At 33.6% G+C, this 71,355-nt stretch overlaps 6 protein-coding genes and 1 pseudogene across 7 annotated transcripts; 3 read left to right on the top strand and 4 right to left on the bottom strand.

Annotated features, from left to right (window-relative positions):
• Positions 1 to 2,439: 2,439 nt before the first annotated feature.
• Positions 2,440 to 9,173, bottom strand: LOC105157422 (putative late blight resistance protein homolog R1A-3). 2 transcript variants are annotated; one of them, XM_088878840.1, is made up of 3 exons: positions 9,017 to 9,173; positions 7,979 to 8,289; positions 2,440 to 5,306 (listed from the first exon to the last, which is right to left on the bottom strand). In XM_088878840.1, the coding sequence occupies exons 2-3, from the start codon at positions 8,099 to 8,101 to the stop codon at positions 2,613 to 2,615; spliced, it is 2,817 nt and encodes a 938-aa protein (XP_088734966.1). In that variant the 5' UTR covers positions 8,102 to 8,289; positions 9,017 to 9,173; the 3' UTR covers positions 2,440 to 2,612. The 2 variants fall into 2 exon arrangements, with proteins under 2 accessions (XP_088734966.1, XP_011072134.1); XM_011073832.3 differs by lacking the exon at positions 9,017 to 9,173 and having other exon boundaries at positions 7,979 to 8,396.
• Positions 9,174 to 14,031: 4,858 nt separating this feature from the next.
• LOC105157421 (uncharacterized) lies at positions 14,032 to 23,258 on the top strand. Its single transcript, XM_011073831.3, has 3 exons — positions 14,032 to 16,914; positions 18,908 to 19,956; positions 21,935 to 23,258. The coding sequence occupies exons 1-3, from the start codon at positions 14,223 to 14,225 to the stop codon at positions 23,123 to 23,125; spliced, it is 4,932 nt and encodes a 1,643-aa protein (XP_011072133.3). The 5' UTR covers positions 14,032 to 14,222; the 3' UTR covers positions 23,126 to 23,258.
• A 5,546-nt stretch (positions 23,259 to 28,804) lies between these two features.
• On the bottom strand, positions 28,805 to 29,854 carry LOC148788605 (uncharacterized; annotated as a pseudogene).
• A 2,687-nt stretch (positions 29,855 to 32,541) lies between these two features.
• On the top strand, positions 32,542 to 35,353 carry LOC105157419 (putative late blight resistance protein homolog R1A-10). Its single transcript, XM_011073828.3, has one exon. The coding sequence runs from the start codon at positions 32,622 to 32,624 to the stop codon at positions 35,214 to 35,216; it is 2,595 nt and encodes an 864-aa protein (XP_011072130.1). The 5' UTR covers positions 32,542 to 32,621; the 3' UTR covers positions 35,217 to 35,353.
• Positions 35,354 to 45,459: 10,106 nt separating this feature from the next.
• Positions 45,460 to 48,269, top strand: LOC105157222 (putative late blight resistance protein homolog R1A-10). The gene has a single exon (XM_011073566.3). It carries the CDS (start codon positions 45,536 to 45,538, stop codon positions 48,113 to 48,115), a length of 2,580 nt encoding a protein of 859 aa, XP_011071868.1. The 5' UTR covers positions 45,460 to 45,535; the 3' UTR covers positions 48,116 to 48,269.
• Positions 48,270 to 51,060: 2,791 nt separating this feature from the next.
• On the bottom strand, positions 51,061 to 53,313 carry LOC148788604 (uncharacterized). Its single transcript, XM_088879153.1, has 3 exons — positions 52,773 to 53,313; positions 52,063 to 52,277; positions 51,061 to 51,498 (listed from the first exon to the last, which is right to left on the bottom strand). Exons 1-3 carry the CDS (start codon positions 53,311 to 53,313, stop codon positions 51,061 to 51,063), a joined length of 1,194 nt encoding a protein of 397 aa, XP_088735279.1.
• Positions 53,314 to 63,502: 10,189 nt separating this feature from the next.
• Positions 63,503 to 69,974, bottom strand: LOC105157418 (putative late blight resistance protein homolog R1A-10). Its single transcript, XM_011073827.3, has 3 exons — positions 69,417 to 69,974; positions 64,286 to 66,541; positions 63,503 to 63,734 (listed from the first exon to the last, which is right to left on the bottom strand). Exons 1-2 carry the CDS (start codon positions 69,840 to 69,842, stop codon positions 64,313 to 64,315), a joined length of 2,655 nt encoding a protein of 884 aa, XP_011072129.2. The 5' UTR covers positions 69,843 to 69,974; the 3' UTR covers positions 63,503 to 63,734; positions 64,286 to 64,312.
• Positions 69,975 to 71,355: the final 1,381 nt, after the last annotated feature.

Genomic DNA, 71,355 nt, shown 5'->3' with positions numbered 1-71,355 from the left:
TTCCATACTCCTTGTGATACCTGCAAAAATATTTAGATTTTGGTAGTTGGGGACCTTTCTATGAGCATTTAGGCTATTGTAAAGCGGGAAGTCAGTAGCTGGTTTCTTAGCCAGAGACTAGGCCTCAACGAACGTCTCGAAGTTAGGGAAGTGTAGATCAATCCTATTGGAGCCTAGCAGGAATCTGCTCGATGATGCCTTGGATTTCTGGTGTTCTACCTCTTTCCAGGTGGAAAAAGAGTCCTACTATGCTTGCTTGAGAACCACGGAGGGTCGAATTGATGGTTTCTATTATGAACTGATGAAGGTGCTCACAGAAGAGCGGCTTCATAGCAATCGGTTTAGTTGTCGAGTCAGAGCTAGGGCTGGAGCTAGAGCACTTGCTGCTCCTAAGGTCGGATCTGGAGGTGGAATAGTAGAACCAACTGTAGCTGGGAGGGAAACCTTTTCCTCATTGGATCCCTTGTCACCTCTATTGTCTAAATTGGCCATTTCTTATGTGAAAACTCAAGTGTTCCCATAGACGATGCCAATGACGCATTTTAAATTTTTTGCCACACCACAAGATTGAAGGATTTTCAAGAAAAATTCTTAGATCAATGGAGACTAACCCTGTAAAACAAAGGTCAACACTCTGATGCTTAAATTAGTAACTAATGCGTACCAGATTTTTTGACACACCTGAATCCCAAGCTCATTTACCATCAATTTATTTGGACCCACCTGGAGATATTTCAGTATGGCATATCTATGTGTTGACAAGCTATATGATTTGTCCATCCAATTGTATGGTGATATGTTCGACTGAAATGGGCTTATTTCTTAGCCTGCCAATTTAGTAACGTAAGAGGTAAGCCTATGAGCTTTGCCTCCTTATTGGATTTTGCAAAGAGCCCACCAATTACAACAATTGGCAGAGGAAGTCCAAGGCAATCTAGCAATATTCCTTCCAATTTTTTCCAACTGTGGATAAGAGCAACTTTTTGTGCAAAAGTTTTTTCACATAGTAAATCCCAACTATTATCCTCATCCAAAAAATTCATTGTGAAATAATCATTGTGAGAGCCTAAGGGACAACCCACATCCAACATCCTAGTAGTCACCGAAATTTGGCTTCCATTCCCATCATTTAGAAAGAACCGCTTGAAATCATACCAAGCTTCGATACTCCACACATCATCCATAATAATTAAATACCTTCTTCCAGATAAAAGTTTGTGCAAACGTTCTCCCAATTTAGCTACTCCTAGTTGATCTGTGCTATACCTTCTTCCAGGTAAAGTTTGTGCAAACGTTCTCCAATTTTGCTACCCCTAGTTGATATGTGCTACCTACTTTATCTTTTTCGTATTTGGAAAAGTATTTTAGAAGAATTTCTCGAACGTTGTATTGTTGAGATATTGTAAACCAAATGTTTACATCAGAACCATAGACAATATGTAGATGTTTAAAAGCATTTTCGGCTATAGTTGTCTTACCAATGGCTCCCATCCCGAGGACTGGGAGGATCCGGAGATTACATTCATTTCTAATAAGCTCATCCACGACCTGACACAATTGTTCATCAAAGCCCACCATAGTATTCTCGTCACGGGAAGGTTGTTCGATCGATAGAACTCACAGGCTCATAAACTATAGATGGTTGTTGTTTTTGGACAGAATCCATAGGCACAGAAACTATAGATGGTTGTTGTTCTTGGACAATGAGTACTGCTAATAGTCAATAAAATTTTTCTTTTTTTCATAACATATTAATTTCTCGTTTTTTCCATGCTTCTCGAAACTTTTTGAATGTTTTTTAGAAGAATTATATGAAGGCAACGATTGCTAAAATATTGTTATAAATTGTATTTATTTAATCAATGCATATATATGTATTTGAGGGGTTTTCAATTTTAAATTTTTGTTAGTTTGAATTTTAATTTAATTTGCTTCCTTCAAGAGATTTGTAGTTTGTTGAATTATTATAAATTACACCATTTTATTAAATTATTATAATTTGTACTTATATAATCTATTGATATATAATGTATTATATATTACATATATATGTATATAATAAAGTCCAGAGCAACCGGTTTTTTTTTTAATTCGACCGGACCAATAACCCAATAGTTTGACTGATTCGATCCCTTATTGACTATGTTGAAATTATATATTAATAAAGGCTTATGAATAAATAAACCAGAAACATTTTTTTTTATAGGAATAAATTTGCCCTTCTCATTATGATTATCTTTCTTGTGGTAACATATTTCCAAATATATTTTTTGATTAAATTAATCAGATTGTTTCTTTAGATTAAAATTTGAATAGATATTTGGATATAAATATTAATTAAGATTCGAATAAATAATAATTTATTTTCAGCTTAATTATATCAACTACCCCGTGTATATAAGGGGTGACAAAATAAATGTAGAATATAGTTAAAAAAAATTATGAAACTCCAATTCTGGAGCAATTTCATCACAACTCAAATGTCACATGCAATACAATACAAAGAGAAATATAGTTAAATGTAATTAAAATAAAAATGCCAAAAGAAATCCCAAAGTAATTTCATCACAACTCAAATATCACAAACGATACGATGATATCATATTTGATTTCTAGTGGCTATAAGGAAACTTTAACATCTGTTCTTCATCGGAGTCTAAAAGAGAAAGATCGGAGTCTGAAAATACTTGTTCTTCACCGACTTGTTTTCCATCTACATAAACTTTAAGACTCTCATTTCCTTTCTCCTTTTGGTCTTTTACTATTTCCACTGCCGAATTCTTAGCAAACTCACTGCACCGATCCAAATGAATGGACTGTAGTGTGTATATATCTCCAATGCTTAAAGGGATCTCTTTCAATTCATACATCTCTTCTAGGTACAACCCATGCAGATTGGGAAAATGAATATCCTCTGCTCCCCACTGCTCCAAATTATGATTCGTAATGCTCAGCACTTTCAGCCCAAGAAATCCCCCTTCAATTGGACTCCACTCTGGCCCTTTGAATGCATCATCCAATTTAAGCACCTCAAGATTGGGCAACGAAGAACCAATTATCGTCATCTTTTCCCAAGGAAATATGCATCTTGACAAACTCAATTTCTTAAGTGAAGTTGGGAAGCCGATGTCCTCCAAGCGACAATAATTATACCTTAAAGAGAATGATTCAAGTTTATTGAACAACGCAAGTTTATCCAACGACAACGGCCAAATGACATGTAGTTTCTTCAAATTTGGAATTCTTTTAACAACCTCCTCACTACACCTAAAACATCTTGATGAGCGAAGTGTACTCAGGTTTTCTAAGATAGTGGAATCTTGCCCCTCCAGTACATCAGGCAAGCTACTATTAATACTCAAACGCCTAAGTTTTGGCATCTCCCAAACTTCGGACAACCAAAGTGCCTTTGAATAACCAAGATCCAAAATTTGTAGATTCCAAAGTAAGGAAATTGTACCAGGAAGTATACGTTTCTGATTCTTTTCGCTCCGATCATATCCTTCAACCTTAAGGTATCGTAATTTTGTGTGTAGTGGAAATGTTACATCGGATTCATCATGTACTGATTCGAATACTTTCACCCATCTGAATTTATTAAGATTTTGATACATATTATTACACGCCTCGCACACTGATGGACTGGCAACTTTTGTTGATTGTAAGCCAATAAGAACTTCTTGAAGATGTATCTTATTCTGTCTATACTGCTTGTGACTACATAGAAAGCAAACATCACCGTCATTCGATACTGAAAAAGGAATTTTTTGTGCTCTAGGGATACAAATGAAACGTTCTCTCTCAGATTCTCTAAAACACAACTCCCTTAGAATATCATGAACACTACATCTTTTTATTTTTCCAGTATCCGTCCATTTACGAATCAAAATTAGATTTCTATCAGCAAGATCCTTCAAGTATTCCTTTGCAGCTTCTTTCACGCTTTTACCTCCTACTGGCTTTAGAAACCCCTCACCGATCCATGATTTTATCAGATTAGAGGCTTCAATCCGTTCATCTTCAGGAAAAACTCTCATATAAAGAAAACATGGTTTAAGATACATCGGCAAACTGTTATAACTCAAAGATAATATTTTTAAACAATAATCATCATCTCCAGAATTGACAAATGAGGTTACGTTCTTTGCAACAAACTTCCAATATTCCCGTGTATTATTGGATTTTGCAAGGAGCCCACCAATTACAACAATTGCCAGAGGAAGTCCGCGGCAACATCTAGCAATATTCCTTCCAATTTCTTCCAACTCTGGATAAGGACAACTTTTTCGTGCAAAAGCTTTTTCACATAGTAAATCCCAACTTTTATCGTTGTCTAAAAAGTTCACTGTGAAATAATGATTGTCAAAGCCTAAAGGACGAGCCACATCCAACAATCTAGTAGTCACCAAAATTCGACTTCCATTCGTATTATCAGGGAAGGACATTTTAAAATCTTCCCATGCTTTGATACTCCACAAATCATCCAAAACAATCAAATACCTTTCACCAAATAAAAGTTTGTGAAAGGATTCTCCTAATTTAGCTAGGTCTAGTTCATCTGCTGCACTTGCTTTGAGCTTTTTGGCATTTATAAGGTACTTTAGAAGAACATCCCGAACGCTATATTGTTGAGATATTGTAAACCAAATGCGTATATCAAAGCGATTGATAATATATGGATGGTCAAATACATTTTGAGCTAGAGTTGTCTTACCAATGCCTCCCATCCCGACGATTGGGAGGATCCGAAGATCAGATTCATCTCTCGTAAGCTCATCCACGACCTGAAGCAAGCGTTCATCAAATCCCACCATAGTATTCTTGTCACTGGAAGAAGGTGCGGTAGAACCCATAGACGCAGAAACTATAGGAGGCTGTTCTTGGATGTCAACCCCTTCCTCTTTAACCATCACCAACTTTTCCGTGATGGAATCAATCTTTTTAATAATTTTGTCGATATCTTGACGGAAGGATGAGAGAGCAGCCACATGATGAGTTTTATCTTGAGATCTTTGAAGAAGTTGATTCACCACGTGGAAGTCAATGACATCGTCGGCTTCATCGGCAACAACAGCTAGTTGCCTGGCCAGATCTTCCAATTCTGGGCTAATTCTTTGGGAATGAAGTTCAAGAAAGTGCTGCAAGAAGAGAACTTTTTGGTGCAAGCTCTGGATCTGTTCCTTGTCCAGATGAAGCCGATGTCGACGAGAAGGATGTTGAACATTGTCGAGAACATCAGTGAGAGAAACCAAAGATGCATAAGCTGCTACAGCCATTTGAATATGTGATTGTTGTCTGCTCAAGTACTGAAAGATAAGGAAGACAGACAATAAATCCTGGAATATGGACAAAGAACGCGTACACTATATTTGACCTGCCGGAGTTGTCGTTCATGTCACATGATTTCTGTTCAGCCGCCAGAATATTTTCTTTCTTTATTCAGTATAATACTCTTTATTGTGATAGTCATTTTTCCAAACATACTGTCTTATTTAATCAGCCGCCAGAATACAGAGGTTCTAATCTATTGGCTCGTATTAATTACTTTTTATATTCTACTTATTTACTCTTATTAATTATTTTTTATACTAGCTTTTATAAATAATATACTTACTAAATAATACACTTATTAACATTCACAAAGTATATAAGATTTCTTTTATAATAAAATCCATCATAAATACATACACGCACTCTTAACCTTCTATAAATATTATAGACATCTATACTATTATAAAAGAAAATCTTTTAGCGTACGATTTTTAAAAACTCAAATTTATCCTTTATTTCATTTCTTCTCTTTAAAAAAATTTGATCAAATTAGTGATTTTAATATATTTTAATAATCTCAAAATTATATTTTTTCCCTCTTAACTACCCATACTCCACATATTTCTCTCACTTACTTCTACATATTTATTATAATTTATTATTTTTACAAATTTTATTTTTTTTATCATCTTGCACTAAAATTATTTTTTTATATGTTCGCAGAAACTGCGTGCAATGATAACTAATCAATTTTAAAAGAAAGTCACTCTTGACTAATAAGATTAATTAGACATAAATTATTTTTAAAAAAAAAGAATACAAAACACTTCCGGTGTGTCAATGGTAACTTTTCCCTTTTTTTCCTATGCACTAATCACTACCACATCAATATGTAAATTTGAATTAAATAACAAAAATATATTTAAGAATTCATACATAGAAAAAATTATTTATTTTATTACGCTACCTTTATTTTGAATTATTAATTAGGATATTCCACTTAATTACATTTCATTTTTTATTTACTTTGTTTTGAATTAACCCGATATTAGCAGCTAAAGCTAGCTACTATAGCTTATTATGATTAAATTACAATTCTAAAGTTATCAGTACCACTTAAATCTTATCACGACAAATAAAGAACGCCTTAATATATACATTTTGAATTGACGAGTAAAATATATGTAAATTTTTAGATAAATTTCAACGACACTTCACATTTTAATTTTGATAAAATTTAACTTAAGGGTTTTTTCTTTTTGTTGTTATACTTTCAATAAAATAATGCAATAGTACATTTTAAAAAAAATATAAGTAAAATATTTTAAATTTAAATCTAAACATCTTTGGAGGATAAATAATAATGTCAATCAACATGTGTTTTTAAGTTATTTTATAACCTTTCTAAAAATAAACACCATAATTGGTCTCTTAAATTTGTATTTTGAATTACTTTAACCACTTAAATTTAGATGTTATTTTACGTTAGTTCTTTTGACTATTTTTTGAGGAAAATTTAGCCGGAATTGTTTTTTTTATTTTTTTATTTTTTTAAGTTCAGTCCATTAAGTTTTAAATTATATCATATTGATAAGAAAATTATTACAACTTCCCACCTAAAGTGTTGGGTGTCGGTGTCTTGGACTGATGCAAATCCAGGACAAATGTGTTTTGGTTGTGAAAGATACAGATGAAGATTTTGTATAACCCAATAAATACTCGTAATAATATTTTATAAAACTCTATTCAGACCCTATCCATAGAATACTGTGCACTTCCAATGAGTGGCTAGAGTTGAAGCACTTTTTGGGTCAATATTGGCTGATGAGATGGATACAAGATTTGATGTTTCCTTTAAATTAGGTTGTATTTGAATTTAATGATTTCAAAATATGGATTTTAAAATTCTTAATAATAAATCTTTTGAATTTGTTTAGATTATTTAAAATTTAAAGGATTTCGAATCATTCAATTTTAATTTTAAATCATATTTTGTTGATAAATTTTAATTCTTTACAAATTAAGTTGATCGGGGCCGAATGTGGTCATCCCCTTGTCATCGCACTATGCGAGCTTGATGCGTAACCCAGACGAATAGGTGGTCCGTAAAAGAAAGAGAAGTTTGTTAGATTTAATGAATAGTTCCCAATTAAAATCCTCCGACTTTGATCAACCCAAAGTTGAGATGGTGAAATACAATAGAAAGTGGAGGTATATGTTTTGTTGTTTGCGCAAGTACTCAAAGATAAGGAAGACTACTGACTATAAATTGACTTTGGTGCACATAATAATTGAGACTTTGTATCCTTTTTTGACCAAGACTTTTGAAATCCTCATATTGAGAAATCTTATTTAGATATTAAAATTAAATTAAATTTTTAATTATAATATTGTTTTTTCTTAATTCTAGAACTTACACGACAAAAAATTTAAACTTTTACAACATTATAAACGACTATAACTTGAAAACATGATAAATCAATATTACTAACTACTGTTAAACAAAACCAAAGTAAATTTTTTTCCTACGATTAATAAATATTTCCTATGATTTTTAGTTATAGAAAAATATTTGTCATGATTTTGACCATAGCTAATATTTTGACCACATTTGCAAAAACAACGACCAATTGTGATTGCTAAGCCGTGATTAATAAAATCAATTCAAATAAAATATTAAATCAATTAATTAGATTATTATGCATACCTTGCATTGTGGAGGCTGATGTAATACCTCTGGGTCGGGGAAGTAGCGGCCCTGGTGGTGGTGGTGGCGGCGGTGCATCCCACAGCCAGGCCGGGGCCTATAAACTACTGGCCCCCGCCACATCTGACCCTACTGCGCCGGAGTCAGCAGGAATCGGCAGGGGCTGGGACACAGCCTTCGATGATAGGGGCCGCTGGCGCAACTGTAGACGGCTCATCCTCGGGAGGGTTGGGAAGGCCACTGTTGCGGGCGCGACCACGACCTCAGCCACGTCCTCGTCCCGAGGAAAGCGGAGCACCATTTGTTATTATCTAATTTAAAAAATTTTAAAATTTATTTATTGATTAATTTTTAAAAATTTTATTACAATGTTAATAATTTTATTAAAATTCCCATTTTCACAAAAAATTATAACGTAATTTCAAAAATTTCATTTAGGTGAATAACTCTCCTAAAAATTGCATTGTAGTCCTTAAATTTCTAAATATTTTTCTAAACGTACATTAAGGTCCTCTAACTTCCTAAAACATTCATTTAGGTGAATAATTTTCCTCAAAATTGCATTGTAGTCCTTAAATTTTTTAAAATTTCATAAAATTTCTATTTTCCTAAAATTACATTAAATTCCTCTAATTTTCTAAAAAATTTATTTAGGTGAATAATTTTTTTAAAAAATTACATTGTAGTCCTTACATTTCTAAAAATTTTAAAATTACATTAAAGTCCTCTAATTTCCTAAAAAAATTCATTTAGGTGAATAATTTTCCTGAAAATTACACTGTAGTCCTTTGTTTTTAAATAGTTTTATTAAAATTCTTATTTATATAAATTACATTAAGGTCCTAAAATTATAGAAAATAAAAAATTTTCAGAAATCATCCAAAATTTTCAGAACTTTTTTTAAAATTACAGAAAATGTTCAAGAAAAAATTCATACATTTTCAAAAATTCCTGAAATTAATTTAAAATTACAAAAATTCCCAGAAAAAAGAAAACTAAATCAAACAAAAAAAAAATACAAAGAAAAGGGGGATTTACCTGGTGGTGGGGTCAGCTGACGACGGCGGTGGGGGCGGCGGGAGGTAGGGCTGGGCAGTGTGGGCTGGGGGAGGTGGGGCACGAGCAAAGAGAGAAAGAAAGAGAGAGAGAGAAAGTGAGAGAGAGGGGTGGGGCAAGGGGTAGGGCTGGGGAGGCGGGGAGAGAGAGAGAAGGAAGAACGGGAGAAGAAAAAAAAATCTGCAAAGTATGTATATATATATATATAATTTTCGAACTGCCATGGCCATTCTGGAGAGAGTTACAAAATTCAAAATACCATTACAAAAATCGTTACAAATTATGTAGTGTAAGATATTCATTTAAAAAACTGTTAAAAAAATCGTTACAATAGAATGGTATGATGTCGTTTTTATAATTACAGTTACAAATGCCATTACAAACATCATTATATTTAATTAATTAATTTTATTGAAAATTATTTAAAAAAAGATGCCATTTTTTACGATTTAATGCTATGGAAACGTATCATTGTACTGAAACAATTTAATTGAAATGTATTAAAAAACAAAAAAAAAATATTTGACATTCATACATGTATGTTGTTTGTAACAAATTTGTATATTCATAAATGTTAGCATTACATTGATGTAACTGTTATTTTACAGTGTTGAACTGCATAGGTTAATCGGGTCGTCAAAATTAAGATCCAACCATCAGATATGATCGCAGTTATGAAAGAATCCATTTGGCCAAGTTGTAGCCTTATTGGATATACGGATTTCGACATATCGTTCCTGAAACGTAATGATAATCATTCAAATTGATGTATTTTTAAATCAGGCCATGTGATTTAAAATCACACCGTCCGATATGACTTAATAGACATATTCTTGTATACATTTAAGCTTGGTATAAATCGGGTGCTTGGATGTAAAGATATTATATTTCTCAATCTGAATTTTCGAAATGGCTCATCTTCTATAATTAGTTTTGTAATGGTCTGTGAAATTTACATTTGTAATGATTTTTGTAACAACATTTGTAATAGTGAATCGAATTTAGAGTTTCCACCACTTTTTCAATTTTGATTTAAAAAATATTAGTTTGTAACGGCTTGCTAACAACTATATATAATTCGGCCATTACAAATACCATTTCCCGCCATTTTTCTTGCCTTCATTTGGAACGGCAATTGTAATGGTTTCTTATTAGTTTGGATGTTCCAAAGGTTAAATTATTTTATACCGGCTTCTGTAGTGACTTTTGAAACTCTTCATGTTCTGTTATTTTGTAGCGGCTGTTGTAACGACCTTTAATAAAAAGTTGTGCCAATTGTCACGGTTTTTGTAACGGTTTTACGCACACCACACATTTATAATGACTTTAGTAACGGTTATAGTCGTTACAAAATAAATACATTTTTATCACTCCCTCAATGACGTCAGCACGTCCAATCCATTACAAAATCGTTACAATGGCCGTTCCAATTGCAACGGCCATACGGCCGTTATAAAAAAACTGTTACAAATCCCACCTTCTTTTATAGTGTTTATATTAACATTTAATAGACAAAATCAATTTTAATATTTTGTTAGTATTTCACTTTTATCCTTCATATAATTTGAATTTTCTCCCCCAAAGCAAACTATGATTTTAAATTCTAATGGTTAGCTTTATGACTTTTTTTTACATCTTATACGCTATTGTTTTTTATATATCCAAATATTTTAAGAGTTTATTTTTGAAATATATAGGAATTTAATATTTTTAAACTCTAAAAAACATCTTATAAGATTTAGGAGCACAGAAGATGTTTCAACTATGTTTAGCTGAACTCTTTCTAAGTTTATAAGAACATAATATATTATTAAATAAGAAATAGATACTACCAATTAAATTTATATGAATAAGATCAAGGAATTACACTAAAATATGAAATTAAAACTTGCAAATAAAGGCAAAAAATAACATTTTCTGCAATAATATTTCAAAATTTAAAAGTTAATGAAGAATGCAAATAATATTTTGACAAAATTAGCATAATTATAGAACCTTGCGATACAAATACGGCTACTTTGATTAAAAATAATTAATAAATAATTATTTTAATATCATTTGATATCACATCAATAATGTAAAAATGAAAGACATCATGGTATGGTAATAAAAGAAAACTGTATCACATAGAAATAATATAATAAAATTAAAATAAAACTAAAAACATAGAAAATCGCCCAAAAATAAAAAATGATCAATTTTAAAGGATTAAAGGCAATTTTCGTCCTCTAACTTTAGACTATTCTTGTTTTAGTCCCTTAAGTTAATAGAGTTCCATTTTGGTCCCGTAAAACTGAAAAAATCTCAATTTTGGTACAAATTTGATCGGAAAGTTGAGTCACTCGCCAGAAAAAGTCACATGCCAGGTACGTGACTTTTTAAATTGGGGCTTGCATTGTGATTGGCCATCTTAAAAGGCTTCAAGGCAATTTTCGTCCCCTAACTTTAGACCATGTCTTCACCACATCATCTTTTTCAGCCAATCACAATGCAAGCCCCAATTTAAAAAGTCACATACTTGACATGTGACTTTTTCCAGCGACTGAATCAACTTTTCGATCAAATTTGTACCAAAATTGAAATTTTTTCAGTTTTACGGGATCAAAATAGAACCCTTATAATTTAAAGGACTAAAACGAAAATGGCCTGAAGTTAGGCGACGAAAATTGCGTTTAAACTTATTTTAAATTGGAATTTCTCATAAAAAATTCAAAAATAAGGACTTTGACTGATAAATTTTATTTTAACATTAGATTGTTTATATATATATGTATTATATTTTACTTTCACACTGATTTATTTCACATCAAGATATCAAATATAATAATTAATAAATGCAAAATAAATTTTTCAGTTCTTAGGATTTATTTTTTCATTTACAAGTATCAAGTAAATTTGGAGAGAATTACAAATAATAGAATTAAATAGTTTTAAAACAATTATCATATTATTTTTAAAAAAATATAATTGTATATACTAATGTTTCAACCATTGAAAAATAAATAAAATCATGAATTTTAATATTTTTTGTAGCTAATAAGATATAGCAACTCTACATATATATTTGTACATGTGCAACGTACGTGATACATTCTAATATCTGCAAGGTATGAATGTGCCTAAAAATTTCTTTATTTATTTGTTCGTCTAAGTTAACTCCTATAATATTATTTACTAATTAAGGACAAAAATATAAAATATTAAGTTCTATTAATTACTTTTTCAAATTACATTTAGTTGCTCTTATTAAATATTTTCACACTGCATTTATTTACTCTTTATTAATTGCTTTCATATTATTCGTACTTACACATTGTACTTATTTATTATTATTTTTTTCATAAGATATTCATAATATTATTTACTTATTAGATAAAAAATATCCTTATGGTATTAATTACTTTCACATTATATTTATACTCTTATTAATTAGTTTTCACATTATTCATATTTATTCCTATTAATTATTTTCACATTATCCTTATATATTTATAATATAATTTACTTATTAAATCTAAACAATACGCTTATGGTATAATATAAAATGACCATAAAAATTCATAACTAAACAGTATGAAACAAATTATAATAAATTAATCTATAAAGTAAAATAAGTATTTATACGTTTATTGAGATTCGAATGCAAATTTGTTCATAGGAACTCAATCATAACCTTAGTTTTAATAATTAGGCTAAGACATTATTGATCACACTTATCAGCTGAATAAGCCAATTATAATAGTGGAAAAATAAAAGAACATTATGATTAGCTAGGGTCACTAATCTACCCTAGTTAAACCTCTCATTTCTTGCTTATAATTCAATTAATCTCCTGTGCAGGAGAAATGACGAAATTAACCTCATTTAGAAAACTCAAAACTCATAGCATATAAATTAATAAGACTATCTTCAAAAGTTCTTCTTAATTAATGTTGTACTTACCATATTTCTCAGGACTATCTTAAAAAGTGAAAGAACAAAAATACTGGTATAAATAGATCAATAGGAGCAAAAACCCAATTTTAAAATGTTTCATGAGAAGCAGACGTATTTTTCCAGTGAAAAGAATGAAGGTGGAAAAAGGATTAAAATGACTAAAATTACAAAAAATAAAAAGATATAGAACCAAAAATATTATCCTAAAAAATTAAAAAATAAAAACATTAAATAAACTAAGTTACGAAATGAAAATTGTAAGGGTTTAGAGTACATGTTGGACTGATTTTGTGTGGGTAAATCACATTTTTGGTTCCATAAGTGGACCCAATTCTAATTTTAGTCTCATACTAAGGGCAATTCGCACATTTAATCCTGTAAGTAGATTTTTTTTTCAATTTTAGTCCCGGTTGGGGATTTTCGTTAAAACTTGACGCCTGCTGAAATCCGTTAGGTCGTTTCTCACGTGAGAAAGTTCACTCCATCTTACGCTGAATTAGAAGGAAAAGACCCAAATTTCCAGCAGTCAAAAGCCCTAATTTTTTCCCCTTTTCACCTACGTTTCTTCTTCTTCGTTCACCTGCGCTTCTTCTTCGTTCACTATTCCCTATTTTGAAAAAAAACCCTTTTTGTCGAGTTTTTTTTTCTTTTGAAATACTGTTGTTCCCCGTTTTGAAGGCAAGGTTTTGGTGAGCAAAGTGTCGGCCATTGTTGAAGGCAAGATTTTGGTGAGCGTGGGTAATTGGCATGGCTTTACGCGACCTAATGGTAAGATGAAGTGAACTTTCTCACGTGCAAATCACGTGAGAAACGACCTAATGGATTTCAACAGTAGGCGTCAAGTTTTGATGGAAATCCCCAACCGGGACTGAAATTGGAAAAAAAATTCACTTACGGGACCAAATGTGCGAATTGCTCTTAGTATGAGACTAAAATTTGAATCTGGTCCACTTATGGGACAAAAAATGTAATTTACCCATTTTGTGTGAATCTTTTGACATTTTGTTCCATCAACATTAAACCTAACCAATATTTTATAACCTGGAAAACAATGCTCCTTGGGCGAATTAATTGAATACTAAAGTGATCAATGGACAAATACAGTTCTTGATCTTGAAGCCTGCTACTCAGGTTCCATTAAGAAATGGCAAGTTGTAATATATATATACACACACATATATATACAAGCACAAGCAACAATTACTTCCGATAAGGCCAAGCACAAACAATAATCATCCACATTCTGCTCGATATGTTTTTCCCTGTAAGTTCAAGAGCAATAAATCCAACAGAGATCATCATCAGTGGGAGTTGTTTTTTGAGTATGGCGGTAGCAGCTTATGCATCTTTGCTTTCGCTTACACGCATCCTGGAATCTATCCAATCCCCTGCTCGTCTGCATCAGCTTCGTTTGGACACCAAACAAATTCAATGTTTGCAGGCAAAAGTTAAGCTCTTGCTAGACTTTCTTGGAGTTTATGGCCAAAGACGAAGCCAAGAAATGGAAGATCTGGCGAGACAGATTGCTGATGCTGCTGAAGAAGCAGAAGATGCAGTTGACCCCCATGTAGTCGATCAACTTCGTGATGGATCTCAAGATGAAAGTCATCGTGAGGCGGCCTTCTCATCTTTCTGTCAAGATATAGACAAAGTAATTGCAAAGATTGAGTCCATCACGAAAGAGTTGATGATGGTCAAAGAGGAATGGGCCGATCCGCAAGAACAAAAGCCCATAGCTTTGTTGCCGCTCGGATCATCAGACGCACTTTCTTCGATTGACAAGAATAGTACTGTGGTTGGATTTGATGAACACTTGGTTCGTGTTATGGATGAGCTCACTAGAGATGAACCTGATCTCCAAATCTTTCCAATCGTAGGAATGGGGGGTATTGGTAAGACTACTCTAGCTAGAAGCATTTTTGAACATCCATATATAGTAAATCACTTTGACATGCGAAGGTGGCTGACAATATCTCAAGAAAATAGAGTGCGTAAAATTGTTCTAGACCTTCTAAATGATGTAAAAATAGAAGACGACAATAAAAAAACTTTAGCTGAATTAGGAAGCCTATTGTATAAGAAATTATTTGGTAGAAGATATTTGATTGTTATGGATGATGTGTGGAATACGAATGTTTGGGATGACTTGAAGTTGTTCCTCCCAAAGAATGAGAATGGAAGTCGAATTTTGGTGACGACTAGGCTATCAAATGTGGTAGTTTCTTTAAGCTCCAAAAAACCTTATATGATGGATTTTCTAGATGAGGACAAAAGTTGGAATTTACTTTGTCAAGAAACCTTTTCACAAGAAAGTTGCCCATATCCAGAGTTGGAGAATATTGGTAAGGATATTGCAAAAGGTTGCAAAGGACTTCCTCTCGCAATTGTTGTGCTTGGGGGGCTGCTTGGAAAATCCAATATGACACGAGAATCCTGGGAGCTTGTTGCCAAAAATTTAACTTCAGTTGCTAATTTAGAAGATGATGACTATTGTTTAAGGATATTGTCTTTGAGTTACCACAACTTGCCCATTCATCTTAAACCTTGTTTTCTCTATATGGGAGTCTTCCGTGAAGATTATAGGATTACTGTTAGCAAGCTTGCCAAATTATGGGTTGCTGAAGGATTTCTAAAATCAATAAAAGGTAAAAGCTTGGAACAGGCAGCAGAGGCATACTTGAGAGACCTTATTGATAGAAATTTAATTTTAATTCGTACATATGGGCATGGTCGGAACATTGAAACATGTGGAATTCATGATCTTTTAAGGGACATATGCTTGAGAGAAAATGAGAAAGAGAATTTCATGCGTTCCCCAAAAGTGCAGCGTGCTTATATTGGCAGTGGGTACGACATGTGCTTTGCGTGTGGTCGTAACCCCACATCCCATAAGATAGATCTCAATGAAGTGCACGTTGCCTCACAACTGACATCACTTGTAAGTGTTTCGGTATGCAACACCTGCAGAAATATGTATCCAAGTCTAACTAGAGTAAGATTAGTGAGAGTGAGAGTAATAGTTAGAAGGAGGGGTTTCTCTCGTGAATCCTATGAAGAAATTCTGCATCCGACTAACGTGCGGTACCTTAAGGTCAAAAGTTCAGCTGATTGGGAATTTGCATTTCCATCTACAATGGCTTTACTTTGGAACCTACAGGTTCTAACTTTTGGTCTGAAAAGTGGTCTCCCAAAAGCCGTTCTACCACCTGAAATTTTTGATATGCCACAACTTAGGCATCTCATTGCACCCAGAAAAAGCGTTTTTCTACCTGATAGAACAGGTAGTCAAGGTTCGGTTAGTATGACAAACCTACAAACGCTTTTCCATATAACAAATTTCAGGTGCACAGAGGAGATCATCCAAAGAATGCCAAACTTGAAAGAACTGAAAGTTTCATATTATGGAGGAACAGGAAGCATGGAATGGTCGTACTATTGTCTCTACAATATTGCCCGTCTACGTAAACTTGAATCTCTTTTTGTTGGAAGCAACGGTTTGTTATCGTTAGAGAATCTCAGATTCCCGACTTCACTTAAGGAGTTGCGTTTGTATGGGTGCAGTATTCGTTGGGAAAAGCTGAAGATTGTTGGTTCTTTATTGCCAAATCTTAAAGTGCTTACTTTGTCCAAGAATACGTACAAGGGGCCGGAGTGGAATCAAGTTGAAGGAGAATTTCCTCGACTAAAAGTCTTGACGATTTTCGATTGTCACCTGGTGTGGTGGAGAGCAGAAAACGTCCAGTTTCCGAATCTTGAGAGCCTGGTTCTGAGTTTCATGTGGAAACTGGAGGAGATGCCATCAGTTATTGGAGATATCCCCACACTCCGTTCAATACATTTGGAAAGCTGCAACAATTCCGTTGTGGATTCGGCGATGCAGATTCTGGAGGAACAACAGAGCTACGGAAATGAGAGCCTTCAGCTTTATGTAGATGAAAAACAAATTTGATGCATTGACTTTATTAATTTTACTTGGAATTTTAAATCAATGAAGATTAAGTGCATTAATTGAATTTTTATTTTTTATTTTCGTTTTTAATAGGCAATTTATCCTTTTAATTGTACCGGTGAGGTGCACGCGTTTGCGTGTGGACAATTAATTAATATCTAGCTACTTTTTAATTAATTTTTTAAAAATCTAATTATAAAAATTATAAAAATTTATAATTTTTTGAATTGTTCCAAACAATATAGTTAATAATAATTAATTTTTTAAGGACTAATATAATAATAACTATTAATATATGTCTTATAATTATAACTATAAGTATTAAGATTTTTTTAAGAAATATTCTTAATGAATATGTACTTTCATTTCATTGTGTGTGAGTTATTTTTCATTTTATTTCTCAAATTTTTCTGTTGACTTTTGTTTGTTTCTGCATCATTAAGCCAACAATTTTTGTGTATAATAATGAAAAATTCAATTCTAAATTTGATTTTTATATAGAAATTTTAAAAAAATAACTTTTTAAACTGCTTAATTAGGTTGTAGTAAATTATATAAATTCTACTATCACATATTCAAACCATTCATATGATTTTGTATTAAACATAGTTTTAATTTTACAACAATAACATCATCATTTCATAAATGTAGTTTCTTAGTATATATGGTTTTTCTTATAAATACATCTTATTTAACTTCTTACAAATTTATTTTAAACCGTTATAAGAACTAAAACTAAATTTAATAATCAAAATACAAATAAACTCAATTGAAAAAAGAATTTAAGCAAAAAAAACTTACCATGATACAATTTTTTAAATGATAGTCAATAGTCAATTTCTATTAAGAATTTCTATTAAGTTCAAACTTATAAAATTAAATTAGTCAATAGTCTATCTGATTTGGATTATTATTTTTGAAAAGATTGTTCGACTTTTCCTTTTTTAACTTTTAAGTTAATCTGAGATGCTATTGAATAGTAATTTAAAATTTATTTCTTCATATGTGTTTTTTTTTTTTTTAAAAAATGTAAAACAAATCAAAACTTTTAGAAGTTTATGGTATTTTCTTCATTTATTAGTAATTGCATAAGAATTCAAACTTGCATTTTTTCTATTGTAGTTTAATATACTTTAAAGTAATCAATTATCAACTATTTTTCTTTATTAATTTGTTTAACTATACCAAAAAATATTATTGAAAGGAAAATTCTAAGGTAATTTATCATATTTAGGTAACATAAACATAGACTAAGTAAATATTTTTTATAAATAATGAGAATTAAAAACATAAAAAGTGCTTGAATTATGCAAAATATACCAAGTCATAGCTTATGAGTGCTTATCATGAAAATATTCTAAGTTCAATTAAGGAACTATAACATGTATTTATGGAAATTAATATACTTTAATTTACTAAATAATATTAGAGGGTTAATTTAGTCGAATCAAAAAATTAAAGAAGCTTTTAAGCGCATTCATATTTTTATAGATACTAGCAAGGCGTTGCGCGTGATTAATATTTATTTTAGTTTTTTAAAACATAGTTATAAAAATTATAAATATTTTACAAACTTTGAATTGTTTTGAAATTAATTATGCAATTGTCGCACTTAATAACTTTCGGATATTGAATCTAAACAAATTACTCTTATTTATTTATATTTTTTCATTTCCTTCTTTAGTGTAGACCTTACAACAGCATTATTTTGTATTTCAAAGGCTCAAAGGTTAGTTACCTATTCTCGTAATGTAATGACAAATTTAGATTAGAGCTGGAAATTGGATCCATTTCGACGGAATCTTTTGACTTTTTCGTCGTTTCACACTACACCTAATCAAGATTTATAACTTCGATTTGACAAATTTATTAATCACACTTGTTGCAAAAATGCATTTTATTATCAGGCTGTATGCTTCAGCTCACATATTAAGAAGGGCCAAGTTGCTGTCTGGCTTTCACAAACCATAATCATTCACATTGTCTGTAATCTCTTTGCTCAACTCGTCGAGCAATTGCAACAAAGATCAGAATGGCAGTAGCAGCTTATGCCTCTCTACTTTCTCTTTCGCATGTCTTGGAGAATATCCTGCTTCCTGCTCGCCGGACTCGCCTTCATCTTGACTCGAACCAACTTCAAACCCTGCACCAAAAAGTTCAGTTCTTGCTGGAATTTCTTGAAGTTGATTCTGGGAGAATAAGCCTAGAAATGGAAGATCTGGCAAGACAGATCGCTATTCTTGCTGATGAAGCAGAAGATATCATTGACTTACATGTCGTATATCAACTTGGTGAGGGATCTCGGGATAAAAGTCAGGATATGGCCGCCCTCTCATCTTTCTATCAAGATATACACAAAGTAATCCAAAAGATTGACTCCATCATGAACGAGTTGGGGATGATCCAAGAGGACTGCACCCATGTCTCAAAACAACAACCGGCCGTATCAGTGCCTGATAGTTCATCCACAGCATTTACTTCCAGTGGCAAGAGTAGTACCAGGGTCGGATTTGATGAGCACTTGGTTCGAGTCATGGACGAGCTCACTAGAAATGAACCTGATCTCCAAATCATCCCAATAATTGGGATGGGAGGTATTGGTAAGACTACTCTAGCTGAAAATACCTTTTACAATCCATATGTTAAGAACCACTTTTATAAACGTATTTGGTTTACAGTATCTCAAGAATATAGTGCTCGGGAAATCCTTGCGCGCCTTCATAATGGTGGAAAAAACCAAGAAAGTAGTGAAACTTTGGCTGAATTAGGACAAAGATTGCATCAAAGTTTATTTGGTAGAAGATATTTGATTGTCATGGATGATATGTGGAGTATCAATGCTTGGGATGATTTGAGGTTGTTTTTTCCAAATAATAGGAACGGAAGTCGAATACTGGTGACCACTAGGATTTCAAATGTCGCAATTTCTTTAGGTTCTCACAACCCTTATGTGATGGATTGTAGCACCCCCTTCGCTACAATGACTATATCTACCCTAAACGTCATACTTATAGTAATCCCTGTGTTCATATATATACATTTGCAAATAATCATCTAATCAATTTGCATACGTAATCCCAACACGTCATAATAAGTATTATCAACCCACAACATTATATATATATATATATATCAAACACCACAAGTAATCTTCATGCTTACGTTCCCTCTATACAACAAAATATGATCTGTACTCTAACTGACAACGAGGAGAAAACAGCATACTGGCCCGACCTGCCTGAGTATAGCGCGTAAACCTAATCTTCAACAGTCAAACACCTCAAAGTCTACTCCTGAAAGAAAATATCAACAGAGGGATGAGCCTGCCACTCAGTAAGTAAATAATTAGCCCTATCTATATATGTATATCAAACACAGCCCAAACAGGACAAGTAGGCAACATGCATGGATTACAGTCAATTAAATTCTAACATAATCAGCTTTATTACACCATATGACTATCTCATAATAAAACAATCAATGAAACTCCATTTTTCCTAGTTTGCTTACCAGAAGGTGATATTGTGTTTTTCCCATCAACTCAATCTCACCATTATATAAATTCAAGTGAATTCCCTTGACAACCGGCTCATCAATCTCATTTCGCATCATAGCTCTTTCATCGCAGCATCGCTCTTTTTATATCATATATATTTTTCTATATCGCAGCATCGCTCTTTTCATTTCACATCTTTTTCATATCATTTCGCCTTATAGGCTTTTCAACACATCAAGGGGTATTCACACCACAATTATATTCAATTTCCACCACTCCCTCATATCCACATATCATTATTCTTGTAAGCAACTAGTAACGTAAAATAATATATCAACATATTCTCATTTTCAGATATCCACAACACATCAAACAACAAACATAATATTTAAACGTGTCTTCACATTCCACGTACACAATATCGTCAATCAAATTAAATCATTCACTATTCATATATTTTCAGATAAACCAACATCAACATGCACCACAAATTTATATAACAGTAATATCACAAATAAATGGAACATATATAGATAATACTAATTATTTACTCACCTCAACCTCACAATGTTTCTTTCTACTCAATCGCTAATTGTCAGTCCTTTCACCTCACCCCCATATCCTATAATGAGTTTTACCACATACAATTAATATATCGAGAATATCGTAATTTCTTTTAAATATAATACTAAATCTTATTCGTACGATTTCCAATAATTCTTTAATATTCCATTTCTATCGAAGTACAAATCTTCATTTTTCCTCTTTAATAACATAATATTTCTTAAATATAATTTTCAAATTATTTCTATGAATTTTCTACCAATTTTTATCGTTGCTATATAATTTAATTAAGCAACAATACATAGAATTACATATTTCGTTAATCATTCCGATGGAATTGTATAAATTGGCTATAATAATATTTAAATCTAACATATTTAATAATCTAATTGACCAACGATATCATTTTTATATTCGATTTGATATTTAATTCGACACTATTTTAAATAGCCAAAATCATAAAGTACTCCGATTAAATAGTAGATCGCTTAATATAATTAATATTTAATAAATAAACTGATTAAATAATATAATTACATAAATTAATATAAATTAAAATCAATATTTCATACCTGAAATATTGCGGAAATATTGCAGACTGGTTATGCGAAAGTATGTGTGTGAATATGAATTCACACACACACATATATATATTTTAAGTGGGTGGGGGTTGAGGCGGTGCCAACTCCCCCCCTCTTTTATATATTATGTACATATATTTATATATTATTCTTATTATTATTATTATTATTATTATATATTATATTTAGTTTTAAACTTTTCTAAAATACCTTTCACGTCCCTCCTAATATAATTTGCCTCAAATATTGTCACGAACTCCAATTTAATCCGTTCAAATTTTATTATATCCCAAATTTAATTTATAATTTATTTATTAATTAAATTTAAATTTTTAATAGTTACCAATTAGTCTCCCAATTATATATTATAATTTTTGGGGCGTGACATGGATTTTCTAGATGAGGTTAAAAGTTGGAATTTGCTTTGTCAAAAAGCCTTTCAAGAAGACAATTATCCATATCCGGAATTGGAAGAAATTGGTAAGACTATTGCAAAGAAGTGTAATGGACTTCCTTTAGCAATTGTTGTGATTAGTGGATTGCTTGCAAATTCCAACACGACACTAGAGCACTGGGAGTCAGTAGCCAATAATATAAACTCATTTTCAAACTTAGAATATAGTGACCGTTGTTTAAAGATATTGTCTTTGAGTTACGATAACTTACCTATTCATCTTAAACCATGTTTTCTATATATGCGGATGTTTCCTGAAGATGACGAGATTAAAGTTTCCAAGCTAATAAAATTATGGATTGCCGAAGGATTTTTGAAACCATTGAGAGCTAAAACCATGGAAGAGGTTGCAGAGGAATACTTGGAAAACCTTATTGACAGGCGTCTGATTTTGGTTCCTAAATGGGATTATGGAGGGAAGAAAGCTAAAACATGCATCATTCATGATCTTCTAAGGGACCTATGCTTGAGACAGTCTCGAAAAGAATGTTTGATTTGTGTCCCAAAAGCACAATGTATTGAATGGGACCGCAGGGGAAGGTACTTGTGTTTCCTACGTAGTTCTTTGCTCAATGAAGATCAAAGGATGGATCTCCCAGAAGTTGAGGTTGCCTCACAATCGACATCACTTGCAAGCCTTTTAGTGTGCGAAAACTGTAGGATTATGTATCCGAATCTTATTAGATTGAGATTATTGAGGGTGAAAGCACTTAACTATGGGGACGTTGATATAGACCTTCAGCATCCCACTAAATTGCGCTACCTTAATATGAGCAAAGGTATGGATTTGAACTTTGAATCTCCATCTACAATATCTTTGTTGTGGAACCTACAAACTTTAACTTTGAGTTTGCCCTTTAGAGTAAATCTCCCGTCTGAAATTTGGGATATGCCACAACTTAGGCATCTAATTGGAGGCGGAAGTGTTGTTTTACCTCACCCAGTAGTTACCCAAGATTCAATGATCATGGAAAATCTACAGACGCTTGGTACTTTTCAAAATTTTAGGTTCACAATTGATGTCCTTGATAGAGTTCCAAATCTTAAGAAACTGGGAATTGTTCCCCCTGACAAAGGCAGCAGTGGTCTAGAAAATCTTGCTCGCCTATAGAAACTTGAATCACTTTTTGTTGCAGAAAAAGATGTGTCGCTGTTGGCAAACATCACCTTCCCAACTTCACTCAAGAAATTGAGTTTGTCAAATTGCTGTATTCCTTGGGAGGAGATGACGGTTTTTGGTTCTGTTTTGCCCAATCTTGAAAAGCTTAAATTGCACTTTAATGCATTTAAGGGACCTGAGTGGAGTCCAGTTGAAGGACAATTTCCTCGATTGAAAGTCCTAATCATATTCAACAGTGACCTAGTGTGGTGGAGAGTAGAAAGTATACACTTTCCCAATCTTGAGAGACTTCATCTTGAGTATTTGCAGTGCTTGGAGGAGATCACTTCAGGTATTGGAGATATACCCACGCTCCTCTCAATTGATCTCTGGAAATGCAGCGATTCTTCCGTCAATTTGGCAAAGCAAATATTGGAGGGACAACAAAGCTTCGAAAATGAGACCCTCCAACTTTATGTAGATCAAGAACAAGTAGTCAGTGTTACTCAATAATACTATTTCAGTTTTATAGTGTATGTAAGAAGAGTTGCTACATCAAATGCCCAAACTATTTTTAGAATTTATTGGTTATATGTGCTACCGTAATTATTATGTTAAATATTGTGTAATGTGTTTAACAAATTAGTTTATTAACACTCATGACATTTATTTTTTTTCATCTATTCCGTATTTAAGGGTTATTTATAAAAAAAGTATGTTTGAGTTAATTTGATATAAAAAAAAATATACATATAGACTGTAGAGAGTAGAAACTCATCGTGGTATTTTCTTCTCAAAATAACCTATCAACTATTATAGAAATGGAGTACGAAACTCCTTAGATATTACAGACCAATATTAAAACTTTGAATAATAATATGAACAACAATAGAGAAATAATGAGAACAACAGTATAGTAATGAAAATGGCTGAGAATAGCTAGATCCAAAACCTTTAAAGGGAACACCATCATTAGGCATCGCACCCACAAGAAAACCGACCCACGGTTGCACCACCACAAACCTCAACAACATCTTGATTTTTCAGATCACAAAATTCCACACACTCGGCCACTAAGACCCGACTTAGCTCACAAAAAACTTTTAAAAAAAGAAGGGGATAATAACTGTTGAATGTTAATTTATTTGCCACATGACCTCATTGATCTTCCTTCATTATTAAAACTTTTATTGACAACTTTTTCTATATTTAATTATTTTCTTCCCTCTTTAGTTGATTCAATATTTGATTTTCCTATTATTTGTTTTGTATCTTTTATGATTTTATTATAACATGTCACGGATGGGATCTGCACGAGTTTTATTACATTTGTTTTTTCAAGTTTGTGTACTTAAGGATAGATGTCACTATTATTATTCATTATTAATAAAATAATATATTAATTCTTCCAACTCCAAAAATAAATAAATTTGACTTGTTATGAAGGCAATGCTATTACTTATCAGTACTTGTACAACATTAATCTTTTTTCCCCATAATCCAAGAGAAACGAAATATAATTCATACAATGTCATTAATTACTACAAAAAGTTCGGCTAACATCACTAAAAGAAATATAATGTTATAAACTTAGAGAAATTCTAAGTTTATTAGCCTATCACTCTTAATAGAATATAAAGTAAAATATATATGTATTTCTCCAACAAAATCACTTTCTTATTCTCTCCAAAAACTCCTTTACAAATGAAATATATGGTGGTATTTATAGACCACAAAAAATGTGGTTACAAAATACACCATAATCATTATAATTACAAATCATAATAGGGGATACAAAAGGGTATAACATAATGGGTATTAAAAATGAATATGAAGAGGTGTATGCATTCATATATCATATTATATATAATACTCCCCCTTGAATGCATACCTCTTTATCATATACATCTTGCCTCGTTAAAAACCTTGCCTGAAAAAGCCCAATGGGATAAAAACCAAGGCTAAGAAAAAGAGTACAATTGTATAATCTCCCCCTCAATTGAAGCATATATCTTTCAGGTGTCGCTTGTCAATATTACGTACGAGTTGTTTGAACACCTTTGTTGGTAATGCCTTCATAAATAAATCTGCTAAGTTCTGACTTGATGAAATTTGTTGAACATCAACTTTGCCTTCCACTTGAAGCTCGTGAGTGGAGAAAAATTTTGGTAATATGTGTTTGGTTCGTCGCGTTTAACATAACCATCATTGATTTGGGCGATGCATGCTGTATTGTCTTTATATATTACTGTGGGACTTTTTTCGATTGATTCCAATCCACATGATTCATGCACATAATGTATTAGTGATCTAAGTCATACACGTTCACGTCCAGTCTTGTATAATGCAATTAATTCTGCATGATTTGATGAGGTGGCTACCAAAGTCTGTTTGGTTGAACGCCATGAAATAGCAATTCCACCATACATGAATACATATCCAGATTGAGATATAGCTTTATGTGGATCAGATAAATACCCCGCATTTAAATAACCAACTAATTTGATTGTTTTGGCATCATCATGCCTTTCAAAACATAGTCCCATGTCACTTGTTGCACGTAAATAACGTACAATATATTTAACACCATTCCAGTGTCTCTTTGTTGGTGTTGAACTATATCTTGCTAGTAGATTAACTAAAAATGCTATATCTGGTCGGGTATTATTAGCAAGATAAATCAATGCACCAATTGCACTGAGATATGGACTTCTGGACCCAAAATCTCATCGTTATGTGCTGGAGGACGAAACGGATCTTTATTAACATCAAGCGATCAAACTATCATAGGTGTACTCAATGGATGAGTTTTGTCCATATGAAAACGCTTAAGGACTTTTTCTATATAGTTCGATTGATGAATGAAAATTCCACCCTTAGTATGTTCAAACTGCAGGCCGAGATAATACTTTGTAGTACCTAAATCTTTCATCTCAAACTCACTTTTTAAGTAATCAGCTACTTTCGAATCTCTTCAGGAGATCCAATAATATTCAAATCATCAACATACACAATTATGATTACAAATCCCGACTTTGTCCTCTTTATGAATAAACATGGACTTATTTGATTATGGCAAAATTCTTTCTTTATTAAGTACTCACTAAGACGATTGTACCACATACGTCCTGATTGTTTAAGTCCGTACAAGGACCTTTTTAATTTGATGGAGTACATATGACGAGACTTTGACTGTAATGCTTCAAGCATTTTTAATCCTTATGGGATTCTCATATAGATATCTGTATCCAATGACCCATACAGATATGCAGTTACCACATCCATGAGCTGCATTTGCAGCTGTTGAATTACTGATAAACTGATCAAAAATCTAAGTGTGGTTGCATCCACTACAGGTGAATATGTTTCAGTATAATCAATTCTGGGCTTTTGAGTAAAGCCTTGGGCCACAAGTCTAGCTTTGTACCTTACAACTTCATTTCGTTCATTTCTCTTTCGTATAAACACCCACTTATAGTCAACATGTTTGACACCTTTTGGTGTTGGAGTTATTGGTCCAAATACTTCTCGCTTATTTAGCGAGTCTAACTCATCTTGTATGGCCTTTTTCCAACTTTTCCAATCATTTCGATGTCTATATTCCTTCATAGTTTGAGGATCATTTTCATCTTCATCCATAATTTGGACGACTACAGAATAAGCAAAAATATCATTCATTTCAATTTCTTTACGATACCAACCTAAACTGTTATGAGCATAATTAATAGACATCTCATAACTGTCGAGATCTTGCTCATTACTTTTAGAGTTTTCAGATAAAACCGCTTCAGGAATTTTATCCTTAGAGACACTAGTGGTCACATTAGCATCGTGATTAACTGAGACGATATGTTCCTTTCTCTTTCGAGGATTTACATCTTTAGAGCCAAGTGGTCTACCACGCTTTCGGCGTATTTGTGACTCAGATGCGTTTGATTTATTTAGAATCGCTTCAGGGACTTCTAAACAAGCTGGAACATTTTTAGCCGGAATATATGATTTTGTGACCTTTTTGGTATCTATCAATGCTTCTGGTAGCCTATTTGCAACACTTTGCAAATGTATGATCCCTTGAACTTCAAGTTCACTATCATTTGTCCGTGGATCCATAAAAGACATAGATGTTGCATTCCATGCAATATCTTTCCTTTTAATCTCCTTATCTACTCTCCCTAATGCCGGGAATACTGTCTTATTAAATTGACAATCCAAGTACCTAGCAGTGAATTGATCACCGGTCATTGGTTCAAGGTACTTAAAATTGAGGGAGACTCAAAACCAACGTAAATTCCCAGTCTCCATTGTGACCCCATTTTAGTTCGTTAAAAAGGGGGTATCAGGACATACACCGCACAACCAAACACCTTTAAATGAGATATATTTGGTTCTCTTCCGGAGACCAATTGTAATGGAGAAAATTTATGGTAAGCGGTAGGTCTAAGACGAATTAGAGCCGCTGCAAGCAAAATTGCATGCCCCCATGCCGATGAAGGCAATTTTGACCTCATCAATAAGGGTCTAGCTATTAATTGTAACCGCTTAATTAACGATTCTGTCAGGCCGTTTTGAGTATGTACGTGAGCAACTGGATGCTCCACAGCTATCCCATTGATTGACAATAATTATTGAAGGATTTAAAGGTAAATTATCCCGCATTATCTAACCTTATCCTTTTAATAGGATAATCAGAAAAATGAGCTCTCAATTGAATAATTTGGGCTAACAGTCTTGCAAAAGCAACATTTTGTGTTGACAACAAGCTTACATGTGACCAACGTGTTGATGCGTCAATCAACACCATAAAGTATTTAAATGGCCCACGTGACGGTGTTATTGGCCCGCATATGTCTCCTTGAATTCGTTCAAGAAACATAGGAGATTCTACATTCACTTTTGTGATAGATGGCTTTGTAATTAATTTTCCAAGAGAACAAGCCGAACATATAAAATCACTTTTAACAAGGAACTTTAGGTCCTTTAGTGGGTGTCCATGTGAATTTTCAATGATCCTATACATTATTGTTTTACCTGGATGGCCAAGTCTATCATGCCACAAAGTAAAAATACTTTGATCAACTAACTTCGAGTTAGTGATACCAAGTGTTTTAACAGAGCTTATCAATGTGCCATATAAACCAGAAGTATATGTTCTCATTCTTTCTAAAACTTGCTTCTGGCCAGTTTTATATGTTGTAAGGTACAGATATTCGATACCATTTTCATTCATGGTTTCAATATGAAAACCATTTTGTCGAATGTCCTTGAAACTCAATAAGTTCCTTTGTGATTTACTAGAATATAAGGCATCATTGATATGTAATCTTGTTCCTTCAGGTAACAAGATTGTAGCTCTTCCGGAGCCTTCAATAAGACTACTAACTCCTGAAATAATACTCACATTTGTTCTTGTCATTAACAATCTTGAGAAAAATTTCTTGTTTCTCAAAATTGTATGCGTAGTTGCACTATCAACAAGACAATGTTCCTTATCATTGAGATTTGTAATGACTTGATCCATTCTATATAAATGAAATAGACATATACTAAGTAAAAGAAAAAATTCATTCATAAAATATAAAAGCATTACTAGATAAAAAGAAATACCCTACAAATGAAAGTAAACATAACTAAATACTGGAAACATACTAATAATATTTGGGATAAATCTAATCAACAAGCATGTCAAAATCCTCAGTAATCACCAAATTGTAAGGGCAACTCAGGGCGATTTTTATCTTCATTTTCAATAGACTGAAAAAAATCTGAAGCATCCATGTGGGTATTGTTTGAGATTCCAGCCTCAACAAAATTAGTCTCAACTTCTTTACCCTTCGCTTTTACAGAAGCCTGGTATAATTTGATCAGATGTTGTACCGTACGACATGTACGAGGCCAATGCCCAGACATCCCACATCTATGGCAAAGATCTCCATTTGTTGTTTTCTCTTGTAGGTTTTTTGCCTTGTTCCCATTGTTTTTCTGAATATTGAGATTAATCCATGTATTATCATGACCATTACTGTGACCACGACCACGACCGCGAAGGCCACGACCACGACCATAAGAATGGCCCCGTGGTGAGCCATGGTAACGACCCTACGCCTTTCGTGAAGAAGTAGCATTTGCTTCAGGCAATGCCGCTAAAATTTCAGGAAGTAGCTTGGAACCAGTGGGTCGAGTGTGATGGTTATTCAACAAAAGCTGATTATTTTCTTCTGCAACAAGCATGTATGAAATCAACTCTGAATAGGTTTTGTACACATGTTCCCTGTACTGCTGCTGGAGTACAAGGTTGGATGCATGAAAAGTAGAAAATGTTTTTTCCAACATTTGTTCATCCGTCACATCTTCTCCACATAACCTCAACTTTGATACAATTCGAAACATTTCAGAATTATATTCAGCAATCGTTTTGAAATCTTGCAGTCGCAATTATATCCACTCATATCTTGCACGTGCTAAGATTACAGTCTTTTGATGGTCAAATCGATCCTTTAAACTCTTCCAGAGTTGAAAATGACTTCTGAGTATTAAATATTGAGACTTCAGGCTCTTATGAAGATGATGACGAAGCAAAATTATTGCTTTAGCACAGTCTTGCTCAGAAGCAATAGTATTTTCTTTTATTGTTTCTCCCAGTTTGCTACTTGCCAAATGTAGTTCGGCATCAAGAACCCATAATAGGTAGTATTTTCAAGAAAAATCAAGAGCAACGAAATCCAATTTTGTGAGATTGGCCATTAAGCTACAACAAGTTAATATGCACTTTTAGCATAATATTCAACATATACATATAAGTAAAATGAAATGTATTACATATGAGATAAAGTACAAATGACATGAAACATTACTAACATTAAGTTACATATAAGTTACCATGTAATTAGTATGAATTATTATGGCATGCATACATGGAATTAAATACATTTAAGTTTGGCTTAAATCTTATAATGTTACAAATAGCAATTAAATGGTATTCATGCCAAAATTATTTCTTAATAAATAAATTTTGTTGCACATAAATATATTAGCAAAACATGCAAAATACATACATGGGCATATGAAAGAAAACTATGTGGGCAAAGTTAATAAAATTAACTTCAAGTTAGTCATATAACAATAGCTATATTATGTTATCGAAAAATTATCACAAATCAAATAAATAAACGAAGAAGCATCGAGCTTCTTGATCAAGCCATTATCTCAAAACACTTCAGGTGGTGAGAAAATTAACATATACTTATTGTCGCTTCAGGGATGATATTGTACATAATTGGTACAAAATATTTCACCTACTACTGGAGATGATTTTAACTCATTACTTATTTTAGGAAGCAATGGAACATATCCACTTTAGGGGATAAAATCAAGAATTGTATGCCTGCTTCTTGAGGCAATATCACATCCACTTCAGGGGATAAAATCAAGAATTATATGCCTACTTCTGGTGGCAATATCACATCCACTTCAGGAGATGAAATCGAGAATTTATATATATAAATATATATATATATGTCTACTTCAGGAGACATTGAAATATATAATATAATTACTCATATTTTATTATGAAATATTCAAGAATAAAAGTAACTATGATATTGTAGAGGTAAACAAACAAAGAATAAAAATTATCCTAATAAAATTAACATTTTACCTTGATCGATCGTAACGTAACGTCGTGCTGATAACGTGTTATAAACTTAGAGAAATTCTAAGTTTATTAGCCTATCACTCTTAATAAAATATAAAGTAAAATATATATGTATTTCTCCAACAAAATCACTTTCTTATTCTCTCCAAAAACTCCTTTACAAATGAAATACATGGTGGTATTTATAGACCACAAAAAATGTGGTTACAAAATACATCATAATCATTATAATTACAAATCATAATAGGGGATACAAAAGGGTATAATATAATGGGTATTAAAAATGAATATGAAGAGGTGTATGCATTCATGTATGTGTGTGTGTAAAGAAGAAAGAAAAAGACTGAAGAGTGTTGAGGCGGTAGGGGTTGATGGCCCCCACCTCCCACTCTCAACTCTCTCTTTCATATACATATACTAATACATATATATATATTATTATTTTATTTATTTAATTAGATTTTTCTCAAAATATCAATTACTTCCATTCTGAATTTTCTTAATTAATATAAATTGTCCCCAAATATTATAACGAACTCCAATTTAATCCGTGCAAGTTTTATTATGTTCCAATTGTGACCTATAATTTATTTACTAATCACTAAGTTTCATAAGGATTTACCAATTGATCCTATAACTATGTATTATAATATTTGGGATGTCACAATTCTTCCATCCTAATAAAAATTTCGTACTCGAATTTAACTAACTCACCGGCTCAGGGAATAAATACGGTTATTTTTCTTTCATGTTCTCCTTAACCTTCAAGAATAAATACCAGCTCAACTAACCCCTTGGAGAGTGATGACTCTACTTGACCTTCACCATAAGTATTTCTTTATTTCTCAATTTCTTTATACTCCCTATGATTACTTCAAAAGAAATATTTTTTTTATTATGAGTAATTACCATGGCTATAAGGTAAAAAATATGGTGAATACTGATTAGTCAAGATTGTGCAATGGCTATGATCAACTGATATTTTCAACAAGAGATGCTAAAATATTAACCACAACTAAGAACTATAGCAAATGTTTTAACCATAGGTAAAATTATGTTTGATGTTGATTAACCATGCATGGTCAAACTTAAGTTTTCGCTTCGATTTCGTCTGACTGTTGTAGAGAGTATTAATTTATCATCAATTGTAAGGCGTAGTAATTTATAGTGTAGGAAATAATTCAATTTTTTTGTAGTGAATTAAATATTTGAACACAATTGCCCTTATATTATATAGTACGAAGGTCTTTTTTTTTTACATATTTTCATCTTAAATTATGTTAATTTTTTCTTGATTGGGATAAATGTATGTTTTGATTACAATAAAGTAAAATATCATTCTTAAGTTAACTAGTTCAAATAATAACGAATTAGTACAATAAATACACAAAATCATGTAAAATGTAATTATTAAGTTATTAACAGTTTAATGAGTAATTTACATATCCGCCTCTCAAATAAATTTTCTTTTTTTTTTCTCTCAATGACATCAACACGTCCAATGTGTTACAAATTCGTTATAAAATGATAATTATAAATAATTATAACACCTACTCCCTATGATTACTTCAAAAGAAATAATTTTTTTACTATGAGTAACTACCATATTGTTAAAAAGTAATTATTAATTTGATAAGAACATTATTAATTGGATCCATTTCGAGGGAATCTTCTGACTTTTACGTCGTGTAACACTACACCTAATTTATAACTTCGAAAACGGTGCTGGCTTGCACAAATTTATTAATCACAATTCTTGAAAAAATGAATTTTATTATCAATGTTGTCTGGCTTGCACAAACCATAATCATTCACATTCTGTAATCAACTCATAGAGCAATTGCAACAAAGATCAGAATGGCAGTAGCAGCTTATGCCTCTCTACTTTCTCTTTCGCATGTCTTGGAGAATCTTCAGCATCCTGCTCGCCGGACTCGCCTTCATCTTGACTCGAACCAAGTTCAAACCCTGCACCAAACAGTTCAGTTCTTGCTGGAATTTCTTGAAGTTGATTCTGGGAGAATAAGCCAAGAAATGGAAGATCTGGCAAGACAGATCGCTATTCTTGCTGATGAAGCAGAAGATGTGATTGACTTACATGTCGTATATCAACTTGGTCAGGGATCTCGGGATAAAAGTCAGGATATGGCCGCCCTCTCATCTTTCTATCAAGATATACACAAAGTAGTCCAAAAGATTGACTCCATCATGAACGAGTTGGGGATGATCCGAAAGGAGAGCACCGATGTCTCAAAACAACAACCGGTAGTTTTTGTGCTTGAGAGTTCATCCACAGCATTTACTTCCAGTGGCAAGAGTAGTACCATGGTTGGATTTGATGAGCACTTGGTTCGAGTCATGGACGAGCTTACTAGAAATGAACCTGATCTCCAAATCATCCCAATAATTGGAATGGGAGGTATTGGTAAGACTACTCTAGCTAAAAATACTTTTGACAATCCATATATTGTGCACCACTTTGATAGACGTATTTGGTTTACGATATCTCAAGAATATAGTGCTCGAGAAATTCTTGTGCGCCTTCTTAATGATGGAAAAGACCAAGAAAGTAATAAAACTTTGGCTCAATTAGGACAAAGATTGCATCAAAATTTATTTGGTCGAAGATATTTGATTGTTATGGATGATATGTGGAGTATCAGTGCTTGGGATGAATTAAGGTTGTTTTTTCCAAATAATAGGAATGGAAGTCGAATACTGGTGACCACTAGGATTTCAAATGTAGCAATTTCTTTAGGTACTCATAGCCCTTATGTGATGGATTTTCTAGATGAGGATAAAAGTTGGAATTTGCTTTGTCAAAAAGCCTTTGGAGAAGACAATTGTCCATATCCGAAATTAGAAGAAATTGGTAAGACTATTGCAAAGAAGTGCAATGGACTTCCTTTAGCAATTGTTGTGATTGGTGGATTGCTTGCAAATTCCAACAGGACACTAGAGCACTGGGAGTCAGTAGCCAAAAGTATAAACTCATTTTCTAACTTAGAATACAGTGAACGTTGTTTAAAAATATTGTCTTTGAGTTATGATAATTTACCTATTCATCTTAAACCATGTTTTCTCTATATGCGGATATTTCCTGAAGATGACGTGATTAAAGCGTCCAAGCTAATAAAATTATGGGTTGCCGAAGGATTTTTGAAAACATCGAGAGCTAAAACCTTGGAAGAGGTTGCAGAGGAATACTTGAGAAACCTTATTGACAGGAATTTGATTTTGGTTCATAAATGGCATTATGGAGGGAAGAAAGCTAAAACATGCAGGATTCATGATCTTCTAAGGGACCTATGCTTGAGACAATCTCAAAAAGAATGTTTGATTTGTGTCCCAAAAGCACAACGTATTAGTTTTTTTGAGCCCTGGGAAAGTTGCCTTTGTTTCCTATGCAGTTCTCGGCTCAATGAAGATCAAAGGATGGATCTCCCTGAAGTTCAGGTTGCCTCACAATCGACATCACTTGAAAGCCTTTTAGTGTGCGACGGCTGTAGGATTATGTATCCGAATCTGGTTAGATTGAGATTATTGAGGGTGAAAGCCTATGAGGACGATATAGAATTTCTGCATCCCACTAAATTGCGCTACCTTAAGATTAGCGATGATATGCAGTTGAAATTTGAATCTCCGTCTACAATATCTTTGCTGTGGAACCTACAAACTTTAACTTTGAAGTTGCCCTATAGAGTAAATCTCCCGTCTGAACTCTGGGATATGCCACAACTTAGGCATCTAATTTCAGACGGAGTTGTTGATTTACCTCACCCAGCAGTTACCCAAGATTCAATGATCATGGAGAACCTACAGACGCTTGCTCATTTTCGAAATTTTAGGTGTACAATTGATGTCCTTGATAGAGTTCCAAATCTTAAGAAATTGGGAATTGTTTACCTTGAGAAAGGCAGCGGTGGTCTAGAAAATCTTGCTCGCCTACAGAAACTTGAATCACTTCTTGTTATAGAAAAAGATGTGTCGCTATTGGCAAACATCACCTTCCCCACTTCACTCAAGAAATTGACTTTGACATCTTGCTGTATTCCTTGGGAGGAGATGACGGTTTTTGGTTCTGTTTTGCCCAATCTTGAAAAGCTTAAATTGTACGGTAATGCATTCAAGGGACCTGAGTGGAGTCCAGTTGAAGGGCAATTTCCCCGATTGAAAGTCCTAATCATATGGGAAAATGACCTGGTGTGGTGGAGAGCAGAAAGTATACACTTCCCCAAACTTGAGAGACTTGATCTTTATGAAATGCATTGCTTGGAGGAGATCCCTTCGGGTATTGGAGATATACCCACACTCCTCTCAATTCATCTCTGGGATTGCAGCGATTCTTCTATCAATTCGGCAAAGCAAATATTGGAGGAACAACAAAGCTCCGGAAATGAGATCCTCCAACTTTATGTAGATGAAGGACAAGTAGTCAGTGTTACTCAATAATACTATTTCAGTTTTATAGTTTATGAAAGAAGAGTAGCTACATCAAATGTCCAAACTATTTTTAGAATTTATCATTCATGTTGTCCAAGATTCTTGTGCTGCAGCTAATTGCGCGACAACAAAAGATTTCACTTTGGATTCATCAATAATATAAAAACATGAGAAAAGAGGAATTGTTTTATTATGGTCATTGAAGGGTCATATAATAATTGATATATTCTTTTTTGTGGGTGAAACCCTGTAATTATTATAATAATAATTTGTATTAATTATTATATAGACCATAATTAATTACCTAATTTGTCTGAATTAGAAAGTACGCATCAAACTGAAATGTATTTGACAAAAAATTAAATATTTTGGGGAAGTTCAATTTTGTCGTGGATTGTTTTATCATATCCATCACGAAAACCATTCGGACGTGTATTTAAAGTCCAAAATCTAAAACATTGATGGAAAATTTAAATTTCGAAATCTATCGTCACAAAACTACCTAGTCACTCAAGCGCAGAAGAAAAGATAAGTTTTGAAGCGATGTTGTAATGGTTTTTGGGGTACTGTTACGAAACTCGTTATAGAATTCGCATTAAAACCTAGTATAAAATTCGACAGACTTATCAATCTTATATTTTAAGTATGATATCTCAATATTTGTTAGCCGAATTTGTACCAAATTTCAATAAATATACGATTGTGTCTATTTCATCATATCTAATGGTTTGATTGAACGTTGCACAAGTCTCAAGGAAATCATACATTTCGGATACGATATCTCCACAACTGTGTAACAGATTTTTCCCAAACTGCATTGCATGTAAGATTGATTTTGTCAGCTCGATCATATCTAACGATATTTAAAATCGAATGGTCTGATTAAACGATACAATACAATAATATAGGATGACAATAACATCCCTATAAAGCTTACAATTATGAGTATATGAAATTATTTTATTTTGTGAACATATATCAAGAACAATTAAATTTTTTTTACATACTTATTTGTGTTACTCCACAAATTAATTACTTATGTAACATTAATGTGTACAGAACAAATATTTTTTTAATATTTTAAAATAATTACTTATTATATTTGAGATGGGATTTTAAGCGAAAATTTTGAATTTGGAACGGTTAAGAGGCAATTTACATAAATGATGTCGATTTTCAAAATTTAAGAAGTATTATTCAAAATTATTGCATGACATTTGACGTAGGTATTGGAATGATTAGACATGCGCCTATGAAGAAATAGCTCAAGAAATCCATAGAGTTACAAGCAGTAGTATGAAGGAGAATATCTCTCATTTCATAGATTGGAAGAAGATTCAATTCTTTACAGTTGCAGAGCTCCAGTATAAATAACAGTGGGAAAACAGAGGAAGAAGAAGGAAAAATAACAGACTAACGATTAAAACTAACTTATCAGCTAACTAACAACTCATGAGACATGTCAGCAATTTTAAGTCGAAATGTGATAAAGAAAGAAACATAAAAATCCAGAACACGTTTATGACTGAGAACAGACTTCTTCTTCATTGCTTGTAGCAGGGTGATCTTCATCACTGCAGCAGCTTAAATCTCCAACTTTCTTCATTCCCCCTTAAGATGGACCTCGAAAAAAGAGATCAAACCCATCTTGGATAGGAGATTGAAAAAATGGTGACCAGAGAGAAATTTCGTAAAAATATCGGCAAGTTGATTGGAGCTCGAAGTGTGCAGAGGAAGGACGAAACCAACTTTAAATTTCTCACGAACTATATGACAATCGATCTTGAGGTGCTTCGTGCGCTCGTGGAAGACAGGATTGCCGATATTGTGAAGTGCAGCCTGATTGTCGCAGTACAGAGAGATGGGAAGAGGGACAAAAATCTACAGTAGGAAATCCACAACAATTCACAGACAGTGGAGCCAATGCTGCGATATTCCGCTTTTGCGGTCGAACGAGCAACTGTGGTCTGCTTCTTGGACTTCCAAGAGATTAAAGCCTTTCCCAAAAACACACAGTAACTGGTAAGAGAGCAACGTGAATCCACACAACCAGCTCAATCCGCGTCGCAATAGGCAGTAAGGGACAACGAATTGGAGACAGGGAAGAAAAGACCACGCTCTGGACAACTCTTCAGGTAGCGCACGAGGTGAAGTGCAGCGGTCATATGAACAGAACATGGAGCTTGGACGAACTGACTGAGTTGCTGAGCTCCGAAAGCAATATCAGGCTGTGTGAAGGAGAGATAAAAGAAGACGTCCCATCAGTCTTCTATAAGGCTTAGGGTCAGCGAGAACCGAAGTATTATGAGCAAAGAGCTTCAAACCTGAAGGTAATAGAGAAAGTGCAGGGCGTGCATAGGAAAAACCAGAATCGAGAATGATGTCTCGAATAAATTTATGCTGAGAAATGGAGGTACCTGCAGAAGAGCAGGCAATTTCGAGGCCGAGAAAGTACTTGGCAGGGCCAAGATCTTTGATTGTAACCATCTTGTGTAAGAGTTGTTTAACCTCTATAATCTTTGAAACTGAAAAGCAAGTAATCAAAACATCGTCAACACAAACGATCAAAGCAACCAAACCTGTAGTAGTTTGTTGTGTGAATAGGCAATGGTCGTGTGGACACTGAATAAATCCAAAGGAAATCAGTTTAGTGGTGAACTCCAAATTCCACTGTCGAGAGGCTTGTTTCAAGCCATAGAGAGAACGTTTCAGCTTGCAAACTTTATTAGGAGCCCATAATAACCATCAAGAGCATGCATATAGATATCCTCATCAAGAAAACCATGAAAAAATGCATTATTAATGTCAACTTGATGGATAGGCTAATTAAAACTAGAAGCAACAACAAGAAAAATACGAACTGTGACTGCTTTAGCCACAGGAGAGAACCTATCAATGTAGTCGACTCCTTCCACTTGGTTGTATCCTTTAGCAACCAAATGTACCTTATAACGATCCACACTTCCATCGGCTTTGAGTTTCACCTTATAGACCCATTTGCAACCTATAACCTTCTTCCCCTTTGGTAAGTCTACAATCTCCCCGGTGTCATTGTCTTCAAGAGCCTGAAAATCTTATCTCATGGCATCCTCCCACTCCTTGCAGCCCTGTGCATGTTTGTAGCAACTAGGTTCCTGGACAATGGATAATGTAGCTAAAAAATGAATGTTTGATGATGCAACAGCAGAAGGGTGAAGGACAGAGGTGGAGGAGGAGTTACAATGGAAGTCATTAAGCCAAGCAGGGGGTTTAGTAGGTCTCTGTGATCTGCGAGGAACATGGACAGAAGTATTCCTGATGTCATCATCAGGAATGCAGGGAGAAGAACTGAGAGGGGGGTCTGAATGGTCTGAGGGAACCGAATCAGAATGGTGATAAGGATTGTTAAGCAATTGTGTAAGCATGAGAACAGGACCAATTTCAGAAGTAGTATGAGAATCACGGAATGGAAATATGTCCTCATGGAATGTAACGTCCCTGGAAGTTATGACCTTCTTATTATCTAAGTCATATAGTTTAAAAGCCTTTTGGCCCTGGATATAGCCAATGAACACGCACTTGAACGCTCTAGGAGTGAATTTAAATTTATGTGGAAGGGTATTGGAAGTAAAAGATAAGCAACCAAAGGTTTTGAGATGGGCATATGATGGACTGGTTTTGAATAGGAGTTCATAGGGTGATCTCCAACTAAGCACAGCTGAAGGAAGTTTGTTAATGATGTGTGTGACAGTGAGTATAGATTCAGCCCAGAAATAATCAGGTAAATGAGATTGAAACATGAGGGCTCTAGTAATCTCTAAAAGGTGACGATGTTTTCTTTCCACAACCCCATTCTGTTGTGGTGTATAAACACAACTCTTTTCATGAATAATACCATTTTTCTGTAATAGTTCTTGGAAGGATGAGCTGAGAAATTCAGTCCCGTTATCAGTGTGAATACATTTGATTTTGGTGTCAAACTGAATGACTGTTTGTGATAAAGAAAGAAACGTAAAAATCCAGAACACATTTATGACTGAGAACAGACTTCTTCTTCATCGCCTATAGCAGGGTGATCTTCATTATTGCAGCAGCTTAAATCTCCAACTTTCTTTAGCCTACATATGAATATCATTGTTTTGATGTCAAAACAACGTCGAGTACTTTTGTAACTGTTTTTTAAACAGCGATTTGTGCCAAAAGTTTTTATATATAAACCATATTTCTCTCTCTTTTTTTTTAAATTATTTGAAATTAATTTGTTGCATTTTCTGAAATGGTTATGGGGATGATTTGTTGGATTTTGGTTGGATTTTCTTAAATTATATCAAAATTATTTTGTTGTACTTTTCTTTCAATTTTTCTAAACTGATTAAGGAGATGTGCCCCCTACTTGTATTTTTTCTGAAATTATATGAAAATTATGATGATGCGGATGAGCATAAATATGATGATGATGGAGATGGTTTGATTTTTATTTTTTATTTTTGAAATTAACGCTGTTCTTTTTTCCAAAGATTATATGAAAATTATGATGGAGATGAGTGTGATTGTGAAAGTACATTGTTGTATTTTTTGAAAAGAAATTCAGAATTTTGCTTTCATTTTTCTGCAAAGTTTTGAAAACATGAGTAGTTTTTTTATTCTTCTCATTTTTCTGTAATTTTCTGAAAATTTTCAGAAATTTTTTAATTTTGTTTTTTGTAAGTTTTCCTTATTTTTCTCTTATGAAAATGCAATTTCCTATGATCATTTGAGTTTTCTATATTTCTTTCAATTGTTTGGATTTCATTAAATTTATGTAATTTTAGGAAATTTAGGAAAATTCGTGGGATTTAGTACAAATTTTAGAAAGCAATGATTAATTAGGAAAATTATTGAAATTTAGGATAAATTACAACTATATCCCCTGAAGTTTGGCATAATTAGGATTATTTCTTTATTATTTGTAAAATTACAAATACCCTCTAAATTTTCAAAATAACCGTGAAATTCCTGTACGGAAAGAGTGGAATTACAACATTACCCTTGATTAATTTTTTTTTTTATAAAGAATATTTGAAAGTATGTTAAAAATTTTGAGGGTGGTGAAGTCACATTTTTGCCTTCTATGTTTTGTAGATTATTTTCCTCTTCTCGCGCTTCTTTTTCCATCTCATTTGCAAAAACCCTATTCACCGAGAAAAAAAAAAAAGAGAAAAATCTCTCTCCAACTAAAATAAATGATGAAAGGAGAGAAAAATTCAGATTGGAAAATAAAAATTATTAATAATTTATCATAAAAAAGAGTTCCGTCTCTAAATCCGTCTCTGATAAAGACGGATTTTGTTCCGTCTCTAAATTTTGGTCTCTGATACCCTGTTTTCTTATAGTGCTACCATTTGAATTTATAGTACTTTAAAAAGTTATAAATCAAAATTGATATAATTTCTTATAATATGATATTATAACTGTTGACTAAAATTTAGAAATAAATTAATTTAAAATTAAAAAAATTCAATTGATTAAAAATTAGTAAAAGTAAACTTTAAAAAAATAAAACATGCAACGGGTATTGTAACAAAAGATAATAACATATAAACATAAAATTGTTTCAAATTTCGCCACCCATGCAAATTTAATTTAACTAATATTTGTACATTAAATAAAATTTGTAACAGGTGCGGAAACCCATTCAAGCTCTCATTATAAACAAAGACAGAATTTGGGACGGGTTTTGGAATGATTTTTTTTTTTTTTTAATCTTTGGAGTGATTTCTAGAATACAGAACTTAGAGCGAATTTTGGAACAGTCTTATTTTACTACATTTTCAAATAGTTACTTAATCTTGTTTTAAAAACAGTTTTAATTTTACAATAATAATTTTTATATTTTAGTCTTTTCTATGATTTTCTATATAGCTACATCTCGTTTAAGTTTTTATATATATATATATATTTTTTTAATAATTAGAAGATCTAAAACTAAATTTAAAAACATAAACAAAATCAACTCCCAACAGAAAAGAATTTTTTGAAAAGGATTTAACTTTTGAATGCTAATTTATTTGCTACATGACCTCATTGATCTTTCTTCATTATTATAACTTTTATTGAAAACTTTTTGTATAATTAATTATTTTCTTCCCCCTTTAGTTAATTCAAATTTGATTTTCCATTATCATGTCACTTTATCATTATTCTTTATTTGACCCCTCCAACAAAAAGTATTTATGCTAAAACTCGACCACAATTCTTCCTACTCCAAAAATAAATAAATTTGACTTGTTATGAAGGCAATACTATTATATGCACAACATTAATATCTTTTCACCATAATTCAACAAAACGAAATATAATTCATACAATATCATTAATTATTATAAAAAGTTCAGTTGACGTTGCTAAAAGAAACATAAATTTTTGTCATGGTTAAAACATTATATACAATTATTTACAATTATACAATGACCGTTACCAGTGGTTTCAGTAAGTGAGGCTAAAACATTAATCATAGTTTAAAATCATGACAAATATTTTGATCGTGGCTAAATATGGTAAATATTTTGTCCCTAGGTAAGTTTTATAACGTAAACTAACAAACGTTTAATATTTACCTTAGATGTTTGATAAACTAAATTAATATGTGCCAAGTCGATTATTCTTATATCTCTGTTAATAACTATTTTTACAATATCTATTGCACTTTTATTGGTAACTCTACAAATAACAATATAATATGTAATATAAAAGCTTTGGAATATTTTTTCCCACGACATTTTTATAATAGTGCAGACAATTTTTATCTATGGTTTAGTGCCCACGTAACATTTAAGCGTTGTGATATATTTTATTTTATTTTTTTAACAAAGAGCAATTCCTCTGGTGTAGTGTTGAAAATATTAAATCTTGTACACTGATATTGTGTTCTATTATATTATGGATGAATGTAAAAGATTACATCTCAAATGTTTAAATTATATTTTAGTCTATCTTACTAAAAAAATAATTTTACTATAAAATAATTTTAGTCTCAATGTATTAATCCTTTCAATTTTCATGAATTTTTTAGTTATTTTGTGATATATCGTAAGGATATTTATTTATTTAGGTTTATCATATTACCAATATAATAGCAAAACATATTAATATGAGTAAATAAGTATAATGTGACAAGAAAGTAATGAGTAAATATGAATAATGTGAAATTAAAGTAGTTAATGAGAGTAAATAACAAATAATCAGAAGTAATTAGTATGGAATAAAAGTAAATTATTTTACATAATTATCCTTAGGAATACTAATTAGTCAAGATTGTGCAATGGATATGATCAGCTGATATTTTCAACAAGAGATGCTAAAACATTAACCACAACTAAGAACTATAGTAAATGTTTTAACCATAACGAAATTTATGTTTGATGTTGATTAACCATGCATGGTCAAACTTAAGTTTTCGCATTGATTTCTTTCGACTGTTGTAGATAGTATTAATTTATCATGCTTGTAAGGCGTAGTAATTTATAATGTAGAAAATAATTCAATTTTTTGTAGTGAATTAAATATTTGAACACAATTGCCCTTATATTATATAGTACGAAGTTTTTTTTTTTTTTGTTTTTACATTTTTTCATCTTAAATTATGTTAATTTTTCTTGATTGGATAAATGTACGTTTTAATTACAATAAAGTAACATATCATTATTAAGTTAAGTAGTTCAAATAATAACGAATTAGTACAACAAATACACAAAATCATGTAAAAAGTAATTATTAATTTGATAAGAACATTATTAATCGGGAAAAGTTTTAGTTTAGTCTGCTAAGTATGTCTTTTTAATTTTAGTTCGATAACTATGTTCATTTTTGTTTAAGTCTTGTAACTTACGAAATTGCTTACTTTTAGTCCTCTAGTAGATTTTCGGACAATTTTACCCCTATGGACTTTTGAAAGACAGTTTTAGTCCATATGCACTCATAGGAGTAAAATTATTCGAAAATCTGCCAGATGACTAAAAGTAAGCAATTTCGTAAGTTACTGTACCTAAATAAAAATAGATATAATTATCGAACTAAAATTAAAATTAAACATATTTAGCGGATTAAAATAATACTTTTCCCTTATTAATCGGATCCGTTTTGAGGGAATCTTCTGACTTTTTCGTCGTTTCCCACTCACCTAATCCGGGCCATATTGCTAGGTGGCTTGCACAAACCATAATCAGTCTGTAATTTCTTTGCTCAAACCATAAAAATACGTGCGTAGCGATTCATTTAACCAAACTCTATATATATTTATAATTTTTGTTTTTAATAACATTCGTAAATTAAGTTATTATTAAAAATCTTATTTTTCTTTTTTAATAACATTTTTCTAAATTTTTTATCAATTTCTCGCTACTATATAATTTAATTAAACAACAATACGTAAAATTGTGATTTAGTTAATAATTTTGATGGAATTGTACAAATTAATAATAGTAATATTTAAATCTGACAAATTTAATAATTTAATGAACCAACAATATCCTTTTTATATCCTATTTGATATGCAATGACACTATTTTAAATAGTCAAACTCGTAAAATATTCTAATTAAATAGTAAAGTAAAATCTCTATAAATTAATACTCTATATATTAATAAACTCTCTAAAATAATAAAATCTTTCGGTCCCGATTTGGGCCTTTGTAAAAAATCATCAAATTCGATAAGATAATAAAATAATAATTTTTCGAAAAATTCTTTTATAAATATTAGGTCCCATTAAAACTCTAAATTAATAATTCATGAATATTACAATTATAAATATTATGGTAATTTGCTAAAATATAAGTCTATAATGCTTTACGCATTTGACCATTTATGGATGATTTTTCTATGCCTTTTAGATGAGAAGACATGATTGGGTGTTATGTTTCATTCATCATGCATGAATATATTTAATTGACTATAATAGTTATTTAAGTGCAACTAATTAATGTAAACATGTATATTTAAATAATTCCAATGAACTGAACATCCGTCCATGAATATAATAGTTAATTATATACAATGAATTGATATTATATATGAATAATATTTAATTAGTTACAAAGAATTGATTGATGCATGAAACATATATGAATTCATTTTTTTTCAATACATATGTACTAAATTTGCTGAATTTAAAAAGTCTCTTTTTTAATTAATAAAATATTAATTTATCGATAAATTAATATCTCTCTAAATTAAAAAAATTTCATGGTTCCAAAATTATTGATTTATAGAGGTTTTACTGTATATTGCTAAATATATACAATATTTAATAATCAAACTAATTAAATATTATAATTATACAAATTAATATATTAAAAATGCAATTTCCATACCTCTGTGTCTTCTTTTTTTTCGCCAGAGAGAATTGCAATTTTTCGATTGTGTGTATATTGTGTGTGTTGTGTGTTGTGCGATGTGAGTTGTGTATGTGTGTGTGTATAGAGAAGAAAGAAAAAGACTGAAGAGAGTTGAGGCGGTGGGAGTTGAGGGCCCACCTCCCACTCTTCATTACATCTTTTTTGAATTTTCTTAATTAATATAAGTTGTCCTAAAATATTATAACGAATTTTAAGATAATTCATTCAAATTTTATTATATTTCAATTATGACCTATAATTTATTTATTAATTATTAAGTTTCATAAAAAATTATCAATTAATCCTATAATTAGGTTTTATAATTTTTGGGGCGTCACAATAATAATTGTATGATATATATAAATATATAATTACTTCAAAAGAAGTATTTTTTTATTATGAGTAATTACCATGGCTATAAAGTAAAAAATATGGTGAATACTAATTAATCAAGATAGTGCAATAGCTATGATCAGATGATATTTTCAACAAGAGATGCTAAAACATTAACCACAACTAAGAACTATAACAAACTTAAATTTTCGCATCTATTTTGTTTGACTGTTGTAGATAGCATTAAATTTGTCATAACTTATAAGGCGTAGTAATTTATAGTATAGAAAATAATTTAATTTTTTGTAGTGAATTAAATATTTGAACACAATTGCCCTTATATTATATAGCACGAGGCTTTTTTTTTTTCCATTTTTTTCATCTTAAATTATGTTAATTTTTTCTTGATTGGATAAATGTACAATTTAATTACAAATAAAGTAAATTATCATTCTTAAGTTAACTAGTTCAAATAAATACGCAAAATCATGTAAAAAGTAATTATTAACTTCTTCGTGGTTTCACACTCACCTAATCAGGGCCAAGTTGCTAGCTGGCTTCCACAAACCATAATCATTCACATTGTCTGTAATCTCTTTGCTCCTGTTGCTCAACTCGTAGAGCAATTGCAACAAAGATCAGAATGGCAGTCGCAGCTTATGCCTCTCTTCTTTCTCTTTCGCATGTCATGGAGAATCTTCAGCATCCTGCTCGCCGGACTCGCCTTCATCTAGACTGGAACCAAGTTCAAACCCTGCACCAAAAAGTTCAGTTCTTGCTGGAATTTCTTGAAGTTGATTCTGGGAGAATAAGCCAAGAAATGGAAGATCTGGCAAGACAGATCTCGATTCTTGCTCATGAAGCAGAAGATGTCATTGACTTACATGTCGTATATCAACTTGGTCATGGATCTGGGGATAAAAGTCAGGATGTGGCCGCCCTCTCATCTTTCTATATAGATATACACAAAGTAATCCAAAAGATTGACTCCATCATGAACGAGTTGAGGATCATCCAAGAGGATTGCACCGATGTCTCAAAACAGCAAATGGTAGTTTCTGTGCCTGATAATTCATCCACAGCATTTACTTCCAGTGGCAAGAGTAGTACCATGGTCGGATTCGATGAGCACTTGTTTCGAGTCATGGACGAGCTCACTAGAAATGAACCTGATCTCAATATCATCCCAATAACTGGGATGGGAGGTATTGGTAAGACTACTCTAGCTAAAAATACTTTTGACAATCCATATGTTGTGCACCACTTTGATAAACGTATTTGGTTTACAATATCTCAAGAATATAAAGCTCGGGAAATTCTTGTGCGCCTTCTTAATGATGGAAAAGACCAAGAAAGTAGTGAAACTTTGGCTGAATTAGGACAAAGATTGCATCAAAGTTTATTTGGTAGAAGATATTTGATTGTCATGGATGATATGTGGAGTATCAGTGCTTGGGATAATTTAAGGTTGTTTTTCCCAAATAATAGGAATGGAAGTCGAATATTGGTGACCACTAGGATTTCAAATGTCGCAATTTCTTTAGGTTCTCACAACCCTTATGTGATGGATTTTCTAAATGAGGATAAAAGTTGGAATTTGCTTTGTCGAAAAGCCTTTGGAGAAGACAATTGTCCATATCCAGAATTGGAAGAAATTGGTAAGACTATTGCAAAGAAGTGCAATGGACTTCCTTTAGCAGTTGTTGTGATTGGTGGATTGCTTGCAAATTCCAACAGGACACTAGAGCACTGGGAGTCGGTAGCCAAAAGTATAAACTCATTTTCTAACTTAGAATACAGTGACCGTTGTTTAAAAATATTGTCTTTGAGTTACGATAACTTACCAATTCATCTTAAACCATGTTTTCTCTATATGCGGATGTTTCCTGAAGATGACGAGATTGAAGCCTCCAAGCTAATAAAATTATGGGTTGCCGAAGGATTTTTGAAACCATCGAGAGCTAAAACCTTGGAAGAGGTTGCAGAGGAATATTTGAGAAACTTTATTGACAGGAATCTGATTTTGGTTCGAAGATGGAATTATGAAGGGAAGAAAGCTAAAACATGCAGCATTCATGATCTTCTAAGGGACCTATGCTTGAGACAGTTTCAAAAAGAATGTTTGATTTGTGTCCCAAAAGCACAATGTATTAGTGTCTTTGAGCCCCAGTGTTTCCTATGTGGTTCTCAGCTCGATGAAGATCAAAGGATGGATCTTCCTGAAGTTCAGGTTACCTCACAATCGACATCACTTGCAAGCCTTTCAGTGTGCGACGACTGTCGGATTATGTATCCGAATCTGGTTAGATTGAGATTATTGAGGGTGAAAGCCTGTATGGATGATATGGATTTTCTGCATCCCACTAAATTGTGCTACCTTAAGATGAGCTGTATTAAGCAGTTGAAATTTGAATCTCTGTCTACAATATCTTTGCTGTGGAACCTACAAACTTTAACTTTGCATCTTTTCTTCGGAGTAAATCTCCCGTCTGAAATCTGGGATATGCCACAACTTAGGCATCTAATTGGACGCAGAAATGTTGTTTTACCTCACCCAGTAGTGACCCAAGATTCAATGATCATGGAGAACCTACAGACGCTTGCTGCTTTACAAAATTTCAGGTGTACAATTGATGTCCTTGATAGAGTTCCAAATCTTAAGAAACTGGGAATTGTTCACCTTAAAAAAGGCAGCGGTGGTCTAGAAAATCTTGCTCGCCTACAGAAACTTGAATCACTTTATCTTTTAGAGGAAAATGTGTCGCTATTGGCAAACATCAGCTTCCCCACTTCACTCAAGAAATTGAGTTTGTCAAATTGTTGTATTCCTTGGGAGAAGATGACGGTCTTTGGTTCTATTTTGCCCAATCTTGAAAAGCTTACATTGAACTGTAATGCATTCAAGGGGCCTGAGTGGAGTCCAGTTGAAGGGCAATTTCCTCAATTGAAAGTTCTACGCATATGGGAAAGTGACCTAGTAAAGTGGAGAGCAGATAGTATACACTTCCCCAATCTTGAGAGACTTCATCTTTATAATATGTTTTGCTTGGAGGAGATCCCTTGGGGTATTGGAGATATACCCACGCTCCTCTCAATTCATCTCTTGAAATGCAGCGATTCTTGCGTCAATTCGGCAAAGCAAATATTGGAGGAACAACAAAGCTTCGGAAATGAGACCCTCCAACTTTATGTAGATAAAAAACTAGTCAGTGTTACTCAATAATACTACTTCACTTTTACAATTTATGTAAGAAGAGTAGCTCAATCAAATGCCCAAACTTTTTTTAGAATTTATCATTCACCTTTGTCTATTTTTTATTATGCGTTATATGTGCTGCAGCTAATTGGACGACAACAACAATTGCTCCGTTGATTCATCACTTTTGTCTATTTTTTTTATTATGCGTTATTATATTAAATATTGTTTACTGTGTTTAACAAATTAGTTTATTAACATTCATGAGATTTATTTTTTTCATCTATTTCGTATTTAAAGGTTATTTATAGAAAAGTATATTTGAGTTAATTTGATATAAAGAAAAAAGTATATATAGACCATAATCAATTACCTAATTTGTCTGATTGTGATTCAGATTGTGATTATTGATTTCTAATAATAATTTTTTATTTCTCTTTCTCAACTTAAGCACTGTTGGGACTTTACGGAGGATGAGATGTTTAGAGTTTTCAAAATCTTTGCTAGGAAATGATAAGGAGCAGGACAAAGAGGCTGGTTTAGATTAGGCTTTTATTATTATTTTTTTTTAAATTTGTATTTTCATACTATTTTTTAATTAATATAAATAGTTGTTAATTGTGTTTTTAATATTTTATTGCAGTTCAATTTATCTATCATTTGAATTTATAGAACTTTAAAAAGTTATAAATCAAAATTGATATAATGTATTATAATATGATATTTTAACTGTCGAATAAAATTTAGAAATAAATTAATTTAAAATTAAAATAATTCAATTGGTTAAAAATTAGTAAAAGTAAACTTTTAAAAAATAAAACTCGTAATGGGTATTGTAATAAAAGATAATAACATATAAACATAAAATTTCAAATTTCGTCACCCCTGCAAATTTAATTTAACTAATATTTGTAATGGGTGCAGAAACCCATTCAAAGTCTCACTACTACAGAAGACGGAATTTGGGACAGGTTTTAAAATGAATTTTTTTTTATATATCTTTGGAACGATTTCTAGAGCACAGAACTTATTTGGAGTGAATTTCGAAACGGTCTTGTTTTACTACATTTTCAAATGGTTACTTAATTTTTTATTAAAAACAGTTTTAATTTTACAATAATACTTTTTAGATTGTAGTCTTTTCTATGATTTTCTATATAGCTACATCTGGTTTAAGTTCTTATAGTTTTTTTGTTTTTAATAATTATAAGATCTAAAACTAAATTTAAAAACATAAATAAAATCAACTCCCAACAGAAAAGAATTTTTGAAAAGGATTTAACTTTCGGATGTTAATTTATTTGCCATATGACCTCATTCATCTTTCTTCATTATTAAAACTTTTATTGACAACTTTTTGTATAATTAATTATTTTCTTCCCCTTTTAGTTAATTCAATATTTGATTTTCCTATTATTCATTTCGTATCTTTTATGATTTTTGTTTCAACATGTCACGGATGAGATCTGCACGAGTTTTATTACATTTTTTTTCTTTTTAAGTTTGTGTACTTAAGGATAGATATCACTTTATTATTATTCTTTATTTATAAAATAATGTATTAATTCTCTCAATATTGTGTTCCATCATGGAGGTACCTTATATTTGTAGAGACCTTAGATTGTACATAGCGAGCTGCCCCTGACCAGCGACCTCCAACCAGCTATCTCATCAGCGACCTCTAGCCAACGAGCTATTTGTCGTTTTTCTTCTTGTTACATTTACAATTTTTTTTTTGGGTAAATGTAATTTTCATTAATAAAAGCAAATAATAGTACAACAGAGTTCTTTAGTTGATTTCTCCCTCGATAGGTCAAGGGATACGTCATAATTTAAATAAGGCACATGTACTAACAGACGTGGCTAGGTTAATAATAAGGATGCGCTGTTTGACATCTTCCGTAATCAAGGATGCCAACGTGGCGGGAGTCCTCTCTTCATACTCAAATCTCCTCAAGTTCCTTGCTCTTCATATGAGATAAACACATGAGGCTAGTAAAGCTCGATAAGCAAGGTTAACAATGTGTTTTCCCCTCCATTTTCGTGATGCCCATTCCATATCAGTTGTCCAATCTCTGTTGGGCCATAAAAAATGCACCAATCTGCGAACCTCAGAAAGACATTGTCTGCTAAATTAGCATTGAAAGAAAATGTGACTATGGGTCTCTGTCGCACCCACATCACACAAAACACAATCGCCAGGGTGAGAAAGCCATGCTTTATCCGTTGTTGGCAGTTTGCCCAAAATTGCCATCCATAAGATAAACGTGTGACGTGGGATCTTATAGGAGCCCGAAAGTAGTGAAGCCCATCCTACTTTCGGCCTTGGTGGATCAAATAATAGGATAAGGGCCAGTGTCGAAGGTTTTCCACTCTGAAATTGCCAGATGATACGATCCTCGCCTCCATAGATGTGAAGCAATGTGTGTAAGATCTCTAGGCTTCCAGAATCTGTGAAAGGAGGCCATTGCCAAATACCCTCATCTATGACAGCGCTGAGCTTGGTCGAAAAATCACTCCCAATAATAACGGCACGCACGGGAATCTGTCAATGAGTGGTCCGAGAGGATGTCATGGGTCCTGCCATAAATAAAATCCATGTTCATCCCCAATGTGGTAGTAAACCATCGGTAAAAGAAAAGGTCGGAGGCGTAAAAGTTTCCTCCATACCCACGACCTCTATCATCACGAACTGTGCAAATGGAGGTGTTAAGTAAGCGGCCATAATAAAGGCAGTCCACCTATATCGATGTCCTCTCACACTTTATTAGTTCGCATAGTTTGTTGGTCATAAGTGCCCGATTCAAAGTAGCAATATCCCTAAGTCCTTGCCCCCCTTCCTCCATCGGTCGGCACACCTCTGTCCAAGCCACTTTGGCATATCCACTATTACTCGAGCCTTTCCACAGAAATGCTTGAAGTCTCTTCTCGATTTCTTTTGTAATTTTCTTAGGCAATATAAATGCAGATGCCTAGTAAACACTAAGTGAGGTGAGCAAAGATTTAATAATTTGCACCCTACCCGTATATGACAGTGAGAGCCCCTCCCAACCAGCTATAAGTCGATCGATTTTCAATAATAAAGGCTGACAATACGTAATAGATAGTCTACTGGACAAGAGAGTAAGGCCAAAGTATCTCATCGGTAGATGGCCCTCCTGAAATCCAAGGAAAGTCATCATGTCTTCCCGCAATCCTTGTGCTGATCGTAAATTAATAATATGACTCTTCTGAATATTAAGATTCATCCCCGACCAACTGGCAAAGCGATCCAGGCCCTTTTTCAGAACACCAATCGAGTCCATATTAGCCCTACAAAACAGCAAGAGATCATCTGCAAACCCAAGCTGGAAAATGCGTGCCGCTTCACATTTCCAATGGAAAGTGAAGTATCCATCTTGCTCAATCATCTACAAGCCCAAATGTAAGACCTCCATCACAAGGAAAAATAAGTACGGTGATAGAGGATCTCTCTGTCTCAGTCCTCTTGCGCTCGAAAAGAACCCATGTGGTTTCCCATTTAGGCCAACTGAAAACGAAGGGGTGGTAACAAATTCCTCAATCCATCTGATGAATATGGGTGGGAATCCAAATAACTCCAGAACGGCTAATAGAAAGTCCCATTCGATCGTATCGTAGGCTTTTCTAATATCCACTTTTAGCGCGCATCAAGGAGGGAGTCGGGCCTATTTATATTCCGAGAAAAGCTCCTGTGCTAGAATGATATTATCACTAATGCTTCTACCAGGAACAAAGACTGCTTGGCAATGACTAATGATCTTGTCCAGCACCACACTTAATCTTTGGACAAGAAGTTTAGCAATAATCTTATAGAGAACATTGCAACAGGAGATAGGCCGAAAATCACTAACTGTCATTGGGGAATGTACTTTCGGAATAAGCGCCAGTAATGTGGTGTTGATTTATTTGAATAGCCTCCCAGTTGTGAAGAAATCCAAAACCACCCTCGTTACTTCCCCACCCACAATTGGCCATGCTGCCTTAAAGAAACCAAATGAATATCCATCTGGACCCAGTGTCTTATCTTTAGCTATATCAAGCACTGTCTGTTTAACCTCCAAGTGAGTGAAAGGCCGAAGGATAGCAGTGATTTCATCTTCTGTTAGTAAATGTCTGGCCCATGGTATGAGGAACCGAATATCAATAAAGCTACGTCTCATTTCTCCTCCTAGCAGGTTGTGTAAAAGGAGACAAATTCATTAGTGACTGCTTCCTGAGTCGAATGAGTAACTCCATGTTCATCATTGATTTGCTGAATTCTCTTCATAGTCCTCCGTTGGGCAATCTTACGGAAGAAAACCCTGGAGTACTGATCGCCTCCTTTCATCCATTCCATCTTAGCTCTCTAACATAGCATGATTTGTTCAAGCTTTGTCGCTTTGGTCAAAACTAATCGACAATGCTCCAAGTAAATGAACAACTCCTCCTGCCGGTTCGCACTAATCAATAATTAGGCCGCCTCCAGAAATCCCTTAGCCAGCTGTACATTATGTGATAAATCCCCTTTATTCCTTCTCTGTTATGGAAAACCGGTTTCAGAGCTTTTAGCTTTTGGGTAACTGCATACATTGGTACGTGGTAATTGTCAAATGTTGCCAAATGTTCTGCACGCTAGGAATAAATTTTGTTGAAATAGTAACATAATTGTCAAAACGGAATATACCTCTCAATTGTTGCTGTTTGTCCCCACACAACACCATTGGCGAGTGATCTGAGGTACGCGGGGTAAGGCTCATATAAGCTGATGTTGGGAACCGTGCGATCCATGTGTCATTAATGAGCATCCGATCCAGTCGTTTCCATAGGTTCCTCAGGCTCGCACTACAATTGTGCCACGTGAACCATTCTCCTTGTATGGGCAAAGGAAGAAGTCCTGCCCCCTTGATAGATGAATTAAATTCTTCCATTGCCACTCGAATGTCCCCTGAGGCACCACAGACCTCACTGAGGTCCTGAAGCGCATTAAAATCACCCCCAACAAGCCACAGAGTATACACACATTGGATGGCCAACGTCCCCAACATGGTCCATAAATCACGTCTGTCAGCTACCTCAGTGGCCCCATAAATAACAGTCATAGCAACAGACTCATGAAGTACTCGAATAGTGACATTACAGTGGATAAATTGTGCCCCCAATTCAATGACATCAACATGAACAAAGTTCTCATCCCAAGCGATCCAAATATGGTTACCAGTTGACATATAGTCCACAAACCATTTTCAATGCGGTAACAGAAATAATTGAATTTGAGAAATATTATTCAATCTAACACGAGTTTCAAGGAGACCAAGGAAATGTAACCTGAACCCAGCAACAAGATCTTTCACTGCTAGTTGGTGGTCCCTTTTGTTCAGGCCACACACGTTCCAGACAGCTGCGTTCAACATGGGTCAACTGAGGTGGGGATGTATTGACTTAAGACCCCCGGTATGCTTATCTGCATTATCATCAAGGAGATTCAATGCATCAAATGTGTTATATAGGAAAATATCCTTACTCTTATCCTTTCGTTGCTCGTCCCTTCTTGGTGCTTCGGGTTCATCAGAGCACGGAGATGGCGATCTAGGCTCTTCTTCTCGTGGCTTTTGTTTGATCGTAGGTTTACCATTGTCCGCTACTGATTGAGTGATACCTTCCTTCTCCCACACCATCTTAGGAGGCCCACTAATCGTTATCTTTGGCACATAGACAGACACCAGTAGTTTAGTAGGTTTTGTCGGGTTACTCAACATGCAATTCTTTGCAAAATGCCGCAGGCTCATACACCCTGTGCACTTCAGGGGTACCCATTCGTATTCAACATCTACTTTGTATGGTGATTCTCCTCCATCATCATTTGAGGTCAGAATAATAATATGCATCGGTAATTTTGAACTGATGTCAAGCATGACCCGTACACGAGCAAAGTCCAGCCTCGTGCATGCCCTTATGATGGCGTCCGAATACAAGAGTTTTCCGACTCCGCTTGCCACTGTACTTAGTCATTCCATTGTCCATAATTCCACAGGAAGGTGGCGTAGCTTAATCCATATGAGTACTTGGGTGTGCTTCAATTTTTTCATTGCCATCCCTAGCTCCCATTTCTGTAAAACAACCGGTTGACCCTGAAAAAGCCATGGTCATCCCTCAATAACTTCCTGCATATCATTAATTATTTTGAACTGGAAGAAGAAGAATCCGTTAGCTGTGGCAGTAACCTCTCGAAGTGCTGGCCATATTAATGAGACATACTCTTTTAGGTGGTGGAAATATGGTTTTTTTCCAAGAAAATATCCAACTGCCATCGTTTTCCATCTTCTAGACCCATCCCAGACAGTTTCTATCGTAGGACGTACAATTACCTCGCCATTTTGAATAGTAGGAGCCACATACGATAAAGTTTTTCGTGATCAATTATTAAATGTACGTGCGATTTTATCATCAAGCATGGTTTCATCAGGACATGCATGCAATGGGATATTGCCCATGAAAAGTCCGATGTGAGAATTAGGTACCCTTAGTCTTGCAAGAGTTTTTGATCAACTTTTTTTTCCCAAAATAGAGCTCACCGTCGCGTTTAAAGGAGTTGTCTGTGCAATTTCAGTCACTGTCGGAGTCTAGCCGGGCGTCACCGCAATTTGGACATTCATTGTCGGATTCTGCACATTTGCCGGACTCTGCAAATTTTCCAACGAGAAAGACGCACTAGCAGAAAAATTCTACACAGTTCCTTCCCTCGCCGCCGGTGGCCCCTGCTCAGTACATTTTTTGGCCAGAAGTTTAGTAGTCGCCATTAGTAAACAGCGCTATGCCTTACGAATCTCCGGCGCCGCCTGTTGCCGCTTCATTTCACCACGCCCAAACTTGGATTCCCATCGGGTTTTTAGATTGTTTAGTGCAGCCATGGAGTACTTGTCTCCGTCCACCACTCTGTTTGCAAGTCGAAGTCCACCTTGGAATCAATGTCTCTAGCCTCCATGAATCTGAGCCGTGCATCAGCTGACGAAGAACCGACGATAGTCCCTCTCGTTTGAAAAATCGAGTCTTCATCTTCTTTGTGCGAAGTTTGTTTTTCAGCCGGAATCTCATCGCCAACATCTCCCTGCCGTCGAACACCACCTTCCATGACTGTCCCATCATGGGCTGGACCTCCCTCCCCATCACCCAAGTCACCGGTCGGAGTTTGCAGAGAAGAGGAAGACATTTGTTTTCTGTTACTGTGCGCGTGGGGGTAGGTGAGATGTTGTTCTGTTTCTGCTGTATTAGTTGCTCAAGCAAGACAACCAGTGATCTTCTGTTGGTTTGACAATTGAGAAAAAGTGAACGGTAATGGAAATCAGATGATGAGGATGACAACAACGATGATGAGGTATTTCTCTTCGAGCTCATGGAAGCGCGCCCCTAATTTTTTTCTTATAGAGAGAAATTTTGAGTGGGAGCATAATTCCTCTACATTTATAATTTTTGTTTGTCAGTAGTTTGTTAGATTGTTATCCACATAGATAGTTTGTTAGGGGTGGTTATTTTCTCTCTCTTGCTTGGTGTATATATATCCATCAATGGTGTACATTATTTTTTATCTTTATGTAAATATTGATACACTTTTACACCTAATAGTCTACTATGGCCAGTCTATTTTGTATTTATCGGATTATTCGACATGGTATCAGAGCCTTCATTTGAAGGTCTCTGCATACACTTCAGAGTTCTTCTCACGCTGTACCTTAATGGCGGACCTGTTCGCGATGGCAGAGATGCGGGGGAACCCCATTATCCGAGCGGTTGCAGCTTCATTGTTCTGACCATCCTGGGATGGTTTTGGTATGTACCGCTGACTGGCAATAACTACCTGAATTGGAGCTTCAGCGTCAAGCAGGCTCTGTGTGCAAGATGAAGCTGGGTTTTATGGACTGCACTTCTGCCAAACCAAGTACCGATGACCCACATTTTGAACAGTGGATTAGAGTGGACAACATGGTGACTACATGGATCCTCAACTCCATATCTTAGGATATTGTGGAGGCTTTTATGTACAGCAAATTCTCTAGGAGCTTGTGGCTAGATCTCGAGCAGTAATACGGCGAGTGTAATGGCCCACAGTTGTATCAACTACAATGATAGATGTGCTCTATGACATAAGTAACCTCATCCATATCTACATATGTCACCAATATGAAATGCCTGTGGGATGAAATGGGGCAATTGAAGCCGATGTCGCAGTGCACTGGCAATGGGTGCACCTGTAGTGCTTGGGGCGGAGTGGCTGAAGCAGCAGCCTTTACTTAACTCATGCAGTTCCTTATAGGGCTCAATGAGGTGTTTGATGGGTTGAGACATCAGTTGCTTGTCATGGATCCTGTGCCCTCCATAAACAAATCATACTCGATGATCCAAAGCGTGGAAAAACAAAAATGTGTTCAGATGAAGCTCGTAGATAGTGATGAGAACACGACCATGAATGTTATAGGAGGCTTGCGACCTGACAAGAGGTGGTATATTCCAAACAAACGCACCCAACACTACTTGCACTATGACAGAACAGGACATAGCACGGACATGCTTTAAACTTCATGGGACACCCAAATGGTATAAGGAGCTAATGGATAAACGCAATCGAGGTACAAGTGTCGTGCGTGGGTTGGCTGTGGAAGTAGCGACCTGAAAGGAGACACAGTTCCGACCTGATGCTAAGGAGGAATTCTTGCAGGAGCTACTTCACCTCATGTGAACTCGCATTTAATCTGGGGGGCCAGATTTGGGAGGTCACATAGATGAATTTGCAGGTATAGATACTGCCCTTATGATTTCTGGAGCTGACTGTTTAAATTCCTGGATTGTAGATAGGGGGGCGACAAATCATATGTGCAATAACTCTTGTCCCCTTGAAATTTAACTCCTCCTTAACATCCTACTCAAATACACCTTCTGGATGGTTCCACCAAGCCAGTTACCCATTCCGAAACCATCACCTTAGACAAGAACTTTACCGTCACTAATGTCCTGCTGGTGCCTTCCTTCAAATTCAACCTACTTTTAGTTCCTAAGATCTGCTCTTAACTAACTGTTGAGGTCATTTCTTCACGCTTCTTGTTATCTATTTCAGGACCCGAGGACTAAGAGGACCATTGTTGTGGGAAATCAGGTCGGGAGTCTTTACTTTATAGACGCTTCGTCTTTTAGTTCTCTTGTGATTAATTCTTGTCACTCCTCTCGGATTGGTAACACATCGTTATGGCACAGAAGGCTTGGCCATCCTTCGTCTAATGTACTCAAACACATTCCATTTATTAAATTCAATGTTTCTTCAATCAATGATCATTGTGACGTATGTCCCATGGCTAAGAAGCATCGTCTGCTCTTTACTCCTCGTACCACTTCCTCCACTAATGTGTTTGAGCTCTTAGACACATATTTGTGGGGACCTTGCTCCCTGGGGTAGCTGACAGGGTGCCACTGCTTCCTTACCGTCGTAGACGACTATAGTCATGTGACCTGAACCCTTTTACTTAAATATAAGTCCCATGTCCCTCAAATGGGGTCGCCAAACGTAAACATAAATATAGCTTAGAGATCGCTAGGGCTCTCCTCTTCCAATCACATTTACCCACTCAGTTCTGTAGGGAAGCCATTCTCATAGCCACATATCTCATCAATAAGCTACCCACTTCTACCCTTGACTGGAAATATCTATATGAAATCCTCTATAACAAAAGACCCGACCTCACACAACTTCGCACCTTTGGTTGTCTATGCTTCGCAACCAACACTCTGCCTCACAAGAGCAAGTTCGTCAAACGTGCCACGAAATGCATCTTTCGTGGTTACTGTCAAACAAAAAAAACTTACAAAGTTTATGATCTTGACTCTCATGATCTTTTTACCTCTAACGTCGTATTTCACGAGCACATCTTCCTTTATTATAACCTTACCTCATCATCCGAACCCAGCCCTACCGCTTCTTACTCATGACTTCGACCTTGCTACTCCTTTGTGCGACCCAACGACCCCTCCTGCACTGACCGCGACTACTCCACCTTCTCTTGATCCACTGCCAAGCTCTCCTACCTCTGCTCCACTTCGTAGATCTCAGCAACCTCATTCTAGGCCTTCCGACTATTTGATTATGATTGCAACTGTACCCTCACCTCTCCTTCCTGTATCTTTGCGTTCTACTCCGCTGCACACTCTAAGTTTTTTGCCCTTGTAAATGCACACTCTAAATTTATTGCTCACTTATCTACTTTATAGGAACCTAACAGTTATTTGCAGGTTTGTAGGACAAGAATTGGGTGGAGGCTATGTCTAAGGAATTGGAGGCCCTTACTGCAAATAGAACTTGGATCTTGGCAACTTACCACCTGGGAAACGCACCATTGGTTCGCGGTGGGTCTATAAGTTGAAGCTTTATCCAGATAGGTCCATTGACCGCTATAAGGTTCGTTTGGTGGTGAATGGTTATAATCAGATCGAGGGGGTGGACTACTTTGATTCATTCTCACCAGTTGCTAAGGCTACTACTATACGGATTTTTCTCACATTGGCAGCCTCCAATTCACGACCCTTGTTACAATTGGATATCAACAATGCATTCTTCATGGTATTCTGGAGGAGGATGTTTATATGGATCCCCCTGAAGGCCTCCTTGGCGTTCCTGCTGGGCAGGTTTGCAAATTACAGAGATCGCTATATGGACTCAAACAGGCCTCCAGGCAGTGAAATTTGGAGCTCACCAATCAGTTGCTAGCCTTTGGTTTCAAGCATTCATGCCATGAACACTATCTCTTTATTAAGCGGACCTCAAGCGAGCTCATTGCCTTATTGGTTTATGTCAACGACATCCTCCTCACTGGGTCATCACCTTTGCTCTGGATTTTATTAAGGCCTATCTTGATCGTCTATTTACCATCAAAGACCTTGGATCGGCTAAGTACTTTCTTGGGCTCGAACTCGCTCGTTTATCTCATGGGCTACAGATCACCCAGCGTAAGTACTTGCAGGATATTTTGGCTGACACCAGACCTGTTTCTATCCTGTTACCACCAGGTCTCAAGTTGGTGTGGGATGACGGTTCTGTATTTGCTGATCCAGATTGTTTTTGGAGACTCATTGGTCTCCTCCTGTATCTCGATTTACATTCCCTAACATCTCTTTTGCAGTCCAACAGTATAGTCAATTCCTCCAAGCGCCTCGCTCTTCTCATTGGGATGCAGCCCTTCATGTACTTCATTATCTGAAAGGGTCACCGTCCACTGGTCTTTTCTTTTCCTCCACTAACTCCCTGACTCTTAGTGCTTACTCTGATGTGTCCTGGGCCTCTTTCCCAGACTCTCGACGATCAGTTACTGGTTTTTGTGTGTTTCTCGGGTCATCCCTTATCTCCTGGAAAACCAAGAAGCAAGTCATCGTCTCACGTTCATTTGCTGAGGCCGAGCATCGCAGCATGGCCTCTATTGTTTGCGAGCTCCTTTAGATCTCCTATGTGCTGCGCGACCTCCATGTCTTCGTCTCACTGCCTATCCCCTTCTGGTGCGGCAACAATACTGCCATCCACATCACTTCCAATCCCATCTTTCATGAGCGCACAAAACATCTCAACATTAACCGTCATATTGTTCGAGATCAGTTCAAACTCAGTTTTATCTCCCCTTCTCACATTCGCTGATCTGATCAGGTTGTTGACCTTTTCACAAAATCCATCCTTGCTGTTGATTTTGGATGCTTCCTTTGCAAGCTGGGCCTTGCTTCCTCGACTCCATCTTGAGGGGCGGCTGTAGCGATCTCAGGTTGCACACAACGAGCTGCCCCTGACCAGCGATCTCACCAGTGACCTCCAGCCAGCGACGTATTTATTTTGTTGTTTTTCTTCTTGTTACATTTACAGTTTTTGTTTGTTAGTAGTTTGTTACATTATGTACAATTATACAATGACCGTTACCAGTGGTTTCAATAAGTAAGGCTAAAACATTAAGCATAGTTAAAAATCATGACAAGTGTTTTGATCATGGTTAAATATGGTAAATATTTTGTCCCTAAGTAAGTTCTAGCTATAACGTAAACTAACGAATGTTTAATATTTATTTTAGATGCTTGATAAACGTCACCTTTTCAAATGCAAAAAGAAAAATACATCATAAAAGGAAATATGTGCTTAACTTCCATAGATTTATCATATATCTTTGGCTTCAATTACTTAATACTAATATATTATCTATAAATATTTTTTGAAAAATTGATCTTAAGTTCAAAATTATAAATTTACTTTATAGTCCATTTGATTTGAATCAATACTTCTGAAAATGATTTGTCAATATGTGTCAAGTTGATTATTCTTATATCTCTGTTAAGAAGTTGTTCAATGATCTAATTAATAACTATTTTTACAATATCTATTGAATTTTTTTTATTGGTAACTCTACTAATAACAATATAATATGTAATATAAAAGCTTTAGAAGATCTTTTTCCCACGACACTTTTATAATCGTGCAAACAATGTTTATCTATGGTTTAGTGCTCACATATTTTTTTCTTTTCCTGTTATTTTTTTTGAAAGATGGATATATATATATATATATGTACAGAAGTATTTATAGTCCAAAATTTAAAACATTGATGAAAAATTTAAATTTCGAAATCGACCGTCACAAAACTACCTAGTAACTCTAGTACAGAAGAAAAGATAAGTTTTGAAGCAGATTTTTGTAATGGTATTTGGGGGTGGTGTTACGAAATCAGTTACAAAATTCGCATTAAAATCCATTATAAAAATTCGATCGATTTATCAATTCATATTTTGGGTATGATATCTCAACATCTGTTAGCCAGATTTGTACCAAACTTTAATAAATATAAATACGTGTCTATTTCATCATATCTAATGGTCTGATTGAACGATTCACCAGTCTCAAAGACAAATCATACATTTGGGATTTGTCCCAAAGTGCATCGCATGTAAGATTGATTTTGGCAGCTTGATCATATCATACATTTCGGATTCTCCACAACTGTGTAACAGATTTGTCCCAAAGTGCATTGCATGTAAGATTGATTTTGCCAACTTGATCATATCTAATTATATTTAAAATCGAATGGTCTGACTAAGCGATACAATACAATAATATAAAATGACAGTAACATCAATACAAGATTTGCAATTATGAGTATATGAAATTATTTTATTTTGCGGACATATATCACTTACAATAATTTTTTTTTTTACATACTTATTTGTGTTATTCCACAAATTAATTACTTATCTGTAACATTAATGTGTACAAAAAAGGATAGTTTTTTAATATTTAAAAATATTATTATATTTGAGATGGGATTTTAAAGCAAAAATGTTGACTTTGGGATGGGTTAAGAGGCAGTTTATTTTTCTACAATTTTTTGAAAATCATGAGTAGTGTTTTTTTTTTTCTTCTCATTTTTCTGTAATTTTCTGAAAATTTTCAGAATTTTTTTAAGTTTTTTTGTAAGTTTTCTTTATTTTTCTGTTATGAAAATGCATTTTTCCTATGATTATGTGAGTTTTATATATTTCTTGCATTTTTTTTGGATTTTGTTAAATTTATGTAATTTTAGGAAATTTAGGAAAATTCGTGGGATTTAGAACAAGTTTTAGAAAACAATGATTAATTAGGAAAATTATTGAAATATAGGGTAAATTATAACTACCTCCCCTGACGTTTGACATAATTAAGATTATTCTCTTATTATTTGAAAATTACAAATGCCCCATACATTTCCAAAATAAATGTGAAATTCTTGTACGGCAAGAGTGAAATTACAACATTACCCTCGATTAATTTTATTTTTCTATAAAAAAATATTTGAAAATATGTTAAAAATTTTGAGGGTGGTAAAGTCACATTTTGCCTTCTATGCTTTGCAGATTATTTCCCTCTTTTTGCCTCCCATTTGCAAAAACCTTATTCATCAAAAAAAATTCTCTCCAACTAAAACAAATGATGAAAGGGGAGAAAGTGGTGGTGGAGACAAATAATAAGGGAGTATTTATAATTATGACAAATTTCAGAAGTAATTAATACACCATAGATGTAATTTACCCTAAATAGTAATACGTTGTAAAAAAAAATAATATTATAATATAATATTTTTCTTGCTATAAGTGAAAATTCTGATACTGATTACTGACTTTTAATAATTTTTTATATTTCTTTTTCAACTTAGAGTTTTCAAAATCTTTGCTGGGAAATGAGAAGAAGCAGGACAAATTAAAGAGGCTGGTTTAGATTAGGCCTTTTTTATTTTTTTTCTTAAATTTGTATTTTCATACTATTTTTTAATTAATACAAATTGTTATTAATTCTATTTTTAATATTTTATTGCAGTTCAATTTATCTATCATTTGAATTTATAGAATTTTAAAGAGTTACATATCAAAATTGATATAATTTATTATAATATGATATTATAATTATTGAAAAAATTTTAGAAATAAATTAATTTAAACTTAAAATAGTCCAATTGATAAAAAATAAGTAAAAGTAAACTTTTAAAAAGTAAAACTTGCAATGGGTATTGTAACAAAAGATAATAACATATAAACATAAAATTGTCTCAAATTTCGTCACCCTCAAATTTAATTTAACAAATATTTGTACATCGAATAGAATTTGTAACGAGTGCAGAAACCCATTCCAAGTCTGTTCCAAATTGTAACGAATTCCCTTGCAAGTTTTTGTAACACTAACCACGAGCAGGTAGTTGCCCACGGAACTCGTTTAAAAAATCGTGTGTACTTGTTCCATATTAAAATCCGTCCCAAAAGCCCGTTTCATAAAATTATTTTTTTGTAGTGAATATTACATTGATTTAACATTTATTTAGCCACAATAGTGAATGATGATATTTTATTCATAAATAATTCTAAAGAATATTATCTGCTATTTGTTAATTTTTTCTAAAGTAGAGAAGATGCTTAATTATTTAATAATAAATTATTATCGTTCAACAAAAATAAGATTGTTGTGATATTATATTTACAAAATAAGAAAAAAAAAACATAGATTCAAGAAATTATAAATATGAATCCAAATAGTCACTGCAATTAACAAAGAAAATCAAATATATATTTTTGTAAATCCAAATAATGACTAGCATCAATTATATATTATTTTGTTGACTATGTATATAACATATATATATACTCTATTGAACAAAAGATGCAATATGCAATGTTAAAAATAAAAGCAAATAAAAATGGTTAAAATGTGAAGTGATTTGTTGCAAACATTAAGGATGTCCTGTTAGCCAAATAAGTAAATAATATCCTTTGCTCATCCATATTTTATCAGAAGTGAGATCACATATTGTCTTTACTGAGAAGTTTGTTGATTATTCCAATCAACAGTAGTCACTGAATGTTATTAAATTTGAAATGAGTATATAGTCAAAATACAACAGCTTATTTCATAGTCTCAAAACATACAAGTTTAATCAGGTAACAAACAAGTCGCGGGAAACACACGAGTAATTATTCATTCAAAAGATTAAAGTGCAATATTTAGGGAGTTCTACGGAAGGAACAGAATGAACTGCGCCCAGCATTTATTCAAGCAAGAAGATCTTCATGCATCAGACATCCTCAGTAATCTTTTTGGAACCTTTCTGTGATGCGCCTGCACAGATATTTAATAGTCGTTAGTTCTTATCAAAACAAAGTTTCCGAAGTGTGAGGGAGTAGGTGTGGCGCTGACATGTATGATTTCATGACACCTTTCCGTTTAATACGAAAAATGACGCACGCGGCCGTTAGCTAGGGCATTTACAATTTTGCTCTTATCAGTTATAATATTCTCGCTTTTGGTTCATAACTTTAAAAAGGTAACATTTTGTCTCATCCAGTTGACGGTCACGTGGCCTATTCGATTAAATATCTAATAGAAAGATATCATGAGACCGAAAGTGTTAATTTCTTAAAATAGTTACAGGGCCAAAATTGAAAATCTCTTAGCTAATGGGATTAAAAGTGTAAAGACCCTAAATTACGAGATGAAAAATGCTATTTCCCTCTTAATAATAAAGAATACCTAAACTTATTAAATCATCTAACATGCCCAAACTTCCTTAATCATATTTATACTGGAAGTAAGGATATATTTCTCAAAATGGGACACGATTAGCATTCAACGAGGGACTCAAGGAATAACTACATGAAAGTTTTATTTACCTGTGGAGATAGAACTGAGGGTGAGTATCATTCGTCAATGGGAAAAATGGAGAGCTTGAATCCACCGGCCTTGCCGGTTTGCCCTTGCTTCTTTTTTGCCTCTCCGATTTTCTTGGCAGAGGCAGATGCAAATTTTGTGCGGTACAAGTCCAAAATTTGGAAGTTTTCGATATCTGCCAACCCAATTGGAACTTCTTTAAGTTCCTCACAGTTCTGCAGCTCAAGGCGTCTAAGTCGAGGGAAATGATGAGCTGAAGCTATCCAGAAAACTAAATCAGTTCTTCCGATGTGCAAGACTTCAAGGCGGCGAAAACCTCCATCCGCTGCCTCCCAGCACTTCCCCATGAATGATTTATCTTTCAGCTTGAGCACCTCCAAATTCTCCAGCAGTCCTAGAATTGACATATTACTCCAATCAAGAAAAGTATCAGCTAATGTCAGGCTCTTGAGTTTCTTTGGGAATTTGTAGGGTGGAGGAAGACCACGCAATTGGCCTTCCGAAGGTGGACTAGGAAATACATCATTGAGTAGCTTTAACTTTTCAAGATTTTCCAATTTCCCCAGACTATCAAATGATCCACTCTTGCCGTCTATAAGCAAGGCTAGTCGCCCACGAATGCCCAATTTCTTCAAATTGCGAGCTCTTTCAAACACTTCATCTGTGCAACTTTGTGGTGCAATTGTACCAAGTGTGCGAAGCTTTTCACCTTCTTTACTACTTTTCACCTTCGGCAAAGTAGTGCTGGCATTTGTTTTTAAATGCCTTAATTGAATCATCTTCCAAATATCAGCTTTGATTTCCAAGGTACGAGATGTGGTCTCAACCACAAGAGTTTGCATGTTCCAAAGCTTGGAGAAGGCTGGAGGAAGAACTGCTAAACTGAAGGATATGGTGAGATACCTCAAATGAATCAGCTGGTATATGTCACTAGGAATTTTTGTAAATTTGATGGGCTGGACTTCTAGAACTCTAAGCAATTTGAAAGCTGTGGGGATGGCTGAAGTGTATTCCGATGGCAAGCCAACTTCTTCCTTGGAGAAACAAACAAAGGACCGGGCACGAGGACCATAAGGTTTCGAAGAGAAAAAATGTAGGATGTTGGAATGAATACAAAGACGACGAAACTTTTGTACTTGACTGATCGAAGGTTCAAATCCATTGCTAGACCTTTTAATTTCTTGGAGAAAATTTTCCCTTTCGCTTCCAGCTTCATTTCTGCAAAAGTCGCGAAGCATGTCATGAATGCGGCATGTTTTAACTCTACCATCAGGTCTCCTCTTATCAACTCTTACCAAATTTCTATTGATAAGATCCTCTAAATAGTTTTCTGCCGTTTCTTCCAAGCTGATACCAGACTTTTCTTGTATGAATCCCTCGGCAATCCACATGCGAATTAATTTCCAAACCGGGATCTCATAGTCTTCTGGGAACATCCCCAAATAGAGAAAGCATGCTCTTAGGTGATAAGGCAATTTATCATAACTCAATGCTATAATATTTTCCATGCGTCTCGCAGGGTCCTCATTAAGATATGTACTCACACTTGTAGATACTTTTGTCCATGCATTTTTTGTTGCAGTCATATCATCTGATGATGAATATTTTTTGAGAAGAATGCCTCCTATGACCACAATTGCAAGTGGCAATCGGTCACACTGTTCTGTAATTAGTTTTCCCAGAACTTCCAACTCAGGAGGGCACTCAGGCTTACCGAAAACCTCCAACCGGAGCAGCAACCAACTCTCCTCCTCAGTCAAGAAACGCAACTTGTGGGGATGCCTATTTTTATTAGCATACTGACCAACTTCAACATGACGGCTAGTAATCAAGACTTTACCCATCTTATTGCTCTTGGGCAAAGCAATTTGGAGTTTATCCCAATCCTCAGCTGTCCACACATCATCCATGACAATCAAGAATTTACCCCTCTCTAGATAAGACGCAACCAGTCGGGCTAACTCCTGATCATTTTTCTGATACATCTCCTCATCGGGCCTAGTGAACTCTCTTAGAATTGCAAGAAATATGTCTTTTCTTGTGAATTCTTGAGAGACGTAAACCCATATGCGAGTGGGAAATTCATACTGGATTGCTGGATCACGAAATATTTTCCCCGCCAATGTTGTCTTGCCAAGACCGGGCATACCGATAATGGATATGACATCAAGCTGCTGAGTTTCTTCAGTCAGATAACCTATTAATTTTTCTGCTTCGTCTTCAAAACCCACCACGTTCTCTTGTCTTACCACGGGAGCCTGTGTGAATAATTTTAATGGCAAGAGTGATAGAAATTAGAAATCAAAGTAATTCTAAACCTTTATTATCAGCACTTATAGGAACGTAAATGAGTCGAGTTCGAGCCCGATTTTGAGTTTTCTAAATCGAGCTCAAGTTGACTTTTTTTTTTTTCTTTTGGGTGGGGGAGGGTTTGATTTAATGATCCTTTAAATAAATATGTACTCTACAAATAATAATAATAATAATAAATAATTATTGATAAACTTTTAGTTCCATTAATACTTTCTTTTTACCCCCTGAAACTTCATAGCTCTTTTTGACTGCTTCGTATCACTAGAATTTTTATAAAGGGAGTGTTTGCGAGAGCTTTGAGAAGTATTTTTAGCTTATGTTTCTAAAAAAATACTTTTGAAATGTTTGAGTTGTCAATTTTTGTTTATAAAATTGCTAAAAAAAGTACTTTTCAACAAAATGTTAAAAGCACTTTGAGGGGTGCGTCTAGCTGCTTTGGCTTTAATTTTTATAAATAAATTCAACTTCTTTTAAACTGTTTTATCTCATTATAATAGTTTTAATTTAAAATTTACCCTTTTAAATTTATTGAAAATTGCATATGTGAATTTGATATTAGAGTTTTCAAATAGTTTTACCCTAAAATGTAGGTAGGGACAAATCAGTTTTTAATCAATCAAGCTTATTTTAGAAGTATTGTTTTCCAAACACTACTCAATTTAATTAGCTTTTATCTATTTTTTGTTTTTTTTTATAAGCACTACTCATTTTGTATTCTATTACAATTTTCAACCTTTTTTTTTTTTTGTAAAAATTACTTATTTAAAAGTAAAAGTTTTTGCAAACACTCCCAAAAATCACTTTTAAATTCAAAAGCTAAAAGTATCTAAAGGGTGCTTATAGCTGATTTGACTTTTTTTGTGAATAAATTTAACTTCTTTTTGGATTAATTTATCCTCATTATAATAATCTGAATACAAGTTTATGAATTGTAGTTTATTTTGAATATTTCTAAATTTGGAGTTTCAAATAAGTTAAATAGTTTAACTCTAATAAAATTTATAATTTGACGTATTTAATGTTTTAAAAAAATTATTTTATTTTCTAAATTATCTTATTTTATCTATTTTCACTTTTTTTCCAAACAATATCAATTTTTTATTTTATTACAACTTTCACCTTTTTATAAAACCAAAAGTTTTGCCAATTAACACTGCCTTAATTACATTATAATTCAGAAAAAGAATTTTATAAGTGTTAGTTTTATCTAGGATAAATTATAACCACATTTCCTGAAATTTGACATAATTACAAATACCTTCTCATTATTTGAAAAATTATAAATATCCCCTCTGATTTTAATATCAGTCTCGCAACGAGCCCATTTTGAATTTTAAGTTATAGTTTTTTATATTTTTTTATTATTTTCTAAAATATTTTTATGAATTAATATTTTCTCCAAATTATTTATTTTACCCACCTTGATCAATTTTTTTTATATTTTTTTATTTTTTAGAATAAATCAATAGGGGTAAAATAGTAATATTTACTTCACAATTTAGGGGCTACACAATTTTTTTTAATTTGAGAAAGGTATTTATAATTTTTCAAATAATAAAAGAGTATTCGTAATTATATCAAACTTAAGAGAAGGTAGTTCTAATTTACCCTTTTATTTATTAGCTTACATTTTTCATTAACAACTTGATTATTTTATAATCATACTTAAAATTATGGTGCATAATTAAACATATTACGAGAAATTTAATACGTGAAAAATTAATTTATACATATTGATATATCATAATGACAACTTAGTACTGAAATATATATAAGCACTGACAATTTTATGCACAATATTGTATTATTAATTATTATAGTGATAATTTTACACAATCATTATTAATAAACTATAAAAATTAAATTATAATAATAATAAAATTAAAATTCTTATCACTTAATATCACAAGAAAAAATAGATTATTCCTTACATTACAAATTACTACGGCTTAATTGTTATGAATCAATAATATCTACTACGTCAAACAAAATCAATACAAAAAATTAAATTTTGATCACAATTAATCAATATTCACCATAATTTTACCTATAGCGAAAACACTTGGCATAATTTTTATATGTTATTAATATTTTAATCTCGCTTGTAAAAATAACTGTTGATAATAGTTATATAATCATAATTTCACAATTATAATTAATTAATATTTATTATATGTGTAATGCTAATATTAATATTTTCATTTGATTTTTCTTGAGTAATATTCCTTCTTTCTTTATCGGAGGGTTATACATAATCTAATGTTGGGAATGCAATTTTAGTTCTATAACTTATGAGGACTGCATTTTGGGTTCTATATGAAAATCAAAATTTTCAATTGGTTTGGTAATTTTAAATGTTTAACAATTTTAATTCTTTTATGGCTATTTTGATCAGAAAAAATTGCATATTACTTATAGGATTTTTAACAATTTAGTGAATTAGCATTTTTTTCTTTCATGAATGAATTAGCTTATAAGATTTATAGAATTACAATTTAATAAGGGCATGTGCATGTCATATGTAATTTTTTGATCAAATTAACAAAGAAAATGACTGAAATTATAAAACTTTAGGACTAAAATTACAATTTAACTGAATCATATTTAATCATATGTAATTTTTTGATGAAATTAATCTAATAAAAGGACTAAATTAATAAAAATTTTAAAATCACATAACTAAATTATAAAAAACATTTCTTACGGAACTAAAAATATCAACTTGTCTAAATTAAACAATTCAAATTATGATTTTTCCATAGTCAACTCCAATTCGGTTCAGTGTTCTCAAATTTAACAGCCGGAAGGGAAAAGGGTTACCTCAGATTTTTCAGGCCCTCCATCTCCGACATTGAGGACGGCGAAGTCAATCCTGGATTTGTCGCCATATATCTCTTTAACCGTGGCGCTAACCTTCTCGATTTGTGTGGCGATGCTGTGGAGCTTCACCGGCGTCTCGAAAGCTCTGAGGAAGTAATTCTTGGCCTTGCTCTCGGCGGCCTGGGTCACGAAGGCGTCGATGATGTCCTCCGCCTCGTAAACAACGTCTCGTATCTGACGGACGAGCTCTCGCAGGCTCTCGTCCTTCCGCCGCTTCTTGGTGGAGTCCTTGAGGAAAGCGTTGAAGACGCGGAGATTACTTTCCAGCTTCTCCACCTGGTTTTTGGCGTCGGCGATCAAATGGGTGTGGTAGATCAGTAGCTGCTGGAGGTTGTCCAGAAGGAATTGCACCGCCGCGTCAGCCATTCTCTCTCTCTCTCTCTCTCTCTCTCAACAATGGAAAGAGCTATATTGTCATGGCTTGTTTATAGAGGTGTCTGAAGATGTGTACATATAGAACCTGTACATGCAAGAGTGATCGAACCTATTGAGTGAAATATAAAATTTTCAAATATATATATATAATCCAGTTCGAATTTAGCAATTTCGAAAGTCTCTCGGCCAGTTGCTAACTCCAACAAGATCGAGTATTGGATCGCTGAAAATGAAATAAGCATGTGAAGCTCGTTGGGTGTGTTCCCGACAACGATTTTCCAACGCTCAAATTAGTTTGATCGAGGTAAAAATGTGCGATTAAAAGTTGTAGGTCGAAAAATCTATTGAGTGAAGTATAAAATTTTCAAATATATATGTATTATTGCATTGAATAAAAATAAATTATATAAAATTTAATGTAAAGATTTCAAATGAATAAAAATTAATGAGATATGAGTTGGCTTATAATTTTAGTGAAGGTCAATGCCTGGATTAATTTGGGTTTCCATGTGTCAAGTTGATCTAAAATAAATAACATTTGGTTTAAATTATTTGAAATATCTTTCATTAAGATATTAATATAAATTATTTTTCTTTTTAATAATTTAAATTCTTAAATAATGGGGTTGTTTGACACGTGATCAAAATTAAGCAAAATATAATTAAGATTCCAGATTTGAATTTGATTTTCGTACACCCATTTATAAAAATAAACTTATCACATACAGAATTTGGTATGCGGGATAGACATGTTAAAAACAGTAATATTAAATAATTTCCGTGCCTTCTTTGCTAATTCATAATATCTTTGAAATTCTTATACATGTCAATATCATATATACTTTTTAGGATTAAAGGTAATTTTCGTCCCCTAACTTCAGGTCATTCTCGTTTTAGTTCCCTAAGTTATTAGGGTTTCATTTTAGTCCCATAAAAGTGAAAAAATCTCAATTTTGATATAAATTTAGTCGGAAAGTGGAGTCACTCGCCGGAAAAAGTCACATGCCAAGCATGTGACTTTTTAAATTGAGGCTTGCATTGTGATTGGCCATCCTAAAAGGCTTAAAAGCAATTTTCGTCCCCTAACTTCACCCGTTTTCGTTTTAGTCCCCTAACTTCAGGTCATGTCTTCACCACATCATCTTTTTCAGCCAATCACAATGCAAGCCCCAATTTAAAATGTCACATGCCTGACATGGGACTTTTTCCGGCGAGTGACTCCACTTTTCGATCAAATTTGAACCAAAATTGAGATTTTTTCACTTTTACGGGACCAAAATGGAACCCTAATAACTTAAGGGACTAAAACGAGAATGACCTGAAGTTAGGGGACGAAAATTACCTTTAAGCCTACTTTTTAATTTATTTTAGTTGATTTTTACAATACATCAGTATGAAAAAAATATACACATTACACTCATAATTATAAGCAATATCATATAAAAGTAGGTTGCAGTTGACTCGAAATATATTATTAAGTGTGAGAATATTTACACATTATTTA

The sequence above is a fragment of the Sesamum indicum genome, linkage group LG3 (assembly GCF_026168435.1).
Source record: "Sesamum indicum cultivar Baizhima isolate 11 linkage group LG3, ASM2616843v1, whole genome shotgun sequence".
Taxonomy (NCBI): Eukaryota; Viridiplantae; Streptophyta; class Magnoliopsida; order Lamiales; family Pedaliaceae; genus Sesamum; species Sesamum indicum.
The sequence above is the reverse complement of the archived record's forward strand: the minus strand, read 5'-3'. Positions and strand labels throughout refer to the sequence as shown.

Excerpts from the sequence above, each read along its gene's own strand:
- LOC105157418 (XM_011073827.3), bottom strand. The coding sequence starts at position 69,842 with ATGGCTGACGCGGCGGTGCAATTCCTTCTGGACAACCTCCAGCAGCTA. Across the intron at positions 66,542-69,416 it reads GAGGGCCTGAAAAATCTGAG|GCTCCCGTGGTAAGACAAGA; the intron begins GTAACCCTTTTC and ends TTATTCACACAG.
- LOC148788604 (XM_088879153.1), bottom strand. The coding sequence starts at position 53,313 with ATGTCAACTGGTAACCATATTTGGATCGCTTGGGATGAGAACTTTGTT. Across the intron at positions 52,278-52,772 it reads CAAACAGCAACAATTGAGAG|GAGGAGAAATGAGACGTAGC; the intron begins GTATATTCCGTT and ends ACAACCTGCTAG. Across the intron at positions 51,499-52,062 it reads GGCCAATTGTGGGTGGGGAA|ATGATTGAGCAAGATGGATA; the intron begins GTAACGAGGGTG and ends TTGGGCTTGTAG.
- LOC105157222 (XM_011073566.3), top strand. The coding sequence starts at position 45,536 with ATGGCAGTCGCAGCTTATGCCTCTCTTCTTTCTCTTTCGCATGTCATG.
- LOC105157419 (XM_011073828.3), top strand. The coding sequence starts at position 32,622 with ATGGCAGTAGCAGCTTATGCCTCTCTACTTTCTCTTTCGCATGTCTTG.
- LOC105157421 (XM_011073831.3), top strand. The coding sequence starts at position 14,223 with ATGTTTTTCCCTGTAAGTTCAAGAGCAATAAATCCAACAGAGATCATC. Across the intron at positions 16,915-18,907 it reads TTATGTAGATGAAAAACAAA|AATCTCTTTGCTCAACTCGT; the intron begins TTTGATGCATTG and ends CACATTGTCTGT. Across the intron at positions 19,957-21,934 it reads TCCCTGTGTTCATATATATA|TTGGGGCGTGACATGGATTT; the intron begins CATTTGCAAATA and ends ATATTATAATTT.
- LOC105157422 (XM_088878840.1), bottom strand. The coding sequence starts at position 8,101 with ATGTGGCGGGGGCCAGTAGTTTATAGGCCCCGGCCTGGCTGTGGGATG. Across the intron at positions 5,307-7,978 it reads ATCAGCCTCCACAATGCAAG|TACTTGAGCAGACAACAATC; the intron begins GTATGCATAATA and ends CTTATCTTTCAG.